This window comes from Artemia sp. Qi Xiang Cuo, chromosome 13, assembly GCF_049724085.1.
Source record: "Artemia sp. Qi Xiang Cuo chromosome 13, ASM4972408v1, whole genome shotgun sequence".
Lineage (NCBI taxonomy): Eukaryota > Metazoa > Arthropoda > Branchiopoda > Anostraca > Artemiidae > Artemia > Artemia sp. Qi Xiang Cuo.
Genome location: NC_142806.1, coordinates 40,225,970 through 40,298,058, shown reverse-complemented (window position 1 = coordinate 40,298,058; position 72,089 = coordinate 40,225,970). Strand labels below are relative to the sequence as shown.

General features: G+C 35.7%; 1 protein-coding gene and 1 long non-coding RNA gene across 2 annotated transcripts; both read right to left on the bottom strand.

The window, feature by feature from the left end:
* Nucleotides 1-48,165: 48,165 nt before the first annotated feature.
* Nucleotides 48,166-54,165, bottom strand: LOC148945277 (uncharacterized). The gene is made up of 2 exons (XR_016142699.1): nucleotides 53,549-54,165; nucleotides 48,166-48,433 (listed from the first exon to the last, which is right to left on the bottom strand). It is a non-coding gene; the product is annotated as an uncharacterized LOC148945277 (long non-coding RNA).
* A 2,035-nt stretch (nucleotides 54,166-56,200) lies between these two features.
* LOC148945276 (cysteine--tRNA ligase, cytoplasmic-like) lies at nucleotides 56,201-66,827 on the bottom strand. Its single transcript, XM_089098618.1, has 5 exons — nucleotides 66,571-66,827; nucleotides 64,707-64,860; nucleotides 61,791-61,987; nucleotides 59,569-59,709; nucleotides 56,201-57,616 (listed from the first exon to the last, which is right to left on the bottom strand). The coding sequence occupies exons 1-5, from the start codon at nucleotides 66,730-66,732 to the stop codon at nucleotides 57,380-57,382; spliced, it is 891 nt and encodes a 296-aa protein (XP_088954744.1). The 5' UTR covers nucleotides 66,733-66,827; the 3' UTR covers nucleotides 56,201-57,379.
* Nucleotides 66,828-72,089: the final 5,262 nt, after the last annotated feature.

The window sequence follows — 72,089 nt, the reverse complement described above, 5'->3', positions numbered from 1 at the left end:
AACGGCATAGTATTTGGTGTCATGTGGACTTATGAGGCGGGAAGAACTTTCTTTGGAAATCACTATAGAGGCAACAAAAAGAGGGATGCTATTGTTTTGTATATTTCGGGAAAATGATTTTAGACAAGGTGAATGTAGGTGTTTTCTGAATAAAATTGCTTTTTTAGGTCTTCGATGCACTTCAAAATTTAGACCAGAAAGCCAAAGTAAGCCTTGAAAACAACTGACAGCATTTTATTAGTATGGCAGTGGCCTGCCCCGGCTTGTTGGCCTCTTTAAGACTTTCCGCACGGAAGAATAAAGTCAAGCAATCCCACTGCTCCAAATATCGAGCTACGACGGCTTGTCTAGAGAACCATCGAGTTGCTATATGTCTCAAATTTCGATGTTCTTCCAATTCCATTTACTTTTGCAATTCCAAAATCTGACTGGCCCGTTTTGGGGTGCGACAAATATAGCCGTATACATCCTGACCAATATCTTCAATTTCTTTTGGCAATTGTTAGCAGCAGCAATAGCACATATGTGAATGGAATGGCATGAACAACCAAGTCAAATAAACTTGAGCAGTCTTCTGACAGCTTCGCCTAAACACCACCTTGCTCCTCCATCATAACCGAAGCATTGTCTGCGGCAAATCCTATTATGTTTGCCTTTGGAGCTCCAATTTCTTAAAAAAGTAGCTTAGTTATGGCCCGGTAAATATTTTCGGCAGTACATTGCTGAACTTCCATAAGTCATAAGAACTCTTACAGGAAAACTGTCTTCTCGACCAACATCATTCATATCAAGATGGCGAACAACTATAACCAGGCTCTTTTTTTACTCAAGTCTGTGAATTCATTAAATATTATCGAGAATTTCTACTTCTTGATGATTTTGCACAGATCTTCGAAACCAACTTTGCCAGTAATGTCGTTCACGAGATGTGAACGACGTTAAAATTTGAATTTTACCAAATAATTTTCAAATGTATCGTATTGTACCTGGACCTAGAAATTGAACCAAATCCGTACAATTGTACCGTGTTGGCAACAGGGTTGCCAACTGGACATATTTTATGTCCAAAGGACATATTCCTATATGCTGGGACACAATGACATAAAAGAACGAAAAATTGACATATTTTAGAAATTTGGGACATAAAAAGGACATATTTTGCAAATTTATGACATAAAATAGAATATTTCGCCGCTGGATACATATTTCTGTAAAAAATACTCTTGAAATTTTTTACAAGTTTGAATTCTTTCATTTATAAACAATTTTATTTCTCCTTGCTTTTACGCTACAGTCAAGATTATAGACAAGCAAGCACCTTTTTAGTTAACAATCACTTACGGCTTCCAATAGTCAGGCAAAAACATCTATCTATTTATCAAGTATAACTAACTGAAAATGAAAAGTTAGCAAAAGAAAAAAAATAGATTCTTGATGATCTGGAATCAATTTTGATATCAATAGATGTACCAAAAAATTAACTTACTGTGTTGATTCCTATTATATAATATTTTTGAAGTATAGTGTTAGCCATTAGTGGGCCTTACAAAATTTGCCAAATGTTTGGAGGTGAAAAACACCCCTTAAAAGTCAAAGAATGTCAATGAAAATCACGCCATCAGATTCAGTGGATCGGAGGCCCCCACTGTAGAGGTTCCAAGCTCCTATCCATAAAAATGAAATTTTATAGGGTTTGCCAAAAAAAGCATTACGGATTCGTGTTTATTTGTTGTTGTTGGTTTTTCCAGGGGTGATCATATCAAACAATGGTACTAGAATTTCGCAAGAGGGCTCGTTCAAACAAAAATTAAAAGATCTAGTGTCCTTTTTAAGCGACCAAAATATTGGAGGACAACTAGCCCCCGTCCCACGCCCTTTTTCCTGAAAGTCGTCTGATCAAAATTTTGAGATAGCCAGTTTGTTCAGTATTGTTTAAAGGTACGATAGATGTGTCTTTGGAGATGACATGGCCCCTCAGAACCACCAGAGGAAGGGCCGCAAGTTATGAAATTTGCCCACTGTTTATATATAGTATTTGTTACAGGAAAGCATACCCACATTTTTCAAGGGAGGAAGTAGATCTTCTGGGGATGGATTTTCTATGGTGAGAATTTCCCATTGGGATGGAAGTTTCTGGGGGTGAACTTTCCAGGAGAAATTTTACATGGGGAGAATTTGTCAGAATTTGTATACAGAATGTTTGTTATTTGTCTTTTTTCTCGTTGTTGATCCCATTATACATGTAGAGACACTTCGAGGGAGCCCTTAGGGGAAAGATTTCAACGGAGTTGGAATTCTCTTGGGGTCTTTTTTTTTGGGGGGGGGGGGGTAATTTTACACGGGAGAAATTCACACAGGGGAATTCTCACCAGGAGAAATTCTTCATGGAAAATTTCTGGGGGATAAAATTTCCAGGAGGGATATTTTCAAAACAGGGATATTCCCAATGACCTTTAAAAGTATCAGAAAATAATGGAATACAAGTCTTTCTTCAAATAAAAGTATGATAAGGAATATCTTTAAGGCAGAATCGTAAGCAAAAAATTTTCTGGGAAGGATTCGCAGCAGGGATGGAATTGTTCGGGGGTAATTTCCCGGCGGAAGAATTTTACATGGGAGAAACTTTATATAGAATAATTTTACGTGGGAAAATTTTACAGGGAGGGGGTGGATTTCCTGGGATTATCTGAAAAAATTCAGAAATAAATACAAAAACTAGTTTTTTCTACAGTAAGGCGTGACATTAAAACTTAAAACGTACAGAAATTATTCCGCATAATACTGGGGCTAATCCCTCCTCAATACGCCCCTCTCTACGCTAATGTTCGACCTTTTGTCTAATTTTTAAAGAACGATTCTTGAAACACAAGAGCCGTGCCACCCTTGATGTAAGCCCCCCTCCACCCTTGGTGGAGAGGGGTGGAGCCACCCCCCTCCACACACATATTCTTTTCCCTAGATACATCCAACAGAAATTGTGAGATAAAAATTTTGTTAAAAATGGTCCATAGAACATATAACAATGCCCTCAGCGTTTACACAACCCCTAAGAGCCCTGGGACAAGGGTTGTAAGTTATGCTCCAGGGGCATATAAGGTTTTATGTAATGAGTAGTCATATAAACTTCAGATGAGGCTCATTTGATTGAAGTTTAGTGCCCTTTATAAGAGACAAAAGTGATTTGAGGGCAACGCCTCCCCCCCCGCGCCTATTACTTCCGAAAACCAGCATCCAATCAGAATTTTTAGACATCTATTTTGTTCAGCATTGTTCAAAGGTCCAGTAATTATGCCTTCGGGGATGTCACCCCCCTGATTGAAGGGCAACCCTGCTTACCTAGTGCTCCGCAACGTCGCTTGACTCCTGGATTGTACCTTATGACATGCGCAAGAAATACTCCGATTTGCAAAAAGCTAATAAAAGAAGTGAAAATGCAAACCCTCATGCCGACCATACCTATCAAGCGGAACTCTCGTAGGAAGATGAGCCTTAAGCTCCGACAATTTGTTTTTTACGACTTTTGTGCTTTCACACCAGCTCATTTCTTATGGATGAACTACATGAATCTTTTTCGTTTTCATTATACTTAATGTTAACTGACCATTTTGAAAGGGGTTTACAAGTCGCAAAAAAACTAGTTTCTGAGATTTCAAGATTATAGACAAAATATGGACATAATTTGGATGAAGGAAACATTTTTGAATGCTCAAAGGGCATATTCGTTGCAAACCCTGCTTGGCAGCGCTGAAATTCACTAGATTTAGTAGAATCTTACTGACAGCGGTAACCCTACATATTCTAATCCAAGCCTCAATTCAGAAAGACCAGCGTTAACTGAGTCTCACTATTGAGTCTATTCAAAAATTGTTTATAAAATAAATAGTTTTTATCATAATACTTTCGGAATTTTCACAGGATTTATAACAATTTAGTATTAAATTATTTCAATCGATACATAGATTTTAAATTATTTTTCCACTTGTAAAGTTTCAATAAAATCTCTTTTTTAGTTTTTTCATTTGTCTATGAAATGTTTTTCAAATTATATTCAACCAAAATTCAACTTGAGAATATATTTTTAACGTATGAGTCGCATACACTGAAAATATGAGTGCCGAAACAAGGAATTGCAATATGTATTAAGATGCTTCCCCGCTAATTAAAACAAATAGTTAAGTACATAAGCGTCAGGTTTGTGCATTTTAAGGTAAAAGCATGAAAATTAGGCAGACATGTGCAGAAAAATATGGAGAATCTGACAGGGGGCAGAAATACATTTTTTGACGCGATTATCACGCCGCTTTGCGTTTTTCCGCTTGGGAAAAAATAGCTGACTTTCAGAGTGGAAAATGTTTCCGATCAGAGGGTCCTTTAAGACTAATTATGTCCTTACTTTTTTTCGTTCGGCTCCTGGTTACTGAGTATTCATCATTTTCATCACTACGCTCCATGCACTTCTGAGTAATTTCCGCTTTCTGACTTTATATTTCTCCTCGTAATCGCATAGAAACTGGTGAACATGTTATGGAAAATGTGAAGAGCCAACTGAGTTACAAATTAAAATTTGTTTCCAAGGTTCTGCACTACTTTGCGCTTTTCTACGTGAAGAAAAAAACACGAATTTTGAGAGTGAACGATGACCAAGTTTAAGATTTTTTTTCTGACTAAATCGATTCTCCCAATTCCAAAAATATGTTTGTTTTTTCAATCAAATTTTTGGTTCAGGATTTACCAGTTCCATAACTACGGTTTCTATGCCATACTCTAAAAAGAACTCATACCCTCATACCCTCCCTATAACATTCCGAAGGAGATCATGCGTTTTTGACTGTAAGTAATTAATTACCGTTTCAGATCTCCTCAATAAGCTTTCAGTAAAAAAATCATTTATTCAACTCAAACAGCTTGGCTTAAGGAACTTCGCACGTAAGAAGCATACTATTATGATGATAAAATGTAGAGTACTAAACTACTTCTGGTATTTCAAATAGTTAAACAGTCGCATGGATCATAGGAATGAAATAGCCGATTTCGACTTGTTTATCATAAAGATTGCTAAAAAAAGAAAATGAGGTTGTCACGGACAGAATACAGGTCAAAATCGACTTCTAACAATTAAAGCTACAAAAAGTGCACCTTTGATTGTACTGATTATCACAATCTTTGCACGAACAGAGAACTGTGCATTTAAGGGAAGCTTTTGCGCATTTGCAAATGTTCTTGCACTTTCTTTTACAGCCACATTTGAGCAGTTCTTTTCAAATTGTCACTGCCTCAGGAAAGTTAGTCCAGAAAGGCTCTCAGTTTCCGTCATGCTTAACCCAGCCGTACAAACCTGGATCCAGTGGGGAAAGTTCCGGACAACACAATGATATCCATATCTGGGTCTGCAAGTAAGTGCGTTTGGTATGCTGCTCAAGAGTAGCCACTGTTGGGGGCAGTCTTTCCATTCCGGCTGTTTTTCGTGTGGAAAGCTCCTTCCGCAGACTGTTCACTTCAGACAAGCCGCTTGATTTTTTGTAAAGAATGACGTCGAATCGCTGTATGTTTGTAAAGTGACAATCTAGGAGCGTGGCTCCTGATGTACTCAGAGTAACGAAAGTCGGAAGAATGGATTCCACAGCTTTACAGGTCTTCCAAACATCATGCTTTCCATGAAAACCGAAAGAAGAATTCGTTTCGTATCCAGAAAAGGCATGCAAAAAGAGAAGGCTGTGAGACCTGTCAGGTCCTAGACGATAAGTAATATCATGAATGGACAGTATTAGTAGTATTTGTAGTATTTTGAATGACCACCAAGTATTTTGTAGTATTTTGAATGACCACCAAGTAAAGAAAAAATCACACGGAATAAGACAACAGAGTCTCTCAAACCCCGTAAAGCTATTTGAAAAGGTACAAGAAATATTTATTTAACAGAAATCATTGCTTTTTCAATTACCACCAATTAAAAATAAAAACACACAGAATGTGGCATTGTTCCATCTTGTCCCCTATCAATTCTGAGTTTCTGCACAGAACTAGACAAAGCCCGTCTTAATCACCAAGCTTTTGTTTTAAGATACAACATGTACGAAGTTTTGCTTCCAAAAGGGACCCTTTCTGCAATTACAAACACAGATGCCTTTAGTTAGACCGGAAAAAGATTTTTGATAATTGGAAAATAGGACATTTTTGAACGAAATAACTATTTCTACAGTGCAGGGGGGGGGGGGGGATAGTTTTTGTTTACATAATAAAAAAAAGAGCTTACTTTGCGTTTTCTAACGAATATACTTATACTATTGTATGGGTTTGTAGTGTTGGAGGGGAGGGGGGCTAAGTCCCCCTGAAATTTGAATTTACTGGTAAAATGATTTTTATTTGGAAAAAAAATTAAGAAATTCAGTAATCTGTACTCACATTGAAAATTGACTCCATTGCTCCAAAGTAAATAATATTTGGTGTATTATTTAGTATAAATCAAATCATAATGAAAATTAAATCGTATGGTATTAACATTTTATACGAAATCTAAAGGACGAATAAAAAACTCCTTTTTTTTAACCAATCACCACTCGAGTTATCGTAGATTGAGCAAGTACCAATGACTCTAATTGGTTCTTAAAAAAAGGATGTTGGCTCGAAAAACAGTCTGCTTGAGTTATATAATTTCGTGCATACTCCCAAAACATGTTGGACTACTTTATACCATACCAGCTTTAAAAAAAATAAAAAAATGTACACATTAAGCTGAAGTGTAATTCCAATGCGCAATTGGCAACAATAATGCAATCTTCGCCAGCTTTTTAGAATGTTCACGTGTAAGTGTAGTGTCTCAGGCATGGGTTTTCTTTTCCCATTTCATGTACCGTTCATATTGTATACACTTTTGACCATATTCTTGTAGGCGTGAATGTAGGGTTGAATGTAGGGTTCATATCTATTGTACTTTTGAGCATATTCTTGTAGGCGTAAATGTAGGGTTGAATGTAGGGTTCATATTCCCTATGGCCTTACTACTAATACTGTCCATTCATGATATTACTTATCGTCTAGGACCTGACAGGTCTTGCAGCCTTCTCTTTTTGCATGCCTTTTCTGGATACGAAACGAATTCTCCTTTCGGTTTTCATGGAAAGCATGGTGTTTGGAAGACCTGTAAAGCTGTAGAATCCATTCTACAACCCCTAGGGTGAATAACAATTCACCCTAGAGATTTCGTATAAAACGGACATGCATTGTGATTAAATTATCAAAAATTATTGTGACACAGTTGAAAGAACAAGAATGGATATTATTGATGAGCTTGAAGCATTGGCAACCTCAATCTACCATGTAAGTTCTGTTTTAGTAGATTTTCATTTTATATTTCCAAAATAAAATTATTTTCCTTGGTCACCCTCCAGTATATCTAAGTCCCCCCTCCCAAAAAATACAAACATCACTCTGCGATCTTTATACTCACTAGAAAAAATAAAGTATGTTATTTTTATCACATAAACCTAACCCCTCCCCCATTGTTTTACAACGATAATTCTCGCAGTAGAAACAGTTTTCTTTTCGATAAATTTTGGCTTTTCTGTAGTTTGATTTAAAAAGTGTCAATTGACTTCTTTCAATTCTTAAAGCATTAGGCCACTATATTTTGACATATTACTCCGCTCGAGGTTATAATGAGTTTTTCCCCCTTTTCCTGTATGTTCACGATAGCAGCGGCCAAGTCAAAGGAACTGTTTCTCCGTCAAATTAAAACACTTTCAGACAATTGCAATAATTAAGCACTGGCCTATGCAATCTCTATTTGGAGAAGTGAAACGGATTATTTTCAAATTAAGGTCTAACAATATACTTAGGAAATTAGATAAAAGGGAGAGGGAGGGGGCAAAGCCTAGCTTCTAAATGCTTCGTTTTAAGGACATTATGTAAACGGGAGAGGGAGGAGGCAATGCCTAAATTCTATCGCCATCATTTTAAAATGAATAAAAACTGTTTCTTCGCATGAAATGTAAGGGGGGGGGGATTCGTTGTGTAGACATGTACATACCTTTGACAAGAAAACTAATGTGTAAATATATGCGTTGCGTCTCTAGCCATGTGTTTTTAATTTTTTTTCAAGCTTTCTTTCGATAAAGTTTCTTTTATATTCCCAGGAGGGGGCGTGAAAACTATGGTTTTTAACTTTGATATGCAAGGCTATAAAGAAAAGTCTTTAGGAGTTGCATGAAGCTTATATTATACGTAAATTGAATAGCATTTTAACCTATGTTTGCAAAATTTAGGCCTATAGGTCGCTGGGTTAACGATCTTTTTTTCATCTAATTTAAAGCTTATAGACTGGAACATTTAATTTTTTTCTAAATGGTAAAAATAGAAACATTGATTTCTATCCTAAGGCTATCGACTACTGATTGTCACGATTTATTTTTTCACAAGTTGTCTAATAAAAACTTTTGATTTCTAAGCCTAATATATTTCTCGCGAAAGTTATACTTTTTGCTTTGCTGAAAAAGGGTGGAGGAGGGGGCTTCTTTGAGATAAATAGTTTTTAAGACAAATTTATGTTGGACAATAAATTCTTTAGAAGGGGTAATAATTTTTGTTCTGTAAAAAAAGGGGGAAATAATTTTCCATGCTACATGTTTTCTTCCTTTAATGAAAATGGTGACGAATGTGTGTCGCCTCCTACTAAAAGATCTAGGGTCCAAGGAAAAACCCCTAAGAAAGCAACAGGTATTCAATATAATTGTTGGACCAAATTCTCCAGCTCTACACTGACCGCTCAAAACCAAACTCTGTAGGAAGCAGCTCAGCCGAGTAGAAAATTAAAGAGAGAGCGGGTGGCTTCTTTTTACGGACCTTTAAGACCTCTCTTGCGTACAAAAGAGGGTTATGTTACTACACTAGTAATACTTAAACACATACTACCCAGTCCATCTGGCACTCAAGTGCAGCCAGGATTTGCAAATGTGAGTATTTTACCTCTACTTATAGAAATATATATATATCTATTTCTTCCAATGTTTTTTTTAGTCTTTTCTTGTTTCCTATTTTTCAACAGTGTAAAACTATTTCTCAGAGATATTTAAAAAAATGTTATTTTATCTATAGTCCTACAACCATTGTTTTAAATTTCTCTTCTCCCCCCCTCCCTCTCAGATATCTAAATATATTGGTTTTTTTTGCAAAGAAACCGCTCTTTTTCTAATCTTTCCAATTTTCTCTGTTCCCCCCATTGTAGGTATCTTCACTATTTTCAACCCTATAATAATATTTTAAGCTAATTTTCTAGTTTACTTCTATCTCACCATTTAAAACTCAAAATTCTATTTTTCACCGTGAATATTACAGTTTTAATTTTTGAAATAAGGCTCCGCAGATGCATATAAATAAATCCGGTTCACCCCTTTTCATGTTTTGTTTTATCATTAGCGGTTAGTGGTTAGGTTTTCAGTTCTTTTACGTAATTCTGTTGTTTGGCCAAGAAAATAGTGGAATTCTCTGCAAAATTAGCGATAGATATTTAGGACATTGGAATTCTATGTAAGAGCGAAACAAGTTATACCCCCCAAAAATAATAAGTGCTATTTATGACAGTGCTGAAAAGGGGGGAGGGGGGTTTTTTTTTCTCTATCAAATTAAAACATTTTCATGCAGAACATTTCATTAATTAAGCGCAGACCTAATCAATCTCTATTTGCGTGTTAACCGGTTAAACTATTTTTTTCGAAAGTAGTGTCAACAAATAGATGCTGGACATGTCGGAAAGGGGGGAGGGGGACATGCCTAAATTATATCACCACCAAAGTGAAAAAAAACTGTTTCTTCACGCGTTGGTGACTGGGTATGGGAACCGGGAATTCAGCAAAGAAAAAGATAGCTTTTTGCGCCTTGGCGACCGGGAAGAACCGGTGGGGCCGAGAAGCGCCGCGAGGAGCGCCGCGAGAAGCGCCGCAATGGCCGGCTCAGAGGGGGAGCATTAAATAGTGGAAATTGAGGGGGGGGGGATGGAGTTGTAGGAACAAAATAAAATTTTGTTCCTCTATGTAAAGCGGGGTTTTAGATTTTCGTTAAGTTGAATTTTCTTTCAGTTGAATTAACCAAATGCTACTATGTGCATACTACTACTACTACTAAGCGTGCTTTAAATAATTTCTAAATAATAATCCAAATTTTAATAGTAGGGATGATTTGATTACTTTAAAAATAAGCTATTTTTTTCATTTATAGGTTGCATTGGTCCCATTCTCGTCATCATCATCATCATCATCCCCATCAGTTGGAGAAGGAGAGGAGCTCTCCAACAATTTAACATGGGACGATAACATTATACCTGACAGTCAAATACCGTTTAATATTGATGAGTTTTTACATGATTTTTTAATTGTAGATAGTAGCACAGTTGAGTAGGGGGACTTGAGTCAAAACAATTTATAGCTTTTGGATGATTTTACAAACGAATTAACTGGGAGCCCTCCTCCTCTAGCCCCTGATAACCCAACAAATCCTCTTCAAACAAAAGCAGTAGAGAATTTGCATACCCCAAATATTGAACAATGTGGAGGGGGAGGGGTGTTGATGATATACAAGAGGGGAAAGAATATAATAACCAATTTACAACTTTTCCAGACTTTCAGCTGTCAAATTCGATTTTAAATGCAATAGCTGTCTACACTGCAACTTTTGGGGATCCTTTTAATTCACTTATGGGGGGAAATTTTGTGTTTGATCTCTTAGAAATTGTGCATGAATATGTAGATAAAATTCGTGCACTGCTGGAGAACCAAATTCAATTATGGGGAGGGGGAGGGATTCAATTAAGGTTTCTATTGTTTTAAAGGTGTTCTATTTAAATGAGGGGAAAAGTGAGGTTTACCACCATTATGTACACTCCGAGATGCGTTTGATCTATCCAAATTTAGAAAATTTTGAGGGAGTTTTTTTGCGACGGGATAGGTAATATTATTGCGCATCTCGAGAACTATAACGAAAATGGGAGCGGCTCTGTAGTTCTTTTTGTTGAAAATTTATGAAAATTTAATCGTGAATATTTGTAAATTTAAGAGATATTATTTTAAGAGGGGGTGGCTGGAAGGTCAATAGTTTTAAAATATAATCCAGATTTAGAATGTTGTAAAGGTGTCCAGTGGATTTGTTTTGAAACAGCTGAAAAATGTTTCAAGTACGCTTTCCTCGTATCAGCATTCGAGCCTCTAGCACTTGACGCTACAAAGACGAATTTAGACGATTGGGCTGTACATGGGAAGGAAGGGTCCAATTTTCCCATTGTAGATTTCACTTGTTTAGAGGGAAAATACCTAGTAACGCTACGATCTATTGATATTTTTGAAAGGGCTAATGCCCATTTAAATATCGGCGTTACTTTGGTTCAGTATGAAACTGAATTTGAAGATGGGGTTCGTTCTAAAAAGAAGGGGGTGGTTTTCCCAGTAAGGAGCCCGTCAATTGATTTGGTCAAACACTGGGTTTGGTTGTTGTATACACAACCATCTAGTGACCTTGCCAATTCAATTGGCCATTTTGATCCTATTACAGACATCAGTAGAGTTCTGGGGGTGGTAAGAATAAGGGGGTATGTTACTACTGTCCAACATGCCTCTCTAGGTTTTGGACTGAAATAAAGCTGCAAAATCACATGAGGCACTGTAGACGGCATGGCTACCAGACAGTGGAAACGGTTTCAGGGGATAGGGCCGTTTTACGTTTTAAAAATTTTCAAAACACCCTCCTCCATAGCAACAAAATATCGTTGGATTGTGAAGCTAAGCTGGTGGTAGTGAACGATCCCCGATTTTCAAACCGAGTCAAAGAGCACTAAGCTATTGCAGTGTCCTATGCCTATGTGCAAAGAGACAGTTCTAACACCATACGGTTGTTAGAAATAGTAGAACCATTTGATGAGGAGGACGAGTTCAAGATCAAGGCACTGACTAAAATAATTGGCACGGCTAATGGCACTATTTCTCGTTTGAGAAATACCCATTATCCAATGGTATTGTCTGCAGAGGATCGTCTCGCGATTAAAAATAAAAAAATATGTTGGGTTGGTACGGGGGTGTTTGTAGCGGGGGATACGGGGACTAAAGGGAAAAGAGGGGCGGGGAGGGGGAAAGTCATAGATCATAATCACTTGTGGCAGGAAATATCCTCTGGGGGTAGTAATTTTAGAGGGGTAGCGCATCAATCGTGTAACTTAAATGTTAGCCAACAGTTTTTTATTCCAGTTTTTATCTACAACTCAAATTACGACTTAAAATTTATTTTACCGGCAGTGGAACGTATGCACAGGGAGGGAGGGGGAGTAGAAAATCCATGGGTAAACAGTTCATTTACCTATAACATTATTTCCAAATCGGCCGAGAAGTTGTTGCTTCTCGAGCTGAAATGGCAGGCAGTGGATAATGGACATACGTGTTGGAATAAAATCAGGTTTTCAGATTATTTTAGTTTTTTTCCCAAGGCATTGAGTCAATTGATTCAAGTGCAGAAAAGCGAAAATTTTGATAGCTATCCCTTGCTTAAACAGCACTTTCCAGACAGTGAAATGTATGACCTATTGACCTGCAAAGGTGTATACGCATACGACTATTACTGCTCTAGCGCTCACTTAAGCGAGGTGAAACTACCTCCAATTGAAGCTTTTTACAATTCACTGACCAGTAGTGAATGCACAGCCGAGGACTATGAGTTTGCCAAGAAGTTGTGGGCTAAGGGGAACTGTAAAAATGGGTGGGATTGTTGTAGACTGTACTTGGCCAGTGATGTTTTAACTCTGTTGGATATATTCTGTAAGAACACAGACCAAATCTATTCAGAGTTCGGGTTAGATATAGGCTACTATTTTTCCACACCACATTTGGTGATGGATTTGATTTTAAAAATTAGTAGGGAGGAAATAGGCCATATCACCGACGTAGATCAGCACCTTTTTGTAGAGCGTTCAATGAGGGGAGGGTATGTTTTTCATGGGGACCGCTTCTTGTCAACCGATCCGAGTGGACAAAACAGCAGCACCGGTGCAAAGTCAAATGCAGTGTTCTTGGACATGAACTCATTGTACCCCTTGGCAATGTCTCACTACTCTTTGCCGCGTGGTAACTATCAATGGCTTCAGAATCCTTGTGAGTTCCCCGACATTACCACCGTCGAGGACAATGGGCCACAAGGATGGTTCTTTGAAATTGACGGGCACATTCCTCTGGCGCTTCACGATTCAGTCAGAGATTTTGTTTTTCCCTGTATCAAGTGACCAGTGAGCAGGGACTCACTGAGCCCCAACAAGCGATCATTGGTCGACGATATGAGGATGCCATGGACTTTGTCCAAGCCAAAGCTGACTGCACATTCGGACCCTAAGAAGAATATCGTTGTTCAACATTAGATATTGCACTGGATGGTGAGCAATGGTTTCAAGATCACCAAAATACATAGGGTCCTGCAGTCCAATCAGCGACCTTATTTGAAGACGTTTATCAACACTTTTGTCGATAAACGCTCTAGGGCAAACTCCAGAGTAGAGAAGGAATTGTACAAGCTCATTCTAAATTAAGTGTTTGGCAAAATGTGTGAAAGCCTACGTAATTGATCTCGATGCGACGTCGTGATTGACCCTCTAGAGTGTGCACGAATTATTGCCGATCCCAATTTTACATCGTTCACGAGCATAGAGGCTGGCATGGTTCTTCTACACAGGCAAAAGCGAAATGTGGTACTGAACAAGAATATAGCAGGTGGCAGTTCAGTACTAGAAATTTCCAAAAAGCTCATGTTGTCGTTTTTTTACAATGTGTGCATTGTGCAATGGCCACGGGAGGGGGAGGTTCAAGTTTACTATGGGGATACAGATTCTCTGCTGTTAAAGGTAAATGGGACCAAGGATTTATTGGGTGATCTAGAAAAGGGGGAACACATCAGCTCGCGGATGGATTTCACCAACTGGAATCCGTCCCTCTACCCCGAGTTGGTGAAACGTCAAGCCCCCAACCAACTATTAATGTTAAAATCAGAGACGGGGAGTTATTTGATATCCAGGGGGGTGTTCCCGGGTCCTAAAGTTTATTGGGTTCAACCACATAGTGGGGATGAAAAGCAGGCCTGTAAAGGGGTGCCTACACACTTTGTAAAGAGCAATTTCAACATGAGCGTGTACAGAGACTGTGTAGAAAGTAGCCTAGTGCCGAGAGCACAAGTGCTTGCATTTTGCTCTCTACAGTATAGAAATTATACTGTGAGAGTGGAAAAAAGTGCAATGTCATGTATATCCGACAAAGTCTATGTGCTCGAGAATGGTGTGAGTGTTCTGCCTCATGGCCACTACCGTATTTCAGACCGAGTAGAATGCATAGACTATCGCAATCAACTTGGTCTGGATAAATTAACCTAACCAACTAACCTAACCACCACCACTCAACCCGTTCATAAATTAACTAACCACCCAACCCTTTCATAAATTAACCACTAACCTCATCTAACCACCTTAACCCAACCTAACCTGTAGCAGCATCAGTGACGACAACTCTTGTACAGTTTTTTCATCCCCGCGGTTCCCGGGGGGTGGGGGGTCCCTTCCCGCGGCCAGCCCCGGGGGGTGGGGGGTCCCGCCCGAGGCCAGCCCGGGGGGTGGGGGGTCCCGCCCGCGGCCCGCCTTCGGCCCCATGGACCTGGGGGGGGGGGGACCCCACTTTTAAATTCATAATATTCAACTGTGCTAGTTCATGTTCCAAGTGTTTTTTTTGTTTTTTTTTCTGTTGTTTTCAAGTGTTGTTCTTGTTGTTGTTGTACAGAAAAGTGGGCTAATGTACATAAAGTGTTCATGTTGATGGACAAAAAAAATGTTTAAATACAATAATTGTTGTACAGATAGTGTTATTGCTGTTGATGGACAAAAGTGTTTTTATTTATTATGTTGTACATAAAGTGTCATTTTTATCGTTGTCAGGTTCATGTTGAACAAATAGGCCTTTTCATGTTGCCAAAATAAATGCTGTCATGAAAAATTGTCAACTGTTCTTGTTGAACATAAAGTGTTATTTTTATCGTTGTCAGGTTCATGTTGAACAAATAGAGTTTTCATGTTGTCGAAATAAATGCTGCCATGAAATATTTTTTGTTGTTGTTGTTCTGGTTAAAGTACTAGATAGATCTATGGGAAAATTATTACTACTACTACTACTTATTCATTGGACACGTATGATTTACAGTTAGTTGTAGTCCAACTGTTGTCAACAGCAGCAGCATGTATCAATTTAAAACACCCTTCAGATCGTTTCTGTGTGGTCCATCAATGTCGGGCTAAACAACACTTTTAGCTAAAGTAATTCAAAATTGTCAGAAAATATTTTAGGAAAAGCCAAAAAAAATCCACTATTGCTATAGTATTTGGCAGGAGTCTTATGATCAAATAAAAGCTATTGCCACAACCATACCAATACAATTCATACGGGGACTTGATGTTTTCAATAGTATTGAATCGGACTCGTGGCTGATTATTGATGATTTGGCTGAATCCATTGAACAGTTCTCACAGGAAATGTTACAACTGTTCACTGTTTGCTCCCACCATGAACACATTTCCATAACCCTAGTTCTACACAATCTGTTTCATCAGAGCAAATGCATGCGAACCCTTGCTTTGAATTGCACCATCTATATTATCTATCGAGTTGTTCGTGATTCTAGCTCGCTAATAACTCTCAATAAACAGATATTCCCCGGCGCCCCTAAATTTCTGTTGTCAGCGTACACTCAGGCGACTAACAAGCCCTGTAGTTACATTTTGCTCGAGCTTAATCAGATCACGCCTAAGGATCTATGTGTCGTCAACGACATTTTCAACAATGAAATTACAGTGTATCATCTGGGGAATAGTATAAAAGGCTGTTAGTTGGCATTATGAAACTGAAGAAATTACTCAAACAACGGCATTTATTTTTCGTTTTAAACATTTCAAAACCATTGCTCAGGAAGGCCATACTCAAACATAGTGTTGACAATGATTTCATTAATCTAATATCTGAACTTTATTTAAATTTAACTGAGGGCAATGTTCAACTGTCAGAAGGTGTTAGACAACTGACAAAGCAACATCGTTCCACTGTACACGCCTTGGCTTGTAAAAACAAGGGAAAAAATTTCAAAAGAAAATGGCTCCTTCAAGCGGGCGGTAGCTTTTTCACACTTTTACGTCCAATAATTGCAGGACTTGTAAACAGTTTTCTCTAGAGAATTGCTAAACCCTATAATTTGACACCATTTGAACTTGTCCTCTCGCCCGTCGAACGTTTTGAAGACAATCTAAGCAAATTCATTAATGATGAAAATATTGCCGATGACCAAAAACTGCTTTTACTTCAAGATGCATTGCGATGTTTGGACAAACATAAACTTTATCGTGAGAGATCCGCCGTCGTCGTTGCCGATCCCTCTAAACAGGAAACATTTCTTCAAGATTTTGCAGCAGCAGCACTGCATCAAAGGAGAAGGACTTGAATTCAATTTTATTGAAAATTGGAAGTCTATTGCCACTTACCTATCAAGAACAGAGTAAAAGAGTATTCTCATATCTCATGTTGGAAACTGATGGTGATCAAGTTCAAGTCGACAGCACAGGGAAACGAATTATAATTCAGGGAAAAATTTATAATCTAGTTGATTTAATTTGTGATATGGTGACGAATCGTAAAGGACTTTTATCATTTGACAATAATCTATACATGTTTCTAAGTGTATCAAACTTTCCCAAAAGTCTTATTGGCAATAAGCAAATTCTAAAGAAATTAAGAGAATATAGTCCTCCAACAACGCCAACACCAACACCATTTAAAAAAGAAGAAGATTCAATATTTGAAAATAGTATCAGTAGCAGCAGCACCACTGATTTTATAACACATGTAACTGCTACTCAAAAGCAAAGACGAATCGATCCATCCTCGAGTGTGTAAAAGGGGAGGGGACATTATACTACGCGTTTGCATTCAAAGTGAATGAAGTTCTGAAAGGTGTCTTTGAAAATATTGATGAAGCGGGAAGTTTAAGTTCTCCCAAAATGCTTTCTAGAGTTGTCTTGGGTAGCACATTGAAAAAAGCAAAAGAGTATCTGGAGAAAGAACCGAGTTACACACTGCACCGGAATCACAGGCTTCGCGGCAAACAATATCGACAAACTAAAGCCTTTTTCCCTCTGCATATAATGAAAACGGATCTTTTAACTTTAGACGCAATTCAACGGCGTCACAATGCACCCTACAAATATATTATGCTGAAATTAAGTGTGTTTAGTCTCTCTTTCTATGCCATCCCATTACGGTTAAAGAGAGGTGTTGAAGTTGCTCGGGCCATTGAAAGTATTCTTGGAACAGGATTCGTATAGAAAAATTCAATCGGATCGCGGCAGTGAATTTGTTAATCCCCATGTGCAGAAGGTTCTACTGAAGTATAATACATCACTTTATCATAGTCACAGTCCGATAAAGGCTGCATTGGCTGAACGATTAATAAGAACGATTCGTCTATTAATTTCAAGATATTGTACCCTGAAAAATACACCAGCTTTTATTCATGATTTAGATAAAATCATGCAGATATACAATCATCGACCCCATCGATCTCTGTCCAACTCAAGCCCTCGGGAAGTTCACTGCAGTAAAAATACATTTGATGCTTTTCTAAAGCAGTATTCCAATGGTGGAAAAGAAAGAAAAATGTGAAGAAGAAATTCAATGTTGGTGATACTGTTCGAATTAATAGAACTACCAATATTTTTGAAAAGGGGAATTATTTATGGAGCACCAAACTTTTTAAAGCATCCAAAATCCTGGACACCGAACCCACGACATATCGACTGCGAGACACCAAAGATGATGAGATTCTCGGCGGTTTTTATGAATATCAGCTGCAAAAAGTTAGAAACACTAGTGAAATTTATAAAATTGAAAAAATATTAAAGAGTCGTACTCGTAGGGGCAAGAAACGGTTGTTTGTTCGCTGGCTTGGATACAAATCAGATTTTGATTCTTGGGTCAGTGCTGAAGATATTGACAATGCACAATGATTTCTACGTGACTTTCATGTCCAACGTTTCTGATCCTCTCTACAATGATCTCAATAGAACAAGTGATTTTTGGACGAAACTCTCCCCCACCATCAAATTTGACGAGGGAAAGTATGAAGTGGCTCTTGTCGACTGTATTCTCAAAAATACCTATGACATCCTGAGAAAGGATCGTAAATATGAAATAAATATTAGACCCTATGACTTTCCATAACAACCCTCAGGTAATACGGAACTAATTTAAAAGATAAAATCAAGAAGCCGCCTATATATTGAATTATTCTACGGGGAGTTTAAATGTATGAATGTTCAATACTGTTCTCACAATAAAAGAATTGTCACTCGTAAAAAAGGAGCTTTTCATTTCAACTATTCAAAGGAGGAGGGTAAGATCTACATTAGTTCACCTATTGTCAGCGAAAAGGTTATTCTCAGTGATAACCTAAAGGATGTTCTTGGCTTTAAGCTAAATATAATCAATGGTAAAAGTGCCGGAAACACTAATTTCATTTTTGCTGACTATCCGCCTGCCTTCCCCACGGACACTTGTATATTTCTCTACGCTTCATTTGTGGAAACATCTCGGGTTGGTAATTCAAATGTTCCCCTCCTAAGAGTTCTTTAACAAAAAACCAATCAAGAGTATATTCACCACTATAATATAAAGCATATTCAGTATATTCCCATTAACACTTCCTATTTGGAACTCTGTCAGTTAACACTAAGAACTAAATTGGGTGATCCCATAGCAATTTCAAAAGGTTTGGCTGTGATTACATGCTATTTTCGTCCCATCGTTCAATAACATGTCTAATAGAAACGTGGTATTCACTTGTTCTGATATTGACTGCTATGTTAATACTCTTGGCCCAAGACAACAGGGCAATGGAATGGACTATTACAAAAGTCGCTCGTCAACGTCTGGCTATGGTCTTGGCAGTTGGTTTGCTAAGCTGTTTCGCTCTTCACTACCACTGGCTAGAAAATATCTTGTACCGGCTGCGACAGATTTTGCATCCTCTATACTGTATGATTGGGGCTCTGGCAAGGATTTAAAAAAAGTGCTACGGAAAATCTTAGGTCCATTGCGCGAACCCTTGGCGAGAGATTAAAACAAAATGGTAGAGGTTTAAAAGGTCGAGAAACAATGCATGACTCATCAGTTTCTACTCAGGATGGAAACGAAAGACACCATCCCTCTTGTCAAAGAAAAGAAGGAAAAAGCCGACACGTGCTGTAAACAGAAGAAGAAGCCCCAGGAAGAGAATTGTTAGATCGAAACTAGATTTCTTCTCTTAAGATGTCCTACCTGCCGCATAAGGATTCTCAACCTTCAATCACCGCCTTCAATCAACCTTCAATCATTGAATCTATTCAATGCTGAAAATGTTGATGTGAGTGTCAAGCATGGATACTATGAACAATTTTATCCACAACAACCCCTCTCTGATAATATCCACTTTCAAATTTATTCCAATGAAGACTACTTTATGGACATGTCTTCGACATTTATAGATTTACAAATGAAAGTCCGGAAATCCGATAATACAATGCCAATTCGGGGCGATGGAATATACTATGAAAATTGTATATTACATAATTTATTTAGTCAAATTAGTGTCTACATCAATGGTACACTGGTGAGCACAAGCAACAATCTCTCAAATTATACTAGCTATATACAATTAATGCTGATGACACCCAAGTCATACAAGGAATTGAGAGGCACCTCCAATGGATATGAATATATTACTAATACTGATAGTACAGATGCACTTAAAAATGCTTCAACTAGTGAATTACATCTAGTTGGAAATGTATATCATGAAATATTTAATATGCCCCAATGGCTGCCGCCCAATGTTAAAGTGGATATAAAACTGACGCTTGCACCCTCCAATTTCATATTGAGAAAGGAACTTGCTGTCAATCCTGATGTAAGTCTCTCCCTCATCGGCAATACTTCATGTACGCAAACAACAAGTCATGAATTCTGTTGCTTTGGCAGTGGAAAAACTGTGAGCCAATGGAAATAATATTCAACTACTTGTTCCTCATACAATCACCAATCAACGCCATATTGCCATGGGCTCACGCACCTTCACTGATTCATCCTTTATCAATGGCGAAATTCCGTCAAAACTCGCTTTGGCATTTGTAAAAAGCGCCAGCGCAATAGGATCGTGGACTGGATGCCCACATAAATTCGAGATGTTTGGACTTTCATCTTTTGTGTGCAAAGTAAACGGCATCCCACTCTACAATCTATCTTTTGATAAATCCTATAGAACATTGTATGAGTTGACCATGCAAACCCTAGATCATGACTTTCAACTATTTGAAAATGGTATAACCGAAGGTTTGTTTGCTAAAACACATGGTGTCATTGTTCTGGATTTGTCTGGCACACAGGATATGAGTATAGTACGTACGGGGAGTGTGCGTTTAGAGTGTACATTTGCCGTCCCATTGGCTTAGAGTATTGCACTAATTTCACTAAATCAATATGAAACCTATTGGGAAATCACTCCCGAAGGCAGTGTTCTACTAAACTTGGCGCCATGAGCACCAGTCAAATAATCAATGATTTAATATGGACCCCTACATGTCCCAGTACAAATCCTATTGTCTGCCCTCGGACTTTCTTGGAAAAATTCAAAGTGGCAACAATACCTTGATTATTTTTAATAGCAGTCCGTCGACTGTGCTGACGGGTCATTGGCTGTGCATCTTTCAAACAATGAAGACGATTAAATTTTTTGATCCTCCTGGTCTATCCTATACATTCTAAACACCCCACTTCAGCAACTACATTGTGGGCAGTGCTAAAAATATTATTCAAAATTAAAATAGGATACAGGATGTATTGACTAAGAGCTGTGGCTTCCATGTACTATTCTATTTTGTATTCCGATTTCACGGCTATACTTAGAAGCAACTTTGCAAACTTGATGGTGGAAATCCACGACTGAACGACTTTCTAGTGGAAAATATCGTCTCAGACCTATATAGTATTGATTTCAGTGCCCTACGAGTAAAGTGCTTTAAAAATGTTTGTGAATTTGTTTATAAATAAAATGTATATATATGTATTCAACAATATCTTTTAAATCTTTACCTTAGATTTCTTCTTCTTGTTTGATGTATAGGCAACTGTCGTGAATCACCAATGTCGGTAAATCATTTGGATTCACTGTATATTGATATTTATTGACGGCAAAGTTAGTGTCATACTTTCTACAGTACAATGTAACTTCACTCTTGTCATATATCTTTGTATATTCAATGATACTATTTGCATTCATATTATGAAATTCACGAGTTTCAATCTGTCTATTTGAAGCAATATCACATACAGTGTTTTCAAATGGTGAATCACATTCGGTAACTGCCAGATAAAAATCACTTGTTTTATAGTCATAGTAGGCAGTGTCGTCACAACGATGACGTAGAAACCAAATTGTCTTGTTAGCCCAACAGTTGAATCGTAGACCAGATTCCTCATCCCAGAATAATTTAAATCCACGACGATTCCAATCTCGTAGAAATAAACTAAAATCACGTTTGGGATTCTTTCCAATCATAGCGGGGTAAGTATTCTCCCACTGATCACATTTATCATATTGACAATTGGGGCACAGATGTCCTCTAGGGTGAGAGTCACACACCTCTTCAAGACATGAATTACATCCTTTAATTTGAACTGCATAGCCCCTATGTAATTTACAAGGAAACATAATTTGCACTTTTCACTATAGTCATCAATAATTGTACAATTCTCACATTGAGTCCAACTGCCAAGAGTGTACATGCACAATGGACATATATAGAACATTTTTTTTCGGTTTCCGATGTCAACTCTCTCACAGCTAAAACGAAACTGATCGTCCTCGCTCCATAAATTCAGTGAGGGGAATGGGGTAGAAGAGTAACTCTGTGACGTTACCTCTTTCGAATGGTAGGGGAGCCATCTACATTGAATCCATTGGCAATGGTTTCAAAAGTATATCCACGATATGATTCTGCATTGTTCCAATTAATATATCAGAAAATTCACTATAAGTATTTGAGTCACATTTTAAAAGTTGCATACAATAGTCCAATGGGGGAGAATCACTCCTCATTATATTTTCAAGTGTTCCCTGACGAGAGAATATCCTGCGTTGAAGAGATAACTCGAGAAAATCGTCATCCAAAATCAAATGTTTTTCCATTAACACTAGATTTGATCTAATTCTCTCTTTCTCAAATTTATTCGTTTTTCAATCCTTTCACTCTGACTGCTGACTCTAGACTGACCCTGATTCGTTAGACCTAACCTAACCTGACCAGAAAGGCAACGTTTTCAATTTCGAAACAATTTTATTAAATAACTACAACAACAACAATAATGCTATGCATGTACAATTAGCTATAGAGTTTAATGTCTTCGAAATGTTTCACAAATGCACTTAAAGCACATTGAAGTCTATTCACATGTGCTATATCAACTTTTGCAGTGAAACATAATTGATCCTCCATTTTAAATTTGCTCAAGGATATCACATATCTTGCATATACTACATCCCATTCCAGACAAAGAAGTGATCCTTTTGTTTGGTGCTCTTGTAGTATTAGCATCAACTCCACTATCAACTTCTAAGAGGGTGAACATTCCACTCGCCATCACAAATATATATCTAAATGAGTAAAGTCAAAACTGTTCTTCTCACTCCTTTGAATTCTATTCACAGACTAATAAAACTTTGGCAAAAACCATTTACTTATATTCTCTGCAACCTCCGCCGCTAATATTTAAGTCAGCCTCTGTTTGGCTTATAATGGATATGTATCCGAGCCTCTGATTGAATGAAAAGAATCATAATATTCGTCCTGAGCTTGCACTTTGTAAAAAGAACAAATAAATCGACAAAAAAAGATGTTGAAAGAAGAGATCATCTTCTCTGTCTCTATTAGATTCAAAAATACTGAAAACATCCATCAAAATGAGAAAAATACTGTTTTTCCATTCTCACTGACAAAAACCATAAAACAGACATAAATTGCTGTTGACATCCAAAAAAAACAACAAATAAATTGACCAACGCATATAACCGTCCAAGAAACATCCATAAATGTGAGAAAATTCCTGTTTTTTCAAGTGAGAAAAATTTAGTTTTTTCATTCTCAGTGAGAAAACCATCTTCCTAGATACTCTGTGCCCATATATGGTGTGCTGTCACGACTATAAGATAGCTTTCTACTGGCCAGTTCATGGGCGCTGGCAGGGGGGGGGGGGGGGGACTATAAAGTAATTATAAAGAAACCAAAGGAAAGAGAGCAGAATAGGGATAAACCATTGATGAAATGTATGTTGTCCCATTGTTGGCTGCCTGCCAATAGATTTTGACCATAAATGAGGAAAATAACCCCTTTCGAGTTTTCCATAAACTTTTTTTTCTATATGATTTGGTTGGAGCAACAAAAAATTCAAATTTTTGTATAATTACAGAATACACAAGGAAAACAGCTTAATAAGGGTAATTTCGGAAAAAAATATGCCGTCAACTTTTGCTTGCATCAAACAGTTCGTGGTAACGAACTGTGAGTAAGGAGCTACCCGGCTCATTGGTAACCGAAACTCTAGAAAACGGTATTTTGATACCAATAGATACATCAAAAGAATCACACTTTGATGCTGATTTAAAACATATAAGTTTCATCATGTTTAGTTCTACCCATCAAAAGTTACGCGCCTGAGGAAATGTGGCTGATTTTAGAAAAAAGGGGGAAAGAACCCCTAAGAGTTATAGAACCTTAATGAACATCACAACATCATATTCAGCGTATCAGAGAACCCTACTGTAGAGGTTTCAAGCTCCTATCTATAAAAATGTGGAATTTTGCATTTTTTTGCCAGAAGAAAGATCACGGATGCGTGTTTATTTGTTTTTTTGTTTTTTTTTCAGGGGTGATCGTATTGACTCAGTGGTCCTAGAACACCATGGGAGGGCTCATTGAAATGGAAATTAAAAGTTCTAATGCCCTTTTTAAGTGACCAAAAAAATGGAGGGCAACTAGGCCCCCTCCCACGTTTTTTTTTTCTCAAAGTCACCTGATAAAAATTTTGAGATAGCCATTTTGTTCAGCATGTTTGAAAATGTTATAAGTATGTCTTTTAGGATGAATTAATCCTCCGAAGTCCCCGGAAGAGGGCTGAAAGTTATGAACTTTACCCAATGTTAACATAGAGTATTGTTTATTGGGAAGTATACAGACGTTTTCAGGGGGGATTTTTTCTGGTAGTGGGGGGGTCGGGGGTTATCAGGGAGGATCTTTCCATGAAGGAAGTTTCCATGGGGGAAGGGACATTGCTATGAAGGGGCGCCGGATTTCCCAGCATAGTTTAAAAAAAAGATCAGAAATTAAATATAAAAAAACAAGTTTTTCAACTGCAACAGAAGCTACATCAAAACTTAAAACGAACAGAAATTATTACATATATGATTGGGTTCACCCCCTTGTCAATACCTCGCTCTTTAAGGCAAAGATTTTTTAGTACTTTCATAAGAGCTATTTATTCTAATTAACGGCCTTTGTGATTAAGCGGTCATTTTTAAAGAATTGGAACAAAATTCGAACTTTAGCTTAAAGAGCAAGGTACTGACTAGGGGGCGAACCCTCTAATATACGTATTGAAAATATATGAATATAGAAGTTCGTTACGTAAGTTAATTAGTCAGTTGCGTATATTTATTACTAATAAAAACGTTCGTAAATAAAATTAAACAAGTTTCGAGAAAGCCATTTAACCAAATAAAAGTAAATTAATAATGCAAATTTTGTTTTAATTATTCATGTACGGTGAGCCAAGATCAAAACCTGCATTAATTCAAAAACGTTCAAAAATTAAATAAAAAACACAATTTTTTTTTAACTGAAAGTAAGGAACGACGTTAAAACTTAAAACGAACAGAAATTATTCTGTATATGAAAGGGACTATCCCCTCCTCAACGCCTCGCTCTTTACGCTATAGTTTTTTATTGTTTTAAAAATAAAGTTGTAAGACAGAGTCAAACTTTAGCGTAAAGAGCGAATCGTTGAGGAGGGGACAGCCCCTTTCATATACGGAATAAATTCTGTTCGTTTTAATTTTTAATGTCACTCCTTACTTTCAGTTAAAAAAACTAGTTTTTTTTTATTTAATTCTGTAAAAGGCTTGATTTACTGCGCGGATCCAATCCCTATTTGAGCCTGAAACCGAAGCTAAAACAAATTTTGACTTCCGAATTTTTGCAACGAAATTCCATTTTGTTTTTTCCCCCAAAATTCCCCGAATCTTGAAGACTGGTCCCCGAAAACTCCCCGAGTTTTTAAGGCATGTCCCCGAATTTTATGATTCGAGAGTGGAAGCCTTGCTTGCCAGAGCGGATCCAGGATTTTTGTTCGGGGGGGGGGGTACTAATTTTTGACTCGGTTTTCGACTAATTTTACTGGTTTTTACTAAGGTTTTACTAATTTTCGACTAATTTTCGACTCGGTCAAAAATTTCGAGGGGGGTTCAAAACGGGTAACCCGCTCCCCCCCCCCCCTGGATACGGTCTTGCTTGCTTGATACACAGAAAGATGTTTTTGCGACCTTTCGACGCCGGAAGTGAAATGTCTATTTACGAAAAAAGGAAAATAGGTGACTGATTGTTTGTCTCTTATCTCGACTATGCTGAACAGATCAGGGTGAAATAAAATATTTGTAGATGAAAGAATACCAACATAGGTACAAAAATATTGAATTGTACCACATTGTACCATAATTTTGTAAAATGTACCATATTTTGTTCGTTTTAATTTTTAATCTCACTCCTTACTTTCAATTAAAAAAACATCGTTTTAATTTTTAATGTCACTCCTTACTTTCAGTTAAAAAAACTTTTTTTTTTTAATTTAATTCTGTAAAAGGCTTGATTTACTGCGCGGATCCAAGCCCTATTTGAGCCTGAAACCGAAGCTAAAACAAATTTTGACTCCCGAATTTTTGCAACGAAATTCCATTTTGTTTTTTCCCCCAAAATTCCCCGAATCTTGGAGACTGGTCCCCAAAAACTCCCCGAGTTTTTAAGGCATATCCCCGAATTTTAAGATTCGAGAGTGGAAGCCTTGCTTGCCAGAGCGGATCCAGGATTTTTGTTCGGGGGGGGGGGGGTACTAATTTTTGACTCGGTTTTCGACTAATTTTACTGATTTTTACTAAGGTTTTACTAATTTTCGACTAATTTTCGACTCGGTCAAAAATTTTGAGGGGGGTTCAAACCGGGTAACCCGCTCCTCCCTGGATACGGCCTTGCTTGCTTGATACACAGAAAGATGTTTTTGCGACCTTTCGACGCCGGAAGTGAAATGTCTATTTACGAAAAAAGGAAAATAGGTGACTGATTGTTTGTCTCTTATCTCGACTATGCTGAACAGATCAGGGTGAAATTAATTATTTGCAGATTAAAGAATACCATCTTAGGTACAAAAATACTGAATTGTACCACATTGTACCAGAATTTTATAGAATATACCATATTCTGTGGGACTGTGCTAAATTGTACCAGTAGAGGTGAAATGTACCAATATGGTCAATTGTACCATGATTGTCATCACTGCTCCTGATAGTTCTTTTTACATTGAATGATAATGTTGCAAGCTGAAACCTGACATCATAATTACCATCTATTAAGGCACGTCAGCTTTTCAAAAATTGTATGCTATGTTTTGCTGTTTGACTTCATGCTCAGCGTTGCCAACGGTTTGAGATAAATTGTACCAGTTTTCCGACCAAGATTGTGCCACAAAAGATGAATTTATATCATGTGAACATTAAGTTAAAAATTCGCCACTCGTGTCGCTTGCTGGTAGTTATGTGTTATTGATTTTGCTGGAAACTGAGAAAGGGTTTTAGGGTAAGAGCAGGAAAAAAACCCAAGGCAGCAGCAACCTCATAGCTTGAAATGTGAAGAATGCTTCCTTAGACTTTCTCAGATTAACAAAATAGCAGACAAAAACCACTAAAAGCATTTTAGAAGAAGATTTCAGTAAAATTTTCTGAAAGCGTTCCCGAATCTGATTGTCGGGGTTAATCCTTTATTTCAAAATTTTGGGCATTAAGGCGAATAATGGATAAAGTAAGAAGCTGAATAACGTAATGTAAACAACTTATAATCCACCTATAGGATGATTAACGAGGACCAGAAGCTACAAACAAAACATATCAGCAATCACGTCATGAAAGTGACTAACACCATAGATTTCCATGGGTCCACCGACTAGGCTACCCACCACCGAGGCTACCCTACGCGTTGACCATATAATTCACTGGTCATTCTACAAAAGTTCTTGGTCGATTTTACTAATCAGAACTAAATTAATTTAACAGAAGTATTTCGACTATATTGCACAAGAAATCATGTTGAACCGTACAAAGGTAATAAAATCGTAAAATTTAAAAAAAGGAACATTTGCGCTAATTGGTCATTTTTTCTGCTGTTTCTTCTTGTAGCCCAATTTTTTCATATCCGTCACCACAGTTATGCCACTTGGGATGCAGAACCGTTTCCAAGGGTGGTTTTTAATTATTTGAGACGATCCTTTTTCCACTGAGAAGCTCGTTCAAGGTGTTGAAACCGAGACAACTTTTAATGCTATTTTTAATGGTTTTGTTCTGATTGACAGCTGAGAAAGTTTACTCAGCAGCAGAGGAAGCGCATGGGAAAACAAATAGGATTAAAGTGAAACGCCCGAGCAGAGGAAACCACTTTGATCCGTGAATATCTTTTTGCCGGCTGGATCTGAATCAATCAAAGTATCAAGGTCAGAGCAAAATGGTTATCTCTTCTGCTATTGGAAGATATCATCCAGATCATTGTCAATCAGTAAATTCAGAAACTGAGCCAGAAGCGGTGACAGGTTTGGCTGATTTTACTCTATTCCCATAGCATAGCCTGTATGAAGCCTATAGAAGTTTCTACCTGAAGTTGAAAAAAAGTTTTCTCATCGGGCAAAAATCACTTCCACTCGGTCCCCACATTCCACCGTCCTTGACATCAACGTAGTAGTTGGTGTCATGTGGGTTTATGAGGCGGGAAGAACTTTCTTTGGTAATCACTTTCTAGGCAACAAAAAGAGGGATGCTATTGTTTTGTACACTTCAGAAACACGATTATAGACAAGATGAATCTAGGTGTTTTCTGAATGAAATTGCTTGTTTACCCTTCAAAATATAGACCAGGAAGCCAAAGTAAGCCTTGAAAACCACTGAACAGCAGTTTATTAGTATGGCAGTGGCCTTCCCCGGCTTGTTGGCCTCTTTAAGACTTTTCGCACGGAACAATAAAGTCAAGCAATCCCACTGCTCCAAATATCGAGCTACGACGGCTTGTCTAGAGAACCATCGAGTTGCTATATGTCTCAAAGTTCGATGTTCTTCCAATTCCATTTAGTTTTGCAATTCCAAAATCTGACTGGCCCGTTTTGGGGTGCGACAAATATAGCCGTATACATCCTGAAAAAAATCTTCAATTTCTTTTGGCAACTGTTTGAAGCAGCACTAGAACGTATGTGAATGGAATGGCATGAACAACCAAGTACAAATAAACTTGAGCAGTCTTCTGACATCTTCGCCTAGACACTACTTTGCTCCTCCATCCTAACCGAAGTATTGTCTGTGGAAAATCCTTTTATGTTTACCTTTGGAGCTCCAATTTCTTAAAGAAGTAGCATAGTTATGGCCTGGCAAATATTTTCGTCAGTACATAGCTGAACTTCCATAAGTCATAAGAAGGACTCTCTTACAGGAAAACTTTTTTCCTGTAAGTCTTTTCGATCAACACCATTCAGATCAAAATGGCGAACAACTGTAACCAGGCTCTTTTTGTTACTCAAGTCTGTGATTTCATTAAATATTATCGAGAATTTCTGCTTCTTGATGATTTTGCAGAGATCTTCGAAACCAACTTCGCCAGCAACGTTGTTCACGAAATGTAAACGACGTTAAAATTTGGATTTTGCCAAAAATTTTCAAATGTACCGTATTGTACCTGGACCTAGAAATTGAACCAAAAACCGTACAATAGTACCGTGTTGGCAACAGGGTTGCCAAATGGACATATTTTATGTCCAAAGGACCTGTTCCTATGTGCTGGGACACAATGACATAGTAGAACAAAAAATGGACATATTTTAGAAATTGGGGACATAAAAAGGACATATTTTGCAAATTAATGACATAAAATAGAATATTTCGCGGCTGGATACATATTTTTGTAAAAAATACTCTTGAAATTTTTTACAAGTTTGTATTCTTTCACTTATAAACAATTTTATTTCTTCTTGTTTTTATGCTACAGTCAAGATAATAGAGAAGCAGGTATCTTTTTAGTTAACAATCGCTTCCGGCTTCCAATAGTCAGGCAAAAACAACTATCTATTTATCAAGTATTACTAACTGGAAATGAAAAGTTAGCAAAAGAAAAATATTAGATTCTTGATGATCTGGAATCAATTTTGATATCAATAGATGTACCAAAAAATTAGCTTATTGGGCTGATTCCAAATATATAATATTTTTTCAGTATAGTGTTACCCATTAGTGGGCCTGAGAAAATTTGCCAAATTTTTGAAAAAGGTAAAAAACACCCCATAAAAGTCAAAGAATTTTAATGGAAATCACGCCATCAGATTCAGCGGATCAGAGAACCCCGAAGTAGAGGCTCCAAGCCCCTATCTATAAAAATGGAATTTTATAGGGTTTGCCAAAAAAAGCATTACGGATTTGTGTTTATTTGTTGTTGTTGGTTTTTCCAGAGGTGATCATATCGAAAAATGGTACTAGAATTTCGCAAGAGGGCTCGTTCAAACAAAAATTAAAAGATCTAGTGTCCTTTTTAAGCGACCAAAAAATTGGAGGACAACTAGCCCCCGTCCCACGCCCTTTTTCCTGAAAGTCGTCTGATCAAAATTTTGAGATAGCCAGTTTGTTCAGTATTGTTTAAAGGTACGATAGATGTGTCTTTGGAGATGACAAGGCCCCTCAGAACCACCAGAGGAAGGGCCGCAAGTTATGAAATTTGCCAATTGTTTACATATAGTATTTGTTATAGGGAAGTATACCGACATTTTTCAAGGGAGGAAGGAGATCTTCTGGGGATGGATTTTCTATGGGGAGAATTTCCCATTGGGATGGAAGTTTCTGGGGGTGAACTTTTCAGGGGAAATTTTACATGGGGAGAATTTACCAGGATTTCAGACACTCTGAGGGAACCTTTAGGGGGAAGTTTTCAACGGAGTTGGAATTCTCTTGGGATTTTTTTTTTGGGGGGGGGTATTTTACACGGGAGAAATTCACACAGGGGAATTATCATCAGGAAAAATTCTTCATAGAAAATTTCTGGGGTATAAACTTTCCAGGGGGGGTATTTTCTAGACAGAGATAGTCCCCAACGACCTTAAAAAGGATCAGAAACTAAATGAATGCAAGTCATTCTTCAAATAAAATTATGGTAAGGAGTATTTTTTAGGCAGAATCGTAAGCAAAAAATTTTCTGGGAAGGATTTGCACCAGGGATGGAATTTCTCGGGGTAATTTCCCGGCGGAAGAATTTTACATGGGAGAAACTTTATATAGAAGAATTTTTCGTGGGGAAATTTTCCACGGAGGGGGTGGATTTCCTGGGATTATCTGAAAAGCAATCAGAAATAAATACAAAAACTAGTTTTTTCTACCGAAAGTAAGGCGTGACATTAAAACTTAAAAATTTTGTTAAAAATGGTCCAAAGAACTTCCCCATCTGTAAGTTATGCTCCAGGGGCATATAAGGTTTTATGTAATGAGTAGTCATATAAAATTCAGATGGGGCTCATTTGATTGAAGTTTAGCGCCCTTTATAAGAGACAAGAGTGATTTGAGGGCAACTCCTCCCTCCCCCCTCCCGCGCCTATCACTTCCGAAAACCAGCATTCAATCAAAATTTTTAGACATCTATTTTGTTCAGCATTGTTCAAAGGTCCAATAATTATGCCTTCGGGGATGTCACCCCCCTGATTGAAAGGACAACCCAGCTTACCTAGTGCTCCGCAACGTCGCTTGACTCCTGGATTGTACCTTATGACATGCGTAAGGAATACTCTGATTTGCAAAAAGCTACCAAAAGAAGTGAAAATGCTGACCCTGATGGCGACCATACCTATCAAGCGGAACTCTCGTAGGAAGATGAGCCTTAAGCTCCGACAATTTGTTTTTTACGACTTTTGTGCTTTCACACCAGCTCATTTGTTATGGATGAACTACATGAATCTTTTTTGTTTTCATTATACTCGATGTTAACTGACCACTTTGAAAGGGGTTTACAAGTCGTAAAAAAAACTAGTTTCTGTGATTTCAAGATGGACATATTATAGACAAAATATGGACATAATTTGGATGAAGGAAACATTTTTGGATGCTCAAGGGACATATTCGTTGACAACCCTAGTTGGCAGCGCTGAAATTCACTAGATTTAGTAAAATCCTACTGACAGTGGCATTTTCCACGGAGGGGGTGGATTTCCTGGGATTATCTGAAAAACATTCAGAAATAAATACAAAAATTAGTTTTTTCTACAGTAAGGCGTGACATTAAAACTTAACACGTACAGGAATTATTCCGCATAATACTGGGGCTAATCCCTCTTCTATACCCCCCTCTCAACGCTAGTGTTCGACCTTTTGTCTATTTTTTGAGAACGATTTTTGAAACACAAGAGCCGTGTCACCCTTGATGTAAGCCACCCCCCTCCACACACATATTCTTTTCCCTAGATACATCCAACAGAGATTTTGAGATAAAAATTTTGTTAAAAATGGTCCATAGAACATATAACAATGCCCTCAGCGTTTACACAACCCATAAGAGCCCTGGGACAAGGGTTGTAAGTTATGCTCCAGGGGCATATAAGGTTTTATGTAATGGGTAGTCATATAAACTTCAGATGGGGCTCATTTGACCATTTTTAACAAAATTTTGCAGTTCTTTGGCTCATTTGATTGAAGTTTAGTGCCCTTTATAAGAGACAAAAGTGATTTGAGGGCAACTCCTCCTCCCCCCCCGTGCCTATCACTTCCGAAAACCAGCATCCAATCAGAATTTTTAGACATCTATTTTGTTCAGCATTGTTCAAAGGTCCAGTAATTATGCCTTTGGGGATGTCACCCCCCTGATTGAAGGGCCACCCTGCTTACCTAGTGCTCCGCAACGTCGCTTGACTCCTGGATTGTACCTTATGACATGCGCAAGAAATACTCTGATTTGCAAAAGGTACCAAAAGAAGTGAAAATGCTGACCCTTATGGCGACCATACCTATCAAGCGGAACTCTCGTAGGAAGATGAGCCTTAAGCTCCGACAATTTGTTTTTTACGACTTTTGTGCTTTCACACTAGCTCATTTGTTATGGATGAACTACATGAATCTTTTTTGTTTTCATTATACTCGATGTTAACTGACCACTTTGAAAGGGGTTTACAAGTCGTAAAAAAAACTAGTTTCTGTGATTTCAAGATGGACATATTATAGACAAAATATGGACATAATTTGGATGAAGGAAACATTTTTGGATGCTCAAGGGACATATTCGTTGACAACCCTAGTTGGCAGCGCTGAAATTCACTAGATTTAGTAAAATCCTACTGACAGTCAGCGTTACCAACACCTCAAAACAAAATGTACCACAAATTGCATGAAAAATGTACCAAAGACAAAAAAAATTGTACCATATACCAAATTTTTTTTCCGCGTGTTACGCTTCGCGGATCGTCGCTGACGTAAAGTACTATCTATGAAAATTTTGCATAAGACATTTTCATTCACTTTCTTTCTCCATTGCTTTGTTTTTCTTTCTCTTCTAATACAGTGCATTACTCCTGGCAATACTTCAAGAAGTTGTTCGGAGTAACATATATTACAACAGAAACATTTTACTACAGGCCAACAAAAGTCGCTTTTTTCGGCCATTTACGACCATTTATAAGCTTGATAAACTTTTTCAAACTCAAAACGAGCATAACTTAACATGAGTAGGGCTCAAAACCCAATGCCTTCCCAAGGCCAGAACATAACTTGCACTTTACTAAAAAAAACATAAATGTTTTTACTTTTATAACTTTAATAAAACAAATAATATTAACATTTTGATTGCTAAATATCAGTGAATATTAAACTGACAATGCACATTCATTTGTATTTTTTTCAGTAATGTGTAACTTATGTTCTGGCCTTGGGAGGCACATAGGGGTTTTGAACCCTACTCATGTTAATTTCTGCTCGTTTTGAGTTTGACTCGTTTTTTTGTAATTTCTGTTCGTTTTGGGTTTCATTTATATATCGATGCTGATTTGTGGTAGTTTTACGCTTGGCAGATTATTTGATTTTATTTTTGCTCTTTCTTGGTTTAATGGAGTTCTTTACTTTTCTTTGAGAAACTTATTTTGGGGAAGTTTTTTTAATTAATTTCTGTTCGTTTTATATTGACATAGTCTTTTCAGGGAAAAAGAAAATAATGGTTTAATCCTTTTCGTTTTTTTAAGACTTTATAATTTGGCCTGCTATTTGTATGCCAGATAGAAATTTTCAACAATTTTTAACAACACACACCCTTTTAAAAATCTGGACACAAATAGTAGTGTTTAATTTAGTTTCATACCTCCTCTAGTTGACCTGAAATAGAAAACTTGATACCACTCGTAAAAAAAATCTGTTTACTTTCTTTGATAGCTTGGATAGACTTACGCTATTTTGATTCGGTTAAATTTTAAGAGCAGAAGTAGCCCCGAAAGTTTTAACAAAATACCCTCAGTCCCTCAGTCGTTATTGGGATACTGCTGAGATGCCTTATTGGGAATTAGCATTAAAACAATTCGTTTTGATTTAATCTTAAGGCAAATTTTTGTTTTTAAAGATAATGGGCAGATAGGAGGATGGGCGTGGGAGGGGGATTAGTTGCCCTCTAATCCCTTTCCACTATTAAAAAGGGCATTAGCCATTCCAATTTCCAATCGAATGAGCCCTTTTCCAAGTTTCTACAACTCCTTCGATACAAAGTGCCCTGGTCTAAAGGAAAAAAAAATAATACATTGTGCCAACATCGTTCTTTACTTAGGCAGCGCGATTGCGCTGTCTATAATAATTTCTGTTCTATTCAAGTTTTAACGTTGCTCATTACTTTCAGTTGAAAAAACTTGTTTTTTTTATTTAATCACTGATACAGGTACAGCCCAATATTTACATGAGTCTGCAATTTACCTGAAATAGGACAGTTTTCCTGTTGCAGAATCTGAGTAATCAAATGCAGACTGAAACCATATGTCATCTCATTCAGAAGAGAAGAGGTACTCAATTCACAGTATTCACCTAACACAGTGGTCAACGGCAATTTTAGTTAAGAGGCTCAAATATAAACAATGGGACGATTATCTAATATCTGACAACAATATATGTTTATTATGTATCAAATCTATATCATAGCTTTAGACTTTGAATCAATTGCGGGTGCCCCACCCGCAATTGCCCCCAACCACAAGTACGTTAGTTCTACTCTAGGATGTAAGGATGATAAACTATTTATCTACAAGTAAAATGAATCATTTTATGCAATTCTGAAAAAAAAACTTTCACTGCTTTCAAAGTTTGGTAACTACATTTACTATTCGGTATATATATATATATATATATATATATATATATATATATATATATATATATATATATATATATATATATATATATATATATATATATATATATATATTATATATATATATATATATATATATATATATATATATATATATATATATATATATATACATATATATGTAGTTGAGCTAGATCGCCTTATTTTAAGTTTCTACTTACTTTTAATTTCTATCAGCAAGCTCCTTTTTCCTTAATAAAAATTTTCAAACTGAGGAGATTCACCTTGGGTGGTTGGCTTTTGTTTTTATTTCACTAGATTCCCAATCATCACCAATCCAAGTGTCATAATAGCTTCATTTTTAATCGGTAAGACTTGATACACAGAAAAATGTTTTTGTCGACCTTTAGACGCCGGAAGGGAAGTGTCTGTTTACGAAAAAAGGAAAATAGGTGACTGCTTGTCTGTCTCTTATCTCGACTATGCTGAACAGCTCAGGGTGAAATAAAATATTTGTAGATGAAAGAATACAAACATAGGAACAAAAATACTCAATTGTACCAAAATTTTGTAAAATGTACCATATTTTGTGGGATTGTACTAAATTGTACAAGTAGAGGTGAAAAGTATCAAAATGGTACAATTGTACCACGTTTGGCATCGCTGCTGACAGTGGTAATCCTGGATATACTAATCGAAGCCTCAATTCAGAAAGACATGCGTTGACTGAATCTCACTATTGAGGCTATTCAAAAATTGTTTGTATGTATATGTTTTTGATCCTAGTACTTTCGAAATTTTAACAGTATCTGAAACAATATCATATTATAAATATTTCAATCGATACATAGATTTTAAGTTACATTTCCACTTGTAAAGGTTCAATAAAAACTCTTTTTTAGTTTTTTCATTTATCTATGAAATGTTTTTCAAACTATATCTAACCAAAATTCAACTTGAAAATATATTTTTAACGCATGCGTCGCATACACTGAAAATATGAATGCCGAAACAAGAAATTGCAATATGTATTAAGATGCTTCCCCGCTAACTAAACCAAATAGTTAGGTACATAAGCGTCAGGTTTGTGCATTTTATGGTAAAAGTACGAAAATTAGGCAGATATGTGCAGAAAAATATGGAGAATCTGACGGGGGCAGAAACGTATTTTTTGACTCGATTATCACGCCATTTTGCGTTTTTCCGCTTGGGAAAAAATAGCTGACTTTCAGAGTGGAAGATGTTTCTAATCAGAGGGTCCTTTAAGACTAGTTTGTCTCTCCTGATCTCAAAAATGTGCTTACTTTTTTCATCTAGCTCCTGGCTACTGAGTTAGCATTACTTTCATCTCTATGTTCCATGCACTTCTGAGTAATTTCCGCTTTTTGCCTTTGTATTTTTCCTCGTAATCGCATAGAAACTGGTGAACATGTTACTGAAAATCTGAAGAGCCAACGGAGTTGCAAATTCAAATTTGTTTCCACGGTTCTGCACTACTTTACGCTTTTCTGCGCGAAGAAAAAAACACGAATTTTGAGAGTGAACGATGACCAAGTTTAAGATCTCTTTTCTGACTAATTCGAGTCTCTCAATTCCAAAAATGTGGTTATTTTTTCAATCATATTTTTGGTTCAGGATTTACCAGTTTCATAACTACGGTTTCTATGCCATACTCTAACAAGAACTTATGCCCTCCCTATAACATTCCGAAGGAGATCATGCATTTTTGACTGTAAGTAATTAACTACCGTTTCAGATCTTCTCAATAAGCTTTCAGTAAAAAAAAAATTATTTATTCAACTCAAACAGCTTAGCTTCAGGAACTTCGGACGTAAGAAGCATACTATTATGATGATAAAATGTGGAGTACTAAACTACTTCTGGTATTTCAAAATAGTTAAACAATCACATGGATCATAGGAATGAAATAGCCGATTTTGACTTGTTTCATCATAAAGATTGCTAAGAAATAAAATAAGGTTGTCACGGAGAGGATAAAGGTCAAAATCGACTTCCGACAATAAAAGTTACAAAACGTGCACTACTGATTGTACTGATTATCGCTACATTTGCACGAACACAGATCTATGCATTTAAGGGAAGCTTTTGGGCATTTGCGACTTTTCATGCACTTTCTTTTACAGCCACATTTGAGCAGTTCTTTTCAAATTGTCGCTGCCTCAGGAAGGTTAGTCAAGAAAGGCTCCCGGTTTCCGTCATGCTTCACTCAGCAGTATAAACCTGGATCCAGTGGGGAAAGTTCCGAACAACATGATGATGCCCATATCTGAGTCTGCAAGTAAGCGCGTTTGGTATACTGCTCAAGAGCAGCCGCTGTTGGGGGCAGTCTTTCATTCCGGCTTTTTTTCGTGTGAAAAACTCCTTCCATAGACTGTTCACTTCAGACAAGCCACTTGATTTTTCGTAGAGAATGATGTTGAATCGCTGGATGTCTGTAAAGTGAAAATCTAGGAGCGGGACTCCTGTTGTACTCAGAGTAACGAAAGTCGGAAGAATGGATTCCACAGCTTTCCAGGTCTCCCAAACACCATGCTTTCCATGAAAAGCGAAAGGAAAATTCGTTTCTTATCCAGAAAAGGTATGCAAAAAGAGAAGGCTGCGAGACCTTTCAGGTCCTAGACGATAAGTAATATCATGAATAGACAGTATTTTCGCCTTTGCTCCATGGCCATAGATGACAAACAGGTTTTCAATCTGAAGCTGCTGGAACAAAGCTGTTGCGATCACAACTACATCAGAATCCACAGTCCTGATGGCTATAAAGTTATAGTCACACTGGGCCTGATGGAAGGCATGGAGCAGCACACGAATGTCACCTTACTCGTGGTTGGTAAGTGCGAAGCCTTCTCGAAAAGCAAAATCGCGCGTTGAAATAACTGTGTCTCCAAGAGTCCCCCACTACAAAGATATCCTGCAATTCCTGGACTACCATAGTTGCCAAAAAATGGAAGAGTCAACTCTTGTTCTAAGTTTATTTAAAAAAGTCACGCTAGTTCATCCAAGGAATGTGGGTTCAGTCTGTAATTTTCACTGCATAAGACAAAGCTCCTCAGTGTTCACGCGTTTTTAAAACTGCTTCTTTCAAAGCAGAAATATCATAAGAAATTTTGGCTGTGCGCTAAGTTTCAAAAAATTTGTCTGTGCATAACTCAAATACCTCATATCACTTTTATACTTAAGGCAGAAAAGACTATTAGTCACGTGCTGAGACTATAAACAATATCAAGAAATCACAGGAGCGGTAAAAATATAGCCTTCTGAATATTGTATGTTATGATACGAAGACATTTATAAAAGGAAACAGCACTTATTAAAGGCAAATTGTACGTTACTTGTCCTCTTCTCATATTCTTTCTCTTTAAAGAGTACGTACAGCGTGTATTTGCTTCTTTTCTTTGTTAAACCTGCTAACGATATGAGGTATTTGGAGTTACATTCTTAAACCCGCAAATGGTCCATTCATTCAGACCATAGTCGTCACTTCCACATTGAGGTGTACCAGAGTTTGTAATCAGGAAGTTTGAAAGACGGTCTACACCCAGAGATGATGAAAGTGATGATAAATCAGTAACAGAAGATTTGATATTAAAGGTAACCATATTTTCACACTTAGCATACTCGATTTAGTCATGAAAGATACTCTAAACCCATTTACTACCTCAGCATAAAGAAAAGAGTACGACCCGCAGTGGCGAAAATGACGATAACTCGGAAACTACTGATTTGATTTCAAAATTGGGCACATGTACAGAATCAGCAGACCTAAATCAACCAGAAACAACTCTTTAAACGTCCAAATCCTTCAATTTCAAAATAAACAATTTTCCGCGCGGAAAAACGTGATGAAACACGGAAAAACATGCTCAGAAAATGTGGTTCTGTCCGCTGTCAGATTCTCTTTATTTTTCTACATGTGTGTGCTAATTTTCGTGCTTTAATTATAAAATTCACAAACCTTAAGGAAATTGGCGCTTATGTACCTAACTAAAAATTCTCCGATTGATTTTCCATACAGCTCAAAGGAATAGATGTAAAAATAAAACAAATACTGATTAAAAATAAAAGTTAAATAGCCCCTAAGGGGGGGGATTCAAAAAGACAGGGTACTTTGTTTTTATCGAGATATAAAGAGAAAATTTTTTTAATTTCCTTATTTGAAATGTCATCTTTCCTTCGTATTGGGAGGAAGGAAACCCCTCCAATATATTTAAAGAGGTTTATTTTTAAGCATTATTGTCATACTTGAGCAATTGTCTTATGAACGCAAAGCATGGACAAATACTATAGCTGATACGCAGTTAAACCTCGCTGTACATAATTTCATTTGATCTAGAACTTAACTCTGTGCACATTGCTTTATAGTCATAACGTCTTTGTCGTCAAAGGATTTTTCAACTTAGTAATTATTTTTTTTTTGTCACACTATCGATTTATAAGGTGGTCAAATAATGACAATATATTCTGGTGTTGCAGGTGCAAGTAGAAACCACTTTACTTAAAATTTTGAGAATAGTTTGATCTTCTTGAGTAGATTAAAATGACGATTACATCCTAAAATTTATATTTTTACCGTAATTTTGATGTTTAGAATATCTTATTTGGAAAGTTCTATGCACCATTTAAAAAGAAGCTTGAGACTTTAATCAATTTCTTTAGGTCGTACAATTTAGAGATAAAAAAAACTGCTGAGTTAAGAAAACCAAGTATTAAAGCTAGTTAGTAAAAGCTAAGGTAGTTATGTAGTTTTGTTAAATTCCTATAAAATCCCATGTCTTCATGGACAGTCTATGGTTTGTTTAGGAGATAAATATTACAAATATTTGAAATTTGTCACTGAATATAAACAATTCAACATGAAACTGTTTATCTTTACAGTTTGATTATAGTAAACAATTTTTAGACAAATATGTTTTCAAACTCAAGCTCAAGTTGAATTTTGTCGTATTCAAGTTGAAGCGAGGAAAATATTGAATTTTCAATTTCTACAATATTTTCTGGGTTGAATGGTCGTTTCCTATTATTCAAGTTCGGGGAGACTGAAAATGAAATCAAAACTCAAAAATTCCATCATTTAGTACCCATCTTCTACCCTATTGAGTGAAATACAAAAATTACAGCTTTGTTATATGACGTGGAAATTATTGTATTCAAATGAGGAAAAAAAAATCTTCCCGAAAAAGCCGTTCACACCAAAAACAAGCAAGAAAAATTAAAATAAGTCAATATTAACGCCTGGCGGAATAACTAAAAATTTCCCGGCCAGTCACAATGAAAATAGGCCAGTCTGGCTGGACACAAGCCAATGTGGCAACACTGCCTGAGTATCCTAAAATGTGTCATATTTATCTAAGATATGTCCACCATATAATCTCTAGGATTACAGGATCTTTTTGTAGAAGTTGTATTATTGATCAAAAGCCACTTTGTAAACTTTTTCCAAAACGGCCAGTTCATGGGCGGTGGCAGGGGGGGGGGGCAGGGGGGACTATAAAGTAATTATAAAGAAACCAAAGGAAAGAGAGCAGAATAGGGAAAAACCATGGATGAAATGTATGTTGTCCCATTGTTGGCTGCCTGCCAATAGATTTTGACCATAAATGAGGAAAATAAAAGTTCTATTTTGTGACTGAGTGACCCCTTTCGAGTTTTCCATAAACTTTTTTCCTATATGATTTGGTTGGAGCAACAAAAATACAAATTTTCGTATAATTATAGAAAACACAAGGAAAACAACTTAATAAGGGTAATTTCGGAAAAAAAAATATGCCGTCAACTTTTGCTTGTATCAAACAGTTCGTGGTAACGAACTGTAAGTAAGGAGCGACCCGGCTCAATGGTAACCAAACTCTAGAAAACGGGATTTTGATACCAATACATACATCAAAAGAATCACATTTTAATGCTGATTTCAAATATAAAATTTTTCTCAAGTTTAGTCCTACCCATCAAAAGTTACGCGCCTGAGAAAATGTGGCTGATTTTCGAAAAAAGGAAAAGACCCCTAAAAGCTATAGAACCTTAATGAAAATCACACCATCATATTCAGCGTATCAGTGAACTCTACTGTAGAGGTTTCAAGCTCCTATCTACGAAAATGTGGAATTTTGCATTTTTTTTTTGCCAGATGAAAGATCACGGATGCGTGTTTATTTGTTGTTTTTTTTTCCAGGGGTGATCGTATCGAACCAGTGGTCCTATAACACCATGGGAGTGCTCATTGGAATGGAAATTAAAAGTTCTAGTGCCCATTTTAAGTAACCAAAAAATGGAGGGCAACTAGGCCCCCTCCCACGTTCACTTTTTTCCCAAAGTCACCCGATAAAAATTTTGAGATAGCCATTTTGTTCAGCATGTTTGAAAATGTTATAAGTATGTCTTTTAGGATGATTTAATCCCCCAAAGTTCCCGCGGGGAGGGCTTAAAGTTATGAAATTTGCCAAATGTTAACATATAGTTTTGTTTTTTGGGAATTATACAGACGTTTTCAGGGGGGTTTTTTTCTGGGAGTGGGGGGGGGGTCAGGGGTTATGTGGGAGGATCTTTCCATGAGGGAAGTTTTCATGGGGGAGAAGACATTGCTATGAAGGGGACGCCGGATTTCCCAGCATAGTTTAAAAAAAGATCAGAAATTAAATATAAAAAAAAAACAAGTTTTTCAACTGCAACAAAAGCTACATCAAAACTTAAAACGAACAGAAATTATTACATATATGATTGGGTTCACCCCCTAGTCAATACCTCGCTATTTAAGCTAAAGATTTTTCAGTACTTTCATAAGAGCTATTTATTCTAATTAACGGCCTTTGTGATTAAGCGGTCATTTTTAAAGAATTGGAACAAAATTAGAACTTTAGCTTAAAGAGCAAAGCACTGAGTAGGGGGTGAACCCTTTAATATACTTATTAAAATATATGAATGTAGAAGTTCGTTACGTAAGTTAATTCGTAATTTACGTATATTTATTACTATTAAAAACGTTCGTAAATAAAATTACACAAGTTTCGAGAAAGCCATTTAACCAAATAAAAGTAAATTAATATGCAAATTTTGTTTTAATTATTCATGTACTGTGAGCCAAGATAAAAACTTGTATTAAATCAAAAGCATTCTAAACTTAAATAAAAAACAAGTTTTTTAAACAAAATTCAAGAAGTTACTTTAAAGCTTGAAAAGAACATAAATTATTTTGTATATGTAGAGGGCTGTTCTCTCTGTAACGCCTCGCTATGTACATCAAAGTTTGTCAGTGTTTAAAAAAAATAGAGTTGTGAGAGAGTCAAACTTTACCGTAAAGAGCGAGGTGTTGTGGAGGGGACAGCCCCTTTCAGATACGGAATAACTTCTGTTCGTTTTAAGTTTTAACGTCGTTCCTTACTTTCAGTTAAAAAAACTTATTTTTTTTTTATTTTATTGCAAGAGAACCCATGAGCTGATACATAAAGCAACTATAACCAGAAATTTTTCTAATAAATGGAATGCTAGCAATTTCTGTATTTTCCCGCTGAACGGACACGTTTTTGGTGTTTTACTATCATTTTTTTCCCAAGAGTGATTATACTTATCTAGTAGAGCCCGGCTTTAAATTTATCAATGGTCTTCAGGTCATAAGATTCAGACATATTGAAAAAGTCTGAGAGTCTGGAAAATATTCAGAAAACAAATTAAGCCGGCATACCAGTCCTGATTTTAAATAGTTTGCCTTTCAAAGCGAGTATCAAGAAGAAGCAGAGGGAAAAGTAGAGATTTATAAGCGCTAGGGTTGACGCGAAATCGCAAAAATGAGAGCAATAGTAGCCATAATATCTTAAGTAATCGAAATCAGATTTTGTAATTAATAGACCCTAATTTTTCCCCTGAATTCATGGAAAATAAGAAGAGTTTTGTTTACTATAATTAATGACTTTAAACTAGATTTCGAGAAATTTACTAGATCCTCTAAATTTACTAGTTATTTTTTTTTTTACTAGATCTAGTAAGTAGTGCAGCTACAATGCTTACAAGCGGGCAGTCCCCATGTAGCTACAATGCTTACAAGCGGGCAGTCCCCCCATGTAGCTACAATGCTTAAAAGCGGGAAGTCCCTCCATGTAGCTATAACAGCTCCAACAAGACAGTCCCCCCACCTTCCGACAAGACGCATATCCCATCATTCCGACAAGACACATATGTAGCTACAATGCTTACAACAGGGGTAGTACCCATACCATACAACGGGGGCAGTCATTAACATGTATGATAAAAAAAATCACCACGTCTAAAAAGTCATATCTGTGGTTGGTTTTGTATGTTCTTATTAGAATCAGCCTACCATGAAAATTCGTGTTGTTCACGAAACAATGCTTTTGATATTAAATTCCATGTTTTCTGTTAAAAGTCCTGACTGTTTTAATGGTATGTTGATTCTTTTCATGGTATGGGTAAACAAACTTGGTTGTTTTGACCTTGAACACGGATATAAAAACTCTGACGATGAGTTATTCAAACTTTTATCGATGTTTTAATGTTGGACATGATTCTTCATTATGGTATGATTATAGGCGTTGAAAGAAACAAAAAGGGTAAACCACCTGAGGGAATGCTAACTCCTATTCAGAGATACATATTTTTTTTATTTGGGCGATTCTCAACTGTGTTCGGTATAATACACAACTACCATTTGAATCTGGATCTTAAGATGTCGGTAAAGAGCAATATCAAAACAAAAAAAGTGTGTAGACATTGCATTTAAATGGCTTGCGAGCCTAGTACATGAGGCAAATCATACTTATTTTTATTCCGTCCCATAGTCCCCACCCCCACTATCCTTCAAGCCTATCCCACCCACCCACCCCCCAAACATCCCCCTCCCCCAACTCTCCACCTCAGCCCCCCTCTCCACCCTCCACCCCTCCAACATTTTTTTTCAACTTCTTTTTACATCTAAATTATATCAGAAAAATAGAATGACACTTTTGATTTAAATTTTAAAACAAATTCTTGTGCATACCCTAACTTATATTGATGAGGACTGATGGTTCTCATTCAATATTTTTTCATGAAAAACAAACTGATTGTTTTTTTCCAGGATTGGAAAGTGTGTAAACATAACAAAATCATCGTTGCGTCGAATGCTGACAAAGAGATATATTTGAACTATGAAACAAGTAGTAGTGGAGATCTTATTGGGAATGTAAGCCTACGTTGTCATGATACATGGGGTCAAGAAGCTATAGTCAAACCTTGATTAATATTCATCTGCAATCACCATGATATTTGTTATGGGCAAATATTTTAGACAATGGAACGCATTTTTTCTTAACGTCATTACATTGATATTTTTGAAATAAGAAGTAAAATGGATTGTTTATGCTGATCATTATTTTTTTTTTGGATCAATTAGAACTGAATGTTTTTTTTGCGCTAGTTTGCTAGCAGTTTCATGAGGAGAAAGATCATTTTAAATGTTTCACGAAGAGAAAAAACCAAAATGAACTTTGAAACATCTTCAAAATGTAACTGTGACAAGGTAAACCACGACAAAACACTACTGAAATATTCCAACTCTTACATTTAACGAAAAAAAAAATCCAAAATGAACTTTGAAACATCTTCAGAATGTAACAGTGACCAGGTAATCCACGACAAAACACTACTGAAATATTTTAAATCTTACATTTCAACGAGAAAAAATACAAAATGAACTGTGAAACATCTTCAGAATGTAACAGTGATAAGATAAACCACGACGAAACACTACTGAAATATTCCAACTCTTACATTTCGACGAAAAAAATCCAAATTGAACTCTGAAACATCTTCAGAATGTAACAGTGATAAGGTAAACCACGACGAAACACTACTGAAATATTCCAACTCTTACATTTCGACGAAAAAAATCCAAATTGAACTCTGAAACATCTTCAGAATGTAACAGTGACCAGGTAATCCACGACAAAACACTACTGAAATATTCCAAATTTTACATTTCAACAAAAAAAATACAAAATGAACTTTGAAACATCTTCAGAATGTAACAGTGATAAGGTAAACCACGACGAAACACTACTGAAATATTCCAACTCTTAAATTTCGACGAAAAAAATCCAAATTGAACTCTGAAACATCTTCAGAATGTAACAGTGACAAGGTAAGCCACGACGAAACACTACTGAAAGATTCCAGCTCTTACATTTCAATTTAAAAAATCCAAATTGAACTTTGAAACATCAAGAGAATGTAACAGTGACAAGGTAAATCACGAAAAAACACTACTGAAATATTCCAGCTATTATATTTCAATGAAAAAAAAAAATCCAAAATGAACTTTGAAACATCAAGAGAGTTTAACAGTGACAAGGTAAACCATGACAGAACACTACTGAAATATTCCACCTCTTACATTTCAACAAAAAAAAAAAAAATCCAAAATAAACTTTGAAACATCATGAGAGTTAAACAGTGACAAGATAAACCATGACAGAACACTACTGAAATATTCCAACTCTTACATTTCTACGAAAAAAAAATCGAAAATTAACTTTGAAACATCTTCAGAATGTAACAGTGACAAGGTAAACCACGACAAAACACTACTGAAATATTCCAACTCTTATATTTCAATGAAAAAAAAATCCAAAATGAACTTTGAAACATCTTCAGAATGTCACAAACAAACACACACACACACACAAACACTCACACACACAAACACACACAAACACACACACACACACACAAACACACACACACACAGACACACACACACACACACATAAAGAAACACACACAAACACACACAAACAAACACACACACACAAACACACAAACACAAACACACACACAAACACCCACACACAAACACACACACACACAAACACACACACACAAAAACACACACAGCCAAACACTAACGCACAAACACACACAGAAACACACACAACCAAACACACACACACACAAACACAAACTAAAACCCTTGACCTGAGGGTTGTGGGGGAGTGTCCTCCTCAAAAGGTATTTTTGAGGTGTTCAGCGTAGTTCATTTCCAGATAGAAAATATATTTTTGAGGAGGATACTCCCCCAATGGGAGGGTGGGCGTGGGAGGGGGATTAGTTGCCCTCCAACCACTTTCAACTATTAAAAAGGGCATCAGCCCTTTCTATTTTCAATCGAGTGAGCCCTTTTCGAATTTCCCACGACAACTCCTTCGATACGAAGTGCCCTGGTCTAAACAACAACAACAACAAAAAAAAATAATAGATTATACCCACATCGATATTTACCGAACTGTTAAGCCTTCCAATCACTTTCGACTATTAAAAAGGACACTAGGCCTTTCGGTTTCTAATCGAATGAGCCCTTTTTGAAACGAAAACGCTTCAATGTGGAAATGTCACATGGAAAAAACCAAACAATCAAGATTTGTATAAAAAACATGGAAAAACAAATTCTTCAGGCAAATTATATTTTTGGGCTGATCTTCAAGAAGTCATCCTGTTGCCACGCATGGATTCATTTAGAGAAGCCGTGTTTACTGGAGGAATGGTGGAATTTAGTGAGAGGTATGTGGCACTTGGAACTTAAGCCAAGTCCAAAACATTAGCTGTATTGTGGTTTGAAGCTATTAGTGGGAGAAAAAAGGAAGACACCTTAAATTATATGTATGCTTTATTTGTCACTTTAGGGATACCAAACATATTTGCCTTTGGGTAGATAACTGTTCAAGGTAAAGCAAAAATTAGACGTTTTTAGCTTTCTGCTTTACCTGGTAAACAATTGTGATGCATCTTTCTAGGACAAAGTTTAAATTTTTTTTACATTGAAACTAGTCACACAATTATGCCCGCCAATTCCTTTCATTGTCAGGTTGAACTCACTTCATCACCGCCTAAAATATTTTTGAATGTCAGGGTTATTCTTTGAAAATTAAATAGAGAGATAGTGACGACAGTATGCCTTACCTGAGGGTTTAATAGAAATAACAGCGGGAAGAGGACATACCACTCTTTTCTATTCGACTAAATATGAAGTTGCTAGTGTTAAGACGATGAAGTTTTACAAACAAAATGTTTAAAGAAGTTATCGGCACCGAGAAATAGAGAGGAAGTCCGAGGTTTCAATAAAGGAAAGGAGAAAAATAATGCTGAAAAACTCTGTCTGTTCATGTCATCAAACCGTCGGGGTAAAGAATGAACTTCCTGGAGCCAAATGAGCCGGACTTAATCAACTACTTTGAGTAAAAAGAATATTGTTCCTATGATATATATGTTATGCCAGAGATAAAATACTCCTTCACTGTTAATACTTTCTGTGTCACTCAATCACTAAACTGATCTCTTTTTTGTGTGCTCAATATTTACCAAATAAATAATACATTTTATTAATAAATTGATGTGTCTTTTAGCATGAGTAATTTGAACATTAAGACCCTTAACTCTTTTGATAGGAATTAGACCTTTCAGATATGTATATGTAGTGCAGACCAGTACTAAGGTAAAAGACCTAAAATCCATTTTTTTTCAAAATATTAATGTTTTTTTTACTTTTTAAAAGCACAAATAAATTTATACAGTTAAAGTTAGCATTCAAAAATGTAAAGCTACATTGAAAGTGAAAAAGTCTTGATCCCAACTTGATAAATAGTTTTTCTTGAATTCTGAAAAATCCTAGATTATGGGTCTAGGACTTTCTTTCTTAAGGCGGCAGTGTTATCAAACATATTATTCGCAAAGAGCTGGACAGTGACGGCTGACATTTTTTATGAGAATGAAAAAATCATTTTACTCGCTTCCTCAAAAAGCAAAATTACAAGTTTTTTTGCAGCAAGAGAGGAGCTATCACCACTATGATAGCTCCACTCAATGATTGACCCAGTGATAGTGAAGTAACACCTTTTCCGCCATTTGCCATTATTTACGAGTGTGGTTGCATTAATTCTTCATTATTTAAAATTTTCTTTATATTTTCCAGTTTTCTTGCGTTATGTTTCTTTTTCGTACTCCAATTTCTTTGTTGTACATTTTAAGCAGGCAAAAATAAACTTCTTGTGAAAATACGCCACAGACGTAAACCATTTATATTAAAGCCGCATTTTTGTACCATAGAAATAATGGAAAGTACTCTCTTTGATCGAACCCTGAAGTAGCTTAATAACAAATTCCAAAAAACTTTGTGAGAAATAAACATTGAGCGTATATACACCCTTCACTAGGCGCCTCGGGAGTTTCACATTCGCAAATAGACACAAATCCGCAAAAAGACTTCTATATACAAAAAAGATAAACATATCTCATTCTTACTAATATGGTGATGACAAGCAGTCTGGAAGTGATATTATTTGCTACGTATGTACCTTTCGTTTAAATGTCCATGCACTCAAAAAGACTTTTCTCAGTTGTCTCTTATTCTCAATATCTATAAGCAGAGTTACAAACAGAATTTGAAATAATTTAATTATCACAGAAATTAATGGGCACAACATTTGATTTGTTTGGCCTTTAGCACTTCGAGTTTCTTCAGGGATGCAGGAATGGAACAAGAAAAACATAAACTAAGCCACTCAATTGTCTTTAAGTATTTCCACTTGTCTTTGACTGCAAATAATCCTGATAAACTTTCACTTGCTTTTCAGACTTCTTTAATAGTTTTTTCCTTAGCCCTTTGGAGATTTCCTTCCCTTCAGCGTCATGAGTCGGTACTCCCTGAAAATAGTTTTTTTTTGTTAATATATGGCTATAGTAAATCTCCAGCCAGACACTAGCCTAGCTAAACTTCCAAACAATTCACAATTGGGTGGCTCAAACATAACAGGTGATCCGAAAAAAATGGCGCCGTATTGCCAGTTATAGTTCACCCAAAAAAGGAAACTTTTCAATAATAAAAAAAAAACTCTGTTACAGTACAAGAATTCATTTTGGGGAAGAACGGCAGCATGAACTTCCTTTTTCTGATATTTTTGGCTGACTAAAACCATGATGAAGTACTATCTATTAAAAAAACTAAAAAACTAAAAAAAAACCTGATATCAAACTGCTGCGCCACCACAGGAAAAAAAAAAACAACAACCGTTTTTGTCAAAATGGATATATTTCAAATCCTTTTCCACTTAGTCCCGGAAGCCTTTTTTACTTAAAACATATGATCACAATATTTGATATACAATGTGTTTTCTATTCTCTGGCCAACTACCTTCTAGAACACCTCCATTTTTTTGGTTGTTTGATTTTGCACGACGAGGCAACTTCATGAAGATAGGGATTGACTCAAAAAACAATAAATCACAACTGCCGTGCCTAAAGATCGTGTCTTAAATTGTAACACTTCCGAGATCAGTGCCAAAAAACTGTCTGCTACGTTGTTCTTGAAAGGAGGTTCGGCATCAATGTCGATTATTAAGGGGTCACTCACTCTGTATCACCTGTTGTACACCCTGGAGTGTCGCTTTTTCCACCACACATGGCACCCTTTCGTCATGCTTTTCCAAATATGACAAACTTTGTACTACGTGGGGTGTGTTTCTTTTGACGTACATGATTTTTATTTAGAGTGGGCAACTTCTCGACTGTGGGAAGACGGTTTTGTATTGGCAAAGAAATGACTATATTGGCCGATAAATTCAGTTTTATAATGTACACCCGTAACGCCTACACAGACGGGTCCATGATCATGAACAGACGGGTCTTCTTTTTGGAAAAGAACTCAGAAGACCGTTTTTGACAATTATCTAAGAAGCGCGAAATTATCAGATACAGCCTTTACCAGATACAACGATGAAATATTCATGTAATTTATTCTCCTGCAAAAAATTTCAGGTTTTTTATTATATTTTGAGGCACAGAAAAAATCCAAAATTCAAAGGAATAGAAGTACCTAGAAACAGCTAAACTGTATGTTAATTCCTTTCTTAATAAACATAAGCAGCAGTGTTTTTCGAAAAAAACAAAAACAAAAAAAAACTGGATATACCTTGTTTATTCGCTTCGAAAGTTCAGAGTGTTTTCTTATTTTTAAACCCGTGATTAATTAAGCAATTAATAAAGAATATCTTCCAACAAAATACATCTTTCTCAATCAATTAAGTAAATTACACTGGACTTAAGATAAGCTTATTTAATGAGCTTCCCAGTGATATGAACGTGAAAATCCAAGAAAATGGGACTGGGTTTAAGACACGTGAGAACTGGCAACACTGCCCGCTACAAAAATCACTTCTGCGTTAACTTAATTCTAGACAATCCTTGTATTTAATCCTACAATTTAAAACACCTTTATGTTGGAATTAGTTACCGTTTAATTTAACAGAAGTAATACACCTAATACACTTTCTTAAACTTAATACGCTTATCTTAGACTTAGTCGCTTAATATAATAAACGTAATACACTTTCTTCGACTTGACACACTTACCTTAGATTTCATATACTAACATGTTGAAATTAATTATTGTTTAATTTTGTCTTCTCAATAGTACGATTTTTATATGTGATTTAATTTTGATTAATTTAAACTTATAAAGATATATTTTAATTAATTATTTTAAATTTACAAACTAATTTAATTTGTAAATAAAAAATGAATTAAATAATACAAAAATAGTTTAGATTTGTTTAAAAAGTTTGTTCAACTTAATTTTGTTTTTATGTATATCGTTTAATTTTGTCTTCTCAATAAGATGGCTGCTGCCAAATGATAGCAAAGACGCTCTTATTCTTCTATTCTTCCTTAAGAAAAATAAAAATTCTACAATTAAATGTATCAGAAACGAATAAAAGGCAGAATAATTAGTGCAATCCTTTGCTCCCGAAGATGTACTCCGCAGTTTTCTATTACAAACCATGGTGATAAGAATTTTTCTCATTCTTAAAAAAAAAACAAAAAAAAAACAGGAACTTCTCATAATTATCTAACATCTCCCCCTCTTGTTTGTAAGTCCTTCTCCACAATACAGGAAAAAGCTCAAAATATATGTCTTATTTTACATTTTTATATTTTATATTATTATATTATAATTTGATAAGTATCTTTATGAAACTTTGAAGCCAACCAGCCAATGGACCGTAGTTAATGACTATTGGTCTGGAATTTTTTCGGCCGTATTTTCCTGCCTACCAAACTTCAATCATATCCGAGTACTTTCATACGGAAGGTTGGCAGGTGTAGGGAGCGGCATATCCCTCTGAAAGTCCGTCCCCTTAGCTCATGGTGACTGTCTCATAAGTTTCTACCATATCTGAGTACTTTCATGCAAACTTCCATAAATGAGGCGGGTCCTTGAAAGTCATTCTTCTTATGTCCCACTATCCCAACTTGCCCCATAAGTTGAAATTGAAATTGTGACAAAAAGCCTGGCTACCTTTCCGCTTCAAGCAAAGTGTAAAATGCTTTTATTTCTGCTAAAAAGTCAACAGGAAGAGGGGAATATAAGAGCAGCCAAGGATTCGTGTTGTACCCCAAATTATACAGGTTGAAAATAATTGCACGTGGTTCATTGTCGCACCAAGTCAGAAACTAGCGTACTTTTGCATCGAATCAGAATATATCTTGGTTTCGCATTATCATTATGTGGTATGTTCCGCAATGAAGTTGTCGGCTCCTCACAATTTTCAAAATGGCATACAACATGAACAGATCTATATCCGAAAAAACTGATGTCATCTACATCAGGACTAAAAGAGAGATCGTGAACGGATTTATTTTTTTTAAATAACTGACGTCATATAATTTAGTCAGATCAAGGATTATTGATCAGTGTTAAAACGAACCTTCCAGTTTTGAAAATTTTACAGTTTAGACATAGAAATAAATTAAATTTTTTAATTTTAAGAGTTTTTAAGTAAATTTATAAAAGAATTTTAAACAGGACTTAAAGTTTTAAAGCTTAACTATAGGAATTAACAACTTAAGCTACTTAATTATTTAACTTAAAGTAAAGCTCTAAGTTTTATGTGAAGTTTCAGTTTTTAATTAAAAAATAAAGTATAGAAAAGGTTTAGAAAAGAACAAAAAATTAGAATTTAAGAGGAACATTTGATAATACACCTCTGCTTCAGTCCAAAACGCAGCAAAAGAAATTGCACTCAACGGAATAACGAAAAAAAAGATTGGTAATAAAAATGGCGGAACTTTTGGATCCCTGGGAAAAAGCTCCTTTCTCACTTTCTGTATTTCTTAATTTCTCGATCTCGATTCTGCTCCTTTCTGTAAAATTTTCCGTTAGTTATTTTAAGACTGTATTTGAACGCTGAGACTAGGGAAACGTCAAATATCTTAAGCATTTTTTCATTTCATTATAACTTTGATTGGAAACTGGTCCTTGGCTGCTTGCCCGTTAAAAAGGAGTTTTCAACTCGTAAACAAAACAATGGGTCAAAGAAACGAAAATTTGCCAGAAAACTTCAGTTAGTCCTCTGTGACATAGCCCCCTTCAGCTTCAGATCATATACATGAGGACCAAAAACTGAGATAAAAATGACGCAAACCGTGAAAGGATTTTTGTTAAAAATAACTGGTCAAATCAATATAATTTGGGCAGATCATCAAGGATTATTGATCAGCGTTATAACAAACCTTTCTATTTTGAAATTTTAGAGTTTAAATACAGAAAGAAATAAAGCTTTTCAGTTTTTAAGTAAAGTTTTAGAAGACTTTTAAGCAGGATTCGAAGTTTTAAAGGTATACTGTAAAAAATTAACAACTTAACTTAAGCTACTTAACTACTTGAAGTCAAGGTAGAGCTCTAAGTTTTAAGTAGAGTTTTAAAGTTTTTAAGTAAAGAAATAAAGTATATAAAAAGCTTAGAAAAGAAGCGAATATTAAAGTTTAGGAGGAACATTTGATCATATTCCTCTGCCTCAGTCCAAAACACAGAAAAAAACATTCAAAAAACTCAACCGGAATCACGAAAAAAAAGATTCGTAACAAAGGTGGCAGCCCTTTTGGATCCCTGGGGAAATGCTCCTTCTCGACGTCTGTATTTCTCGATATCGATTCTGCTCCTGTCTGTAAAATTTCCCGATCGTTAATTTAAGACAATATTTGAACACTGGGAATAGGAGAAGGCCCAACATCTTAAGCCTTCTTTCATTTTATTATAACTTTGATTGGAAACTGGTTTCGTTAAGACGGAGCTTGCCCGTTAAAACGGAGTTTTCAACTCGTAAACAAAAAAAATGGGTAAAAAAAAACAAATACTTGACAGAAAACTCCTGTTAGTCCTTTGTGACACAGACATCCCCCCTTCAGCTCACAAACCTTAGGCTCTGACTCATGGTCAAACAAAACCACCCCTTTGGCCCCAGGCAAGAATAACACGCAGCTTTTCAAAATATAATGTCTTATTCATCAATCCAGCCAGAGGTCTACAATTTCCGTAAAAACCACCAAGGGTAGACCCTTATCAATTTCACTCAATAAACAAAAAATCAGGAGCATAGAAAAAAAAAAAAAAAACTGGCCGAAAACAATATCATTGTGCTTTAATATACTTCATATATACTATACTTAAGTTATTGTTCGTTATACATACCCAATATTTTAATATAATTCGATTGTACTTCAACATCAAAATTCCCCCAAAGATTATTTTTTCAGGATTCTGTTAATGATTTCCTACAAATAATTGTGCTACTTAACACAATATTACACAGTTAAAAAGCAATTTTAAACCATTATCAAAACAAAGGGTTATATGATTATTTTAGACCGAAGACTCGCCAAAGTTAATATATACCCCACATTGGGGGTGGCGGGAGGGGAGAAACGTCTAGTCTTAAAAAGCTTTGTATAGGAATTCTTTTCATGCATATTTTAAACAATTACCTGGTCGTCAAACTGCGAATATTTATTTGTCTCCTTTCTAAAAAGGTCACCGGGAGGAATAGCTTGAAGAGCAGCTTTCTCCGCTTGAAGAGCAGCTTTCTCCTTTTGCTTCGCAGCGGCTTCATCCTTCTTTCTCTCCTTTTCTTGTCGTTTCTTTTCTTATTCCGCCCTTTTAATATATCTTTCTTTAATGAGAGCTTCACGCGATTCAATCTTTATTATAAATTTACCTGAAATACAATAATTTAAATTGACTAATTTCCAGTGAAAGATGGATTAGAGAAAATCCTTATGGACTGGGTGTAAAGTGTTGCTTACGTTAACAGATCTTTTGTTCCAAGTACCCAAAAAGAGATGGAAACTACGGAAATTCGACAAAAAAAATATTCAAAAAAGGTACTTGTATGATGTACCCCCTACCATTCAAAAAGTGAAGTTAGACTAATCCCAATAAAATATATCTAAGTATCATAAAAATATAATGCTTTAGAAACAACTTTGGGCTATATATTGGCACATTAGGGGGGAGGCATTGATAAAATACAGCGGATCTAAATGCGAAATGTGTCAGCTCAATTATTCTGATATTATGAAGTAAGAATTGTTTTCTGACTCCACACTGTCCAAATACTTTACCCCCTTCCCCCTCCACCCTAATGTGCAAATATAGCCCAATTTACATGTTTCCCATCTATTGTGTTACTTCTTCTTGTCTTTTCTCACGCTAAGTTGAAAGAAACCAGCGAAAGAAACCGGTTTACAGTGCGTCCATGTATGAACAACCTGAGCGGTAGGGGGTATATCATACAAGTACCACAAAGAATTCTCTACGCCTGAATTTTTCCTAACGAACCAAATCTAATTGGAAGTTACGACTGATCAGTCAAACTCCCCTTCAAAATTTAGGAAGTATCTTCAAGACAAAAATCCTCCGAACATGGATGAGTGATTTCTGATACTTGGCGAGAAAACTTCATCAACTTTATGAGCGACATTATTAAGCCAAGTCAACACCATGTGGACAGGCCATAATAAATAAACAAAGAATAGATGCAAATTATAAAAACGGAAATTTCCGATATAATGTGATTTTCCCCAGTCCGGGTTGACATGATCTGACCAAAAATAATGTGTAAAAAGAATCAGAAGGCAAACATGTCAAAAAAAAAAAAAACAGAAGGGATAAGATATTTATCCTTACAGAAAAACCAAGCCGATTTCGATAGAAAATCGATCAAAGCCAACAATGGAATTTACTATAAAAATATGTCGTCTGCGGAACGACATATATGGTAGGCGAGTATCCTGCCACCGGACTATACACTTAACCCTTCATTACACCACTATTACATTTTCTATTTAGTGAAAAGAGGTTACAAAAAAATACCTGGAAAAGAATCGATTGTAGACAAACAAAACTTTAGAGTGAATTCCTGCATTAGAAACTTTGCAATAGGCCCTTTTGAGAGTCAGGCCGGGTTTTTGACTGTCTAAGAATACCGTTTGTGGACAAATACCATCTTTGGAATTTGATCCCACGACCTATATCACCAAAACAAAGTTTTTTTGAACACCTGTAATGAGAGTAACTTTTTCTAAAATACAATTAACTTGTCGAAGTTTTTTAAGGCAAAAAATCATATAATTTTCCTGTTTTATATATTTTTTTTTACATTTCAATAAGTTCAGAGGTCTCTAGACTAAAAAAATTGCCACAAAGCGTTTGCTTTATCTTTTTTGAATTACTTTTTCTTGAAAACTATTGACTAGTTAAAGCCTTTTAAGGCAAATTTTCATACAAGTTTCCTGTTTTTCTCCACATTTTAAAAATTTCAAAGATCTCTATAGACTAAAGAAATTGCCACAAAACGTTTGGTTTATCTTTTTTGAATTATTTTTTTCTTGAAAACTATTGACTAGTTAAAGCCTTTTAAGGCAAATTTTCATACAAGTTTCCTGTTTTTCTCCACATTTTAAAAATTTCAAAGATCTCTATAGACAAAAGAAATTGCCACAAAACGTTTGGTTTATCTTTTTTGAATTATTTTTTTCTCGATAACTATTGACTAGTTAAAGCCTTTTAAGGCAAATTTTCATACAAGTTTACTGTTTTTCTCCACATTTTAAAAATTTCAAAGATCTCTATAGACAAAAGAAATTGCCACAAAACGTTTGGTTTATCTTTTTTGAATTATTTTTTTCTTGAAAACTATTGACTAGTTAAAGCCTTTTAAGGAAAATTTTCATACAAGTTTCCTGTTTTTCTCCACATTTCAAAAATTTCAAAGATCTCTAGACTAAAGAAATTGCCACAAAACGTTTGGTTTATCTTTTTTGAATTATTTTTTTCTAGATAACTATTGACTAGTTAAAGCCTTTTAAGGAAAATTTTCATACAAGTTTCCTGTTTTTCTCCACATTTCAAAAATTTCAAAGATCTCTATAGACAAAAGAAATTGCCACAAAACGTTTGGTTTATCTTTTTTGAATTATTTTTTTCTTGAAAACTATTGACTAGTTAAAGCCTTTTAAGGAAAATTTTCATACAAGTTTCCTGTTTTTCTCCACATTTTAAAAATTTCAAAGATCTCTAGACAAAAGAAATTGCCACAAAACGTTTGGTTTATCTTTTTTGAATTATTTTTTTCTCGATAACTATTGACTAGTTAAAGCCTTTTAAGGAAAATTTTCATACAAGTTTCCTGTTTTTCTCCACATTTCAAAAATTTCAAAGATCTCTATAGACAAAAGAAATTGCCACAAAACGTTTGGTTTATCTTTTTTGAATTATTTTTTTCTTGAAAACTATTGACTAGTTAAAGCCTTTTAAGGCAAATTTTCATACAAGTTTCCTGTTTTTCTCCACATTTTAAAAATTTCAAAGATCTCTATAGACAAAAGAAATTGCCACAAAACGTTTGCTTTATCTTTTTTGAATTACTTTTTCTTGAAAACTATTGACTAGTTAAAGCCTTTTAAGGCAAATTTTCATACAAGTTTCCTGTTTTTCTCCACATTTTAAAAATTTCAAAGATCTCTATAGACAAAAGAAATTGCCACAAAACGTTTGGTTTATCTTTTTTGAATTATTTTTTTCTAGAAAACTATTGACTAGTTAAAGCCTTTTAAGGCAAATTTTCATACAAGTTTCCTGTTTTTCTCCACATTTTAAAAATTTCAAAGATCTCTATAGACAAAAGAAATTGCCACAAAACGTTTGGTTTATCTTTTTTGAATTATTTTTTTCTTGAAAACTATTGACTAGTTAAAGCCTTTTAAGGAAAATTTTCATACAAGTTTCCTGTTTTTCTCCACATTTCAAAAATTTCAAAGATCTCTAGACTAAAGAAATTGCCACAAAATGTTTGCTTTATCCAGTTATTAAGGTATTTTATTCTACCCTAAAAACCATACTAGCTAAATACAGGTCGATTAACACTACCAATTAAACAGACAAGGCGGGTACTATGACCAGCCAAGGCTTAACCAAAGCGAAGGGGAGTGGAGGTAGCATCCCCTACGGAATAAAATAAGCACTTATATTTAGGCTATTCTCATTAAATTATTTTCATATTTAATTTTATTGCTTGCCAGTAAAGATGAAAATATAATATAAAAATATACAATAAAAATATAATATATCTGCAGCTATTTCAAGTATATGCACTACAGTGAGCAATAATAACAAACATAATAAAAAAACAAAACAATACCTTTGGACCTATTATTTCCATCGCAGTAATCCTTATAGAAATACATAAGACTATATTCTGGAAAAAAAAAGCATAGATACGAGGTTTTTGCTGTATAGCGAAGATTTTTAAATTATATTTAAAACTTCCGTATGTTAGTCACATGTATGCCTAAAACAGAAAGTAGCATAAAAAGAAACAACCCCAAAATTGGGAACTCACCACCTTGTTTATCTTCCAGTCTTACTCCTAGTTCTGGTAAGGTGTCATCACGGACTTTATCACAAACGTTGAGTAAATCATCATTGCCAGTTTCCTTGGCCAATTTCCTAACTTTTCCCCGAAATTCAGCAAAAGTTTTTAAGTAGTCTTCACTCTAAGACGAAGAAAAACAATCACCACATTACACATTACGTTGTTTTGAACAAAAACGTAAACTAACAACATACTGAAACTAAATTTTTTATTGAGTCAATCTAGAATTGTTTCCTGAGTCCTTGTTCTCTAATTTAATCTCTGCCAGTCATATTGCTTTATACTGTATTTTTACCTTAGTTGTTAAAAAATTAATCGGACCTTCGAACAAAATCAAATTCTAATAGAGGGGGGGGGATCTTACTATAACCAATTAAAACAAAATTGAAAGAAAGAGGGGTTGAGGTCTGATGAAAATCTAAATTACGAATAAAAAATTAGTTTATATGCATTTGTGTTACGTTTTTTCGAGACGGACGATTTTATTTTTTTGGGGGGGGGGGGTTCAAACCCGGTACCAGCTCTTCATCAACAAGTTTTTGTAGAATTATCCTTGAGCAATTTATAAGAAAAATCTTTTCGTTCTTTTAAAAGTGTGAATATGACAGCTCTCTCAAATCGCTAATCGCCATGTGGAGCACTTTGAGAAAAGGTCATACCAGCAGAGCCACCAGAAACCTTCTTTAGAAAGAGTTCCAACCGTTTCCCCCAGAAACAAAGAAGAAAAGTATAATTGCGAGGAACAGTATTACAGGTAAAAGTCTCCTCTTCCATCAATCGAAGGTTCTCCCTTCAATAAGATTTTACAAAAAATACTGGAGTAATACAGGTGTGAATAAGACAGTTCACTCAAACCACTAACTGTCATGTGGAGTAGCCTTTGAGCAGAAGCAATCACCACAGAGCCATCACCAACCTTCTCTGTTCCAACTATTCTTCTACCGAAAAAAGAAGAAAATATAACTGCGAGGAATTGTAATACACTTAGAATACTCCTACCCTGTTAGTGAGAGTCTGATTTATTTATTTTTTGTAAGTAACATTGATTTTCGTAAAAAGATTTTACGAATAATACTGGAGGGGCTCCTTCGGTGCGGTATGGTTCTTCTTTTAGTGCTGAGCTTCACATCTCCCAAGCACTTTGGGATAATCCATCAATAAAGTCCTAAATTCAAAATTAGACCCTTAAAGCCCAAACGGGCGGTTAGGGGCCAGCCATCATGTGCTTTCGCATACCTTTCCTGCTTACCTTCCCCAGATTTCTCCAGGTACCAATTTAGAGCTGTGTCGATTCTGACTTAGCTTAGAGAGTCACGCCACTGACCCTCGCCCCAAACTAAATAACCGGCCACACCAGGAATCGAACCTCCCTCCCTTTGGACAAAGGATTCCAAATCCAGTGCGCCAACCACTCTGCTAGGACGTTATTTTAAACCTTATAAATAACTTTTCTTTATAATGTCCTAAACCTTTCCTATAACTTAAGCTATATTTTACGTTAAAAATGAACTGTTCTGTACGCATGTTTTTCAAGATTAATTTGATTGGTTTCAATATTGGTTGAATAGTATTCAATTTATTATTCTACTACATTTGTTTACTCTTTCATTATTGTTAAGTGTCTTTAAGGAAAGGAATCGAGAGCTTTGATAATGGTAGAAGGGTATATGCTGTTCTTGTTAGGTTTACTTAGCCCTGTATGATGTAGAACGACAAAAACTGAATCTGGTGAAACTGACTAATTGCAAGAAATAAGCTATTACTATTCTATTATGATTATGTTGTTAGACGAATAGAAAATTTTCTTTGTTGTTTTTTAATATTTATTTGCCCCTCCCCATACCATGACACAAAATTTGAAAGAGACTTGGTTTTGCAATTTTTTTCTTTTTTTTTGTATAATCCTTATGAAATTGTAAATTGAATAATGTCGATCTTCCGGGAAGTACCCAAAATATGTATTTATAGGCTACACAGGCTACAATATACTAATAGGCTACATAATAGGTTAACAATAATATAGCATAATAATAGGCTACATAATAGACAAATAATAGGCTACAAAATACTTACTGTTGCTGAGGTTTCGGTTGGAAATCCTATATCATCACGGACTTCATCACAAATGTTGAGTAAATCATCATTACCAGTTTCCATGGCCAATGTCCTAACTTTTCTCCGAAATTCAGCGAAAGTTCTTAAGTAGTCTTCACTCTAAGACGAAGAGAAACAATCACTTTTTGAACAACAACGTAAACTAACAACATGCTGAAACTAAATTTTTTATTGAGTCAATCTAGAATTAAAAACCAATTAAAATCAAAATTGAGAGAAAGAGGGAATGAGGTCTTTTGAAACCCTTCACTTTTACTCGACTTTGTTCCAGTCTAATTTAAATTTTTGTTTGGAGGAGGGGGAGTTGAGGTTGAAAAAAAATCTAATTAAAAAAAAAAAAATCTAATCTAGATTTTTGTTCGGAGGAGGGGGAGTTGAGGTTGAAAAAAAAATCTAAATTACGAATCAAAAATTAGTTTATATGCATGTGTTACGTTTTTTCGAGACGGACAATTTTTTTTTTTTTTGGGGGGGGGGGGTTCAAACCCGGTACCAGCTCTTCATCAACAAGTTTTTGTAGAATTATCCTTGAGCAATTTCTAAGAAAAATCTTTTCGTTCTTTTAAAAGTGTGAATATGACAGCTCTCTCAAATCACTAATCGCCATGTGGAGCACTTTGAGAAAAGGTCATACCAGCAGAGCCACCAGAAACCTTCTTTAGAAAGAGTTCCAACCGTTTCCCCCAGAAACAAAGAAGAAAAGTATAATTGCGAGGAACAGTATTACAGGTAAAAGTCTCCTCTTCCATCAATCGAAGGTTCTCCCTTCAATAAGATTTTACAAAAAATACTGGAGTAATACAGGTGTGAATAAGACAGTTCACTCAAACCACTAACTGTCATGTGGAGTAGCCTTTGAGCAGAAGCAATCACCACAGAGCCATCACAAATCCTCCATCAAAGATCTACATTTATATTTCAAAGAACTGACCAAATTTCTTAGTATCCGGTGTTCTTGAACGCAAATAATAAAAACAGTCGATGATTTCTAATGATAATTTCCCCTTATCTTGGTCTTTTACGTATGTTAATGATGTCTATTCCCATGATACAAGGTCGATGAAATAAAATATGTGTTATATCTGTTATGGCTTTATATATATATATATATATATATATATATATATATATATATATATATATATATATATATATATATATATATATATATATATATATATATATATAACTTATATCTTCCCTGGAAATTAAAGGTAAGGTAAAGAATACGGCACTGGACCCTTAAAGTCCAAACAGGCGGTGCTGATCTCCGTTATAAGGCCCTTCCGCCAGGAAGTGCAATGGGGGGTTAGGGGCCAGCCATCATGTGCTTTCGCACACCCATCCTGCTTAACTTCTCCAGATTTCTCCAGGTACCAATTTAGAGCTGTGTCGATTCTGACTTAGCTTAGAGAATCACGCCACTGACCCCCGTCCCAAACTAAATAACCGGCCACACCAGGAATCGAACCCCCCACCCATTGGACAAGGATTCCAAATCCAGCACGCCAACCACTCTGCTAGGACGTTATTTTAAACCTTATAAATAACTTTCCTTTATTATGTCCTAAACCTTTCCTATAACTTAAGCTATATTTTACGTTAAAAATGAACTGTTCTGTACACATATTTTTCAAGATTATTTTGATTGGTTTCAATATTGGTTGAATAGTATTCAATTTATTATTCTACTACATTTGTTTACTCTTTCATTATTGTTAAGTGTCTTTAAGGAAAGGAATCGGGAACTTTGATAATGGTAGAAGGGTATATAATGTTCTTGTTAGATTTTTTTTTTAACCCTGTATGATGTAGAACGACAAAAACTGAATCTGGTGAAACTGACTAATTACAAGAGCTAAGCTATTACTATTCTATTATGATTATGTTGTTAGACAAATAGAAGTTTTTTTTTGTCGTTTTTCAGCATTTATTTGCCCCTCCCCATATCATGCCGCGACATTTGAAAGAGACCTGGTTTTGCATTTTTTTTCTTTTTTTTAGTATAATCATTATGAAATTGAAAATTGAATAATGTCTTTCTTCTGGAAAGTACCCAAAATATGTATTAATAGGCTACACAGGCTACAATATACTAATAGGCTACATAATAGGTTAACAATAATATAGCATAATAATAGGCTAAATAATAGGCAATTAATAGGCTACAAAATACTTACTGTTGCTGAGGTTTCGGTTGGAAATCCTATAGATTCATCCTTGGGTATAACTCCAAACACTTGAAATATGTGTGTGATGAAAACGGCGATCTTTTTTAAAACTTCTCTATTAGGTACTTTTTGTTTTCCTAAATAATTATAAACGTCGCTGACTAGTTCCTGCATTGTGTCAATTGCACTTCGGGTATTAATATTATCTGAAAAACAAGGTAAAAATAAACAAAATACAATTAATATATATACTTCAGTAATACAAAAACAATACTAATAAAAATAGAAGCAAAAAAAAATGAATTGCAACATAGTAAAAACATATAAATACTTTTCTTAATTCCATTTGGAATTAAGTTCCAAATGGAACTGGAATTCTTAATTCCATTTTTGAAAGAAAAGACTCTCGTTGTCATATTACTTACTGATTTGGCGGTGCCAAAGATTAATGATGATATTACTTTACAGTATCTAGGTTACAGCGGTAGCTGCAACCTAGACATTTTTGTAATAAGTCCATTCTGTTTAACAGCCTGAAGCATAATATAACTAAAAATATTGCCGAAGGTTTTAGCATGAATCTCCGCGACCTTAGTCTGCTTTCTTATGCAATCGACTTACGAAAGCTATGTTGCAAGCTTTGTTCTCTGTGAGGGAAGATTGACCGTCTGATTACTGGATATGAAAGTATTGTTTACGAGTTAAGGCGTTAACGTATAACATGTTATAAATTAAAACACTGGTTTACGTGTTCGTTAATGTGTTAACGCACTAAGAGTCTGTTTTTTTATAACTTACTCCTTGGGCGGGTAAGCAGCAAAGCAGTGAAAATTTATATTTGACGGTTGAACGAAAAAAATTATCTCTAAAAAATCTATGATGTATCTGGGAATAACGCACGGACAAGATATTAAAAGTCCACGCTTACTGATAATTGATAAAAATTATAAAAAAAATAGTCGATCAAGTTATAGCAAGTCAAGTATTTGATAGCAGCAAATGACGTATTTGAAGTTTAGCCTGAACAGGAACGTCCTTGCTAAACTTTAAGCAGCAGTAGGGGTTGATCTCCCTCACCTGCTCTATGTGTCGCCGAAGATTGCTTCACTCAAACTGAGAAACTGAAACTCCTGTCTGTTTACTGCAATTATTTCACGTTATTACTTATTACCCATTCCGTAAAGGAAACGCATTCGTTCTAAGATCCCAAAATACGGTGGACCCTATTGACATTGTGCCGTCTTCTGAAAGAAATGTCGAGAAAAGCGGAATTAAATCATTGCCTTTACACCATATCTGTGATGTTGAATGAAGAAGTCGATGTTTGCTTTTATTCTCTGGTCAATCAAAACAGCTGGGTACACAATTCAAAAAAAAAACCTAAATAAAAAAATAATTTCTATTAATATCACCCTCAAAAAAATTATACGGGGTATCTTCTACTCTTATACTTCACTAAGGCCCATAATAAAGCTCCATATGTATGGCGAAAATACAAGTAATTTATGTTGTTATGCCCGTTACGCGTGGATGTATGTGTGTCAGTCTAAATTCCAGTATGTTAGTGGTTTAATGCCTTTTCCATCAAATTGATGTTAATTGAGCTCTTAAAAGGCAATTTTTCGATTTTTCATCACGGGGATTCGATACCTTAAAATCATTTAGCGAGCCACACTGTCAGTTGACCGTCTCAGAGACCAAGGGCTTATTAGCAAATTCTCCAATGGGACTAGTCACTATTGTGAGCTATTGAGAATCTGGGGTTGGGCTGTGAAATTTGATTTAAAAGATATTAAAATTTTACGTCAGTTGTGTCGGCAAGATCTTCAATCAAAGGTGGTGGCATCACAGGGAACTCCTAACGCTGCCAAATTCCTCAATTAGTATTTCCTTTAAGCTGATTTTTAGCGTTTTCTAGCAGGTATGCTAGAAAATGTGTAGGGAATCCCCTTTCCTAAACTTTAAAATGAAAACTGATCCGTTAAACAAAAAATTCACACTTTCTGATGATACAAGTTTCATTAAAACTGGATATTTTTATCTCCGGCACAAAATGGGGAGGTTAAACAAATTCTACATAGTTTGGCCAAACAAAGCAAAAGAGTTTATAATAGACGACGTAGGATAATCCTTTAAGGTACTGAATCCCCTTAAGTACAAACCCTTGTGACAATCCAAATCTTTCCTTAAGTTATATTATTTTTGACATATAAATTACCAAGTGTCTACGTTTTCTTTTTCTTTTTTTTTTAAATTATTCCCCGAACGATTACAAAGAATTTTGGCTGCTGGATTATATAAATTGTTATTTTTTTTAAAGAAACATTCTGATCATCTACATAAATTTAGTAAAAGCATTGTTTGCGACAAGACATTCAGATGGCCATGCATGGCAGTCTCAATATTTTTGTGAACACCTCTTTAAGATCATATAACAAAAGCGATGACAAAAGATCTTACAATTTATCTAATACTCCGTGTATTTTCATTTCATTTACTCATGATACTTGTATTTATTTCATGTACTCCATATTTGCATGCATTAACCTATTTCCGAAAGAAAAATTAATACTAATCACGGCGTGCAGCCCCTTTCTGCAACGAGCATTTATTTGTCTATTTAGGTTTTAAGATCTGTGACCTCGGTAGGTCTTATTATAGAGGCCAATAATCTAAACATTATTTATGGTACATCCCCAGAGTGGACATATTGTTTTTAGCCAAAAAAAAAATAAATATATATTGATTTAATTTTCATATGGATGTTTAAAGGAACCAGAAAACAGGGAATGCTGAAGAAATTTACAATATCTATTTTTCCTTTCTTTTTTTTACGCCTGTTTCTAGCAAATAAATATCTTATTGTTGAAGAAACAAGAAAAGAAAATATCAAAGCTCGGTTAAACGAAAATAAAATGTTCATACCACACAAAGCAGTATGCACTGCTTTTTTCTTCTTTGTAAATGTATCTAATAGATTCTTGTCTTCCTCTAATAGTTTCTTGTCTTCCACAGTGTCTCCAACAATCACGTTCTCTGGCTTTTCTCCTAGCAGAGAAATCACTGCGTGGAAAAATTCCTAAAATTGAACTTCATGTTTAAAACTAAATATAAATTTCACGTAAAACTCAGTAAAAATTCAATAAATAATAAACTTCACGTTTAAAAATCAATATTTTACTATTCCGCAAAACTGTTAAACAGCACATTATTGTCCAATATAGCATTGAATACATTCATTTACTAGCATAGCCTGAACAATCACGTTTTTTGAATAACCAAGGACACCAAAATAAAAACATTTTTTAACCCTAGCTCCATCTTAGTTCTATTCAAACCTTAAAACCATGATTTTCTAAGATTTTCCCTTTTGCTGTTTAATAAAAAATGAAGTTATAGGTGCCATATGTTTTTAGCTTATTTTTCATCCATGTTCTTTTTCTTTTTTTGCACCCGCTACTACCAAAACTACACAACTGCACATGGAAGTCTTTTCTATAAAAATCGATTTACAAATTTTTCATAATTCAATCAATCAGTCAAATCAATTTAACCTGCTACCAATAGAAAAGGTTTTGGTCTAACATAGCATATTTTAATTAAAAAACTTCTCGTAAAATTTCCTTTAAATACTAACTATGTTGATTCAAATTGATTTTTTCAATTTCTTCAAAATCTTAGCAGATTTTTTCAAAATCTGCAGTCTCATCTAGCGTTTGGTGTTTCTTGACATTTTTTCATCAAGCTGTCAGATTTTGTTTCCCCTGTCCTTGGTACTTTCAGAAATGAAAGAGGAAGAGAAACTTGCTATTTCTATTATTAGAAAATTCTTATCATAAACAAATAAATCTTGACCGGATTGGACAGTTGAAGAATGATCCCTTAACAAAAGAATTAGAATTTGAAATAAACAAGTGACGTGTAAACTAGATTAAACTACGGTGAAATGATCCCTAAAGAAGGTCCTTTGGAACCTGAAATATACAAAACACGGGAGACATAGTATACGTGTCAATTATACGCGTGATTGCATAGTTATTCTTTTTTTTTGTTCTCAGCAGAGACTTTTTTAAACTCATTCCTTTTCATCTGTTGTATCATAAATACCGTTATTTGGGTTTAATATAAACGAACTGAATAATAAACAGAGATATTCAAAATTATTTTTTGAAAAAGAAAGACATAACAACTTATTTTTCAGTTTTTCTTATATTTTTTAAATGTTTTTGCTAGCTAAAGTGCAAAAGAACAAATGAGAAGGGGAAAACCCCATCTTCAGAAGTGAAGTCTTTCAAATGAGCCCTAGTTATTTATTTCTTCTTATTTTCTTTAAAGTTTGTATATATTACTAACAAAATAGCAAATCAGTTAACACAGGACAAATTACTAAGTAAAGAGCAACGTCTCTTTAAGCAACCGAGCGCCTAAGTAGATATTAAAGGCAACATTCAAAGATAAGCAATATTAAAGAAAAGTCAAAATAGGTACCCCTCAGTATATCATTCTAGGGGGTATCACACCTAGGGGGGGTGACTTCAATTGTCGCATAATTTGTTTATAAACAAACCTTACAACACCTATTATTGAGAATCCAAGTATTGAGTTCGCATTTCGTATTCGGGACGTCCCTAATAAGAATACTTGCCTTGAATTTCCGTTCAGTGGTCATAGCTTTGTTCATTGTTCTTTCAGAGTATTCCAAGGTATTTCTCTAGTCGTGAAGTAAAAATAAAAACTGGAGCTGCCTAGCACTATGCCTAGCAATAATTTGTCTAATAAGAATACTTGCCTTGAATTTCTTTTCAGTGGTCTTAGCTTTGTTCATTGTGTTGTCAGAATAGTCCAAGCCATCCCTCCAGTTGTGGAGTAAACAGAGAAACCGGAGCTGCCTGGCACTATGCTTCTGTAAGGCCTCCTCAATGGTAATGAAATTCTTCAGTGATTTGGACATTTTACAACCAGAAATAGTCAAATGACCAGTGTGAAGAAAATAACGAACCCAATTGTCGTTACCAAAACAAGCCTATAAAAAAGAAGATAAAAATCAGCAGCAGAGGCGGTTTTAGGGCGGGACTTGCCCCGGGCAGACATTTAAGGGGTGCAAAATTTCAAATAAACAATCTAACAGTTGTGATCATTTTGTAATTTTTTTTATTCATTTTTAGTAAAATTAAATAGAGGGTGCAGCTAATAAATGAAAATGATTAATAAAGTATTAATTAATTAATAAAATAAGAATAAATGAAAATGATTAATAAAGTATTAATTAATTAATAAAATAAGAATAAATTAAAAAAATAATCAAATAATAATAATTAAAATAATTAAATTAGAATAATTGATAATAATTTAAGGCGATCATCAGGTGGCGTCACACCGCTTAAAATTAACCGTTTACTTCCACATATGAACATAAAGAGCATGGAAAAAATAAATTAACAATTAATTAATAAATTGAAAATAACTTTGTTAACAACTGATTTTTTTTTTAATTTGGCCTGAAAATTTTGTGGGAGAAAGGGGGAGGGGCGATAATCAATTTTTTGCCCCGGGCACAAGAAAGGCCAGAACCACCACTGCTCAACAGGCATTTCAATTAATGTTATTACGAATAAAACAACGTAAATCGACAATAAAAAAAAAAAATTAAAACGTAATAGTGCAAAAACCAAAAGCTTGTAAAACTCGAAGCATAAAATAAATGAAAAAAAACGGACAAAATTCAACCGAAAAAAAAGTAGATATAGAATATGTTTAGGCTGTTCCTCCTACAAGGACTAAAGAGGTGTCTAGTGTTGTGATTTTAACCAAATAAAATGTTTTTGACCTTACTCCTTCCTCAAAAGAATACTAGATACATATCCCCAGAATATTTTCTGTAAAAAAAAAAGTAAAAACCAATAAATGTTATTATTTTTATATAGAAAGATAAAAATAAAGTACTAATGAATTCAGTTATGAAGAATGAAAGGAAAAAAACTGTACCAAGTTCAGCTTTATTCTAATACCAGTAAAAAATCAAGAGTATAAATTTTAATTATCCTTATCATAGAAGTAAAGAACGATGTGGGCACAATGTGTTGTTTTTTGTGTTGTTTTTTCTCCATACCCAGGCACTTCGTATCGAAGGAGTTGTCGTAGACAGTTCGAAAATGGCTCATTCGATTGCAAATTGGAGTGGATAGTGCCCTTTTTAATAGTCGAAAGTGTTTGGGAGGCTCCTAGTCCCCCCCCCCAAAGCCCATCATTACTCCACACACATCTAAGCAAAATTTTTAGATAGTCGTCTTGTTCAGCTTAGTTTATTTCCAGATAGACAATATCTTTTTGAGGAGGACACTCCCCCACAACCCTCAGGGCAAGGGTTTTAAGTTATGCCCTGGGGGCGTGTAAGGTTTTTGTAGAAAGTGCTGTTGTAGAAACTTCAAAAAAGGCTCATTCGATTTGAAATTCAAAGGGCTAATGCTCTTTTAAATAGTCGAAAGGGATTGGAGGACAAATAGCCCCCCCCCCCACGCCCATCATTCCCCAAAACACATCCAATCAAAATTTTGAGATAGCCACTTTGTTCAGCGTAGTTGATTTCCAGATAGAAAATATCTTTTTGAGGAGGACACTCCCCCAAAACCCTCGGGGCAAGGGTTTTAACTTATGCCCTGAGGGCATATAAGGTTTTTATAGAAGGCGTTGTCGTAGAAACTTCAAAACACTTAGAACACTTAGACGACTGCAGAAAACTTAGTTCTGCAGTCGTTACCAATGACTTTGTCGAGAAATGGAAGAAAATGGAGCTGAAGATGAATTTTGATCAAGTTGTTTACCCAGTATTTGCGGAAAAATATGGCAAACGCCCAGTTGTCGTTTATCTCCGAAAAATACCCGGCGAATCTTCAGCCGATGAAGTTAGAGCAGCCCTCCGACGCTATGGGCAGGTCCTGAACATACGTCGAAAGATGTTACTAGTGCGCTAACAATGAAAAGAATGAAGAGGGGAGTACCCAGAACAAAGTAAATGAAAGAGCGTCGATCAGCAAACAGTCACGGATACCACCTCCAGGCACAGCTTTCAAGAAAGAGCCAGAAAAAAGAAAACCAGGAGACACTCCCACAAGACAGTACAGCAATATCTCGCAAGATTCCGTGGAGTCAAACAGTGAGAAGAAAAAAGGTGCGAAACCAAGCGAAAAGAAAAAAGGAATTAAAATAGAAAAAAAAAATATAAAAGACCTTAACAAAAATATGGCTTTCAGAATAGGAACTCTAAATGTAGTTTATTTCCAGATAGACAATATATTTTTGAGGAGGACACTCCCCCACAACCCTCAAGGCAAGGGTTTTAAGTTATGCCCTGGGGGCATATAAGGTTTTTATAGAAGGCGTTGTCGTAGAAACTTCAAAAAAGGCTCATTCAATTGGAAATTGAATGTCGAAAGTGATTGGTGGGCGACTAGCCCCCCCCCCCCCACGCCCATCATTCCCCAAAACACATCCAATCAAAATTTTGAGATAGCCACTTTGTTCAGCGTAGTTGATTTCCAGATAGAAAATATCTTTTTGAGGAGGACACTCCCCCAAAACCCTCGGGGCAAGGGTTTTAACTTATGCCCTGAGGGCATATAAGGTTTTTATAGAGGGCGTTTTCTTAAAAACTTCAAAAAAGGCTCATTCGATTGTAAATTCAGATGGCTAGTGCCCTTTTTAATGGTCGACAGTGATTGGAGGGCAACTAGCCCCCCCCCCGCCCATCATTCCCCCAAACACATCCAATCAAAATTTTGAGATAGCTACTTGGTTCAGCGTAGTTGATTTCCAGATAGAAAATATATTTTTGAGGAGGACACTCCCCAAAAACGGTCGGGGCAAGGGTTTTAAGTTATGCCCTGGGGGCATATAAGGTTTTTCTAGAAGGCGTTCTCGTAGAAACTTCAAAAAAGGCTCATTTGATTGGAAATTCAAAGGGCTAGTGCCCTTTTTAATAGTTGAAAGTGATTGGACGGCAACTAACCCCCCTCTCACGTCCACCTTTTCATAGGCGGCGCGCTAGCGCTGCCTAAGTAAAGAAAGATGTGGGCAAAATGTGTTTTTTTTTCGTTCTTTTTTCTCCATACCCGGGCACTTCGTATCGAAGGAGTTGTCGTAAAAACTTCGAAAAGGACTCATTCGATTGGAAATTGGAGTGGATAGTGCCCTTTTTAATAGTCGAAAGTGATTGGAGGGCAACTGGCCCCCCTACGCCCATCATTCCCCCAAACACATCCAATCAAAATTTTGAGATAGCCATTTTGTTCAGCGTAGTTGGTTTCCAGATAGAAAATATGTTTTTGGACACTCCCCCACAACCCTCAGGGCAAGGGTTATAAGTTATGCCCAGGGGCATATAAGGTTTTTATAGAAGGCGTTGTCGTAGAAACTTCAAAACAGGCTCATTCGATTGGAAATTCAAAGGGCTAAAGAACGATGTGGGCATAATGTGTTTTTTTTTCCATACCCGGGCACTTCGTATCGAAGGAGTTGTAGAAACTTCGAAAAGGGCTCATTCGATTGGAAATGGGAGTGGCTAGTGCCTTTTTTAATAGGCGAAAGGGATTGGAGGGCAACTAGCACCCCCACACCTATCATTCCCCCAAACACATCCAATCAAAATTTTGAGGTAGCCATTTTGTTCAGCGTAGTAGATTTCCAGAGAGAAATTGTGTTTTTTAGGATGACACTCCCACAAAACCCTCAGGTCAAGGGTTTTAAGGTACGCCCGGGGGGCATATAAGTTTCTTATAAAAAGTGTTGTCGAAGAAACTGCCAAACTGGCTCATTCGATTGGAAATTCAAAGAGCTAGTGCCATTTTGAATAGTCGAAAGTGATTGGAGGGCAACTATCCCCCCCACGCCCATTATTCCCCCAAACACATCCAATCAAAATTTTGAGATAGTCATTTTGTTCAGCATAGTTGATTTCCAGATAGAAATATGTTTTTGAGGAGGATACTCCCCCACAGCCCTCAGAGCAAGGGTTTTAAGTTATGCCCTGGGGACATATAAGGTTTTTATAGAAGGCGTTGTAGCAGAAACTTCAAAAAAGGGCTCCTTCGATTTCAAATTCAAAGGGCTAGTGCCCTTTTTAATAGCCGAAAGTGATTAGTGATATTTTTTGTTGTTGTTGTTGTCTAGACCAGGGCACTTCGTATCGAAGGAGTTGAAGTGGGAGCTTTGAAATGGGCTCATTCGATTGAAAATAGAAAGGGCTGATGCCCTTTTTAATACTCGAAAGTGATTTGAGGGCAACTAATTCCCCTTCGACACCCACCCTCCCATTTGCCCATTATGTTTCAAAACTAAATGTTACCTTAAGATTAAATCAAAATGCACTGTGATAATGCTAATTTCGAACAAGGCATCTCAGCAGTATTGAAAGAACGACTGAGGGTTTTATGTTCAAACTTTCGGGGATACTTCTGCCCTTAAAATTTAACCCAATCAAAATAGCGTAAGTGTATCCAAGCTATGAAAGAAAGTAAACAGATTTTTTTGCGAATGGTATCAAGTTTTCCATTTCAGGTCAACTAGAGGAGGTCTGAAACTAAATTAAACAGTACTATTTGTGTCCAGATTTTTAAAAGGGTGTACGTTGTTAAAACTTGCTGGAAAATTTTCTCCAGCATACAAATAGCAGGCCAAACTATAAAGTCTCAAAAAACGAAAAGATTTAAAGTGTTATTTTTTTACCATAAAAAGACTATGCCAACATAAAACGAACAGAATTTAATTAAAAAAACTTTTGCCACAAACTAGGTTTTTAATAGAACAGTATAGAACTCCATTAAGCAAAAAATGATTGAAAAAAAAGTAAAATAACCTACCATTCGTGAAACCACCATAAATCAGCATCAATAAATAAATGAACCCCAAACCGAACAGAAATTACAATAAGTAACCAAGTCAAGCTCAAAAAGAGCAGAAATTAACACAGTTTGGGCGCAAAACCCCTGTGTGTTCTCAAGGCCAGAACAAAATGTGTACTTTACTGAAAAAATACAAATGAAAGTCCATTGTCAGTTCAATATACATATACTGATATTTAGCAATCAAAATGTCAATATTATTTGATTTATTAAAGTTATAAAAGTAAAAACATTTATATTTTTTCAGTAAAGTGCACATTTTGTTCTGGCATTGGGAAGGCACAGGGGTTTTGCGCCCAAATTATGTTAATTTCTGCTCGTTTTGAGTTTGACTCGGTTATTTATTGTAATCCTTATCAAGAACACGAGAATAAATACTTCTTTTGTTAATATTTTGAATTGTTCGGAACAA

What these genes read in the sequence shown, in the direction of transcription:
- LOC148945276 (XM_089098618.1), bottom strand. Translation starts at nt 66,732, where the DNA reads ATGTCCAAATCACTGAAGAATTTCATTACCATTGAGGAGGCCTTACAG. An exon ending in AGTGCATACTGCTTTGTGTG is followed by an intron (nt 61,988 to 64,706) that starts GTATGAACATTT and finishes CTTGTTTTTCAG; the next exon opens with ATAATATTAATACCCGAAGT. An exon ending in CAACCGAAACCTCAGCAACA is followed by an intron (nt 57,617 to 59,568) that starts GTAAGTATTTTG and finishes TCTTCGTCTTAG; the next exon opens with AGTGAAGACTACTTAAAAAC.